The following is a 72,089-nucleotide window of genomic DNA, read 5'->3' on the forward strand; positions in this document are numbered from 1 at the left end:
CTATTCTGCAGCCTCCAGCTAACACAGTGCGCAAAGTGTCATCCTCCATGAGGATGGGTAAGTAATTGTTTACTATTTTCTTAATTTGTGTAAACTGATTGCTTTGTTGCAAAATCAACGTAGGTTGGTTTTCGGTATTCTGTGTTGTGTCTATTATTCTGTTGTGGTGACTCAGAAGTTGGGCTCTTGATTTTTTTGTCATGATGTTGCAGGCCCGGTTGAGTGACCATTGGGGGTAACCTCTCTCATGGAGTCTTGTTTTGATTGCATCTTGTTCTATCTCAAATTGACTTTGAGAGGTACAATTCCTTTTAGCCCGGTGCATTTCACCTACCGGTATGGCTTTGATGGTATGCCTAGTATGGTTGCTGTTTGCATGTAATATATTGTTTGTAGCTGTAGGTTTGCGATGTGTTTTGGTCGAGATGGTTTGACCATTGACACCTTTCAGCTCCAAATCAAGGAAAATTATATTGGTGTCATCAAAATGATAAGTGAATTTGAGATTACAATCATTAATGTTGAGAGTTTCAACAAATTTGGGGATGATTTCTGTGTCTCCTTTCCAAATAATCAATATGTCATCGATATATCTACCGTACCATTCAATGTTGTGGCTGTATGAGTTTTCGGTTGAAAAAATATGGAATTGTTCCCACCAAGCCATGACCAGGTTTGCCACTGAAGGGGAAAACTTGGCCCCCATGGATACGCCTTTAAGTTGCAAGTAATATTTTGTATCAAATTGAAAATAGTTATTAGTAAGGAGAAACATGAGTACGTCTAGTATGTATAATTGAAATTGTTTATCATAGGTACTGTGTTTTGTCAAGTGATAATCAAGGGCAGCATGGGCTATATGGTGTGGAATTGATGTGTATAATGCCACAACATCACATGTCCTAAATTTGTTGCATAACAAATTCTGGGACAAAAAATATAGCTGGCTCACATGTGATGTTGTGGCATTATACACATCAATTCCACACCATATAGCCCATGCTGCCCTTGATTATCACTTGACAAAACACAGTACCTATGATAAACAATTTCAATTATACATACTAGACGTACTCATGTTTCTCCTTACTAATAACTATTTTCAATTTGATACAAAATATTACTTGCAACTTAAAGGCGTATCCATGGGGGCCAAGTTTTCCCCTTCAGTGGCAAACCTGGTCATGGCTTGGTGGGAACAATTCCATATTTTTTCAACCGAAAACTCATACAGCCACAACATTGAATGGTACGGTAGATATATCGATGACATATTGATTATTTGGAAAGGAGACACAGAAATCATCCCCAAATTTGTTGAAACTCTCAACATTAATGATTGTAATCTCAAATTCACTTATCATTTTGATGACACCAATATAATTTTCCTTGATTTGGAGCTGAAAGGTGTCAATGGTCAAACCATCTCGACCAAAACACATCGCAAACCTACAGCTACAAACAATATATTACATGCAAACAGCAACCATACTAGGCATACCATCAAAGCCATACCGGTAGGTGAAATGCACCGGGCTAAAAGGAATTGTACCTCTCAAAGTCAATTTGAGATAGAACAAGATGCAATCAAAACAAGACTCCATGAGAGAGGTTACCCCCAATGGTCACTCAACCGGGCCTGCAACATCATGACAAAAAAATCAAGAGCCCAACTTCTGAGTCACCACAACAGAATAATAGACACAACACAGAATACCGAAAACCAACCTACGTTGATTTTGCAACAAAGCAATCAGTTTACACAAATTAAGAAAATAGTAAACAATTACTTACCCATCCTCATGGAGGATGACACTTTGCGCACTGTGTTAGCTGGAGGCTGCAGAATAGTGGCAAGAAAAGCCTCATCTCTGGGAAATGCTCTGTCTCCATCCCTTTTCACGGCCAATGAAAAAACAAAAACAACATGGTTAGAGACCATAGGTTTCTACAAGTGTGGCCAGCATCCATGCAAAGTTTGTTCCCACGTCAAGACTACTAAGACCTTTAATGACTCCACACAAACTAACAACTTTAACATACAAAACTACATCAATTGCAATTCTGAATCGGTCATTTATATCATTGAGTGCATAGAATGCAACTTAAAATACGTAGGCTGCACCAATCGGAAATTTAAAATAAGAATTCTGGAACATCTGAGCTACGTGAGAAATGAAAATATCTTGAACATATCAAATGTGTCCAAACACTTTATCTCCGAACACAACAGATCAACCAAATCCTTCCGGTGTTACGCCATTGAAAAGATCCATCCGTGTAAAAGAGGAGGTGATATAAAACATAAAACCCATCTTAGAGAAGCCTATTGGATTTACAGATTAAACACAAGATTTCCAAAAGGCTTAAATTTAAGAAAAGAATTAATGTACTTATATTAGATGGTCAATGATAAAAAGCACCATCAGTTTTACACGTAAAACGCAGGACACAGGCAAGATACTTATACAAATAACTATATAAACCTATATCATTTATACATTATATATATTTCTAAAAAAGCATGATATAACCACTCATGCATTATCTTCCAAGGTACACAATCCACTCAGTGCTGCATGCATAATATTTGCTTTTTGCCATGTACACATTTTAATGCTCACACTACCCAGTCTCGTTTGTTCAATACATGTTTCCGAATCCCCGTATAGACTCAGTTGTGTCCTTCCTGCACTTTCCCCACGAGATCCTCATCCTTCCATATAGCGCGCTGCCACATTCATATATCGACAGTCATTTTACACATTCTTATCAATAATAATTGTAACCACTATAACTCGGTCCTAAGGGTTAATGTTATAATTGTGATCACTCAACTAAGACTTTATTAAAAACATTCCCAGTACCTATATAAATACAAAATACACTCACAACCTCCACACAAGATGAGTGTTCATCACCTTTCGACTTACCCTTGATTAGGACGTTCATGATGGTTCTCGGGAGACATACCAGGCTCGAGTAACCAACTAAGCCGGCCACCGTTGTTGTCTGACATTCCCAACAGAAATCTGAAACGTCAAAACAAATTAAAATATAAACACATTTCAATATATGTTTCAGACATGGACAAATACAATATACAAATTATTGAAATCTAGATCAAGCGAGTCCTTTGAACAACCTTAATACTTACCAGATAGCTGAGATCATAACACGGAACCCGACATCCACTTCCGGCTTGCGTTCCAAAGCAACATAGACATTGACACGCAACGAGTAATCAGCTGATCTCACTGACTCAGTACAAAATCTGACAGCGCGCGCTTTTCAAAATCACTACAGCCAAGTTTAAGGACGCGGCAGTCGTCCGAAACGCGTAGGCCCCGAGGACAATACCTCCACCTTCTTACACACCCAGGACATATACAACTGGACTTCCTTTTAAACCGATGCCATTAAACTTGGAACAGAAAATCCATTTTAAACTCGACCCAGCGCTGGATCCTATCCTTCCTTCCTTTGCTACTTCACCGTGTGCCGACACGAGGATCCGAGTGCTACTCTACAAACACACTGGAGTGTGTTAGGTGAGCTGGAGGTTCCCTCCCCAGTTTCTAATAGTTACATTTTACCTATACTGTAAAAAACAAACTGAGAAACCTATGAAGAAAGAGGTCAAGTACACTCAAGATAATATGTAATAGAAAAAACTTTCTTTATTAACAAATAGAAAGACAAACAGTTAAAAATGAGTCATACAGTGTGAAAAGGCGTCAGCCCACACAGAATACATGAAAATATACTGATAATAGTAGGTAACAAGGACCCAGGGTTGAATGTTGATTCAGTGAGCAGCTCAATACATGTTAGCATGTGTATAGGGAATTGGATCAAGTGATTCTAATATCAGTAGCACCATGAGCTGGTATTAACAAATGTGACTAGCAGATATGGGTTAGTATAACATAACAATGTAGCTGAGACTGATTACAAGTAGTGCAACCTGGATCTAGATAACAAAGCAGCCATATGCATTAAGTATGTAAGAAATGGCACGTACCCGGATTCATGTAGCCGCATGGGAGAGACGCCAAGCGCGACGCGCGTTTCGGCAGATGCCTTCGTCCGGGGGTGGCGACCCTCCCTTATATATGGGCATAATTAAAGACAAGTGGTGTCAGTGTGGGTGATGTGGGAGGTTTTTTCTGGCGACAGGCCGGGGGTAGCAAGATGGCTACTGCCCCACTTCCGGTGACCGCGTCATCGAGGCGGACGTGCGCGGACGATGTCTGACAGCGCCGCCCACGTCCAGCCCAGATTGGAGACTCGGCCGAAAGTGAGTGAGCCACTCCCCCACCCCTAGCCAGCGCGCACCTCTCTCACCCTGTACCACCAGACAAGGAGAAGCAGGCTTGTGGGACAGCTAACGATATTTTGGATAGATGTATGTACATGTAAATGAGGGACTTCGGAGACGATGAATGTTAGCTTAATATCGGGAATATGGCACATATGAATATGACCTATGAAAGAGTATAACATGTGAAAGAGACAGAAAAAGAAGAAGAAAACAAGAGAGATGGGAGAAACAGAAAAAGAGGACCTAAGAAAACGCACATGTGTGTGAATATTGGCAAGAAGACGGTCCATGAGAACACTGAGATGATACACTGATGTGTAAATAAGGGACTGAAAAATAAAATAAAATAAAATACTGAATACATAATTAATTAATTATGATGTGAAGGAATTAACAAAATATGTGTAAATAAAGAAATAAATAAAGATAAATACCAGTATATTATATATATATATATATATGTGATAAATCTGCAACTATATAGAAGATAAAAAACACAATGTATATGAGGATTTTATATATATAAATAAATAGTCAGTGATATTCATAATTATCAATACATAAATAATTAAAGTATAAATATATCAATACACTGTTGTGTGGAAAAAATGACATGGTGTGTTTGGATGAATAAAAGAGCATAAAAATAATAAAAATAAATATAAAGATATATGTTAAATGTGTATGCCAGGATGTGATCAATGTGCAACCATGTAATTGGAAAAAAAGAGAGAAAGAGAATGTGGACAAAGATTTTATATATATATAAAGATACATGATCAGTGATATTCATATTCAATACATCAATAAAAGGTATAAATACATACACAAAAAGAAGAACATACACAGACGCACCAAAATACATTACACAACATAAACCAGAGAGAAAGGAATATATGTAGACACTATTAAATATAGGTGCATAATAAATAAAGTCCATAATTATAGTAATAAATACATCAAAAGAATATATATACATATATAGAAGACATACAAAAATATACAGATATATAAAAGACATAAAAAATATATATATCGGATAAAATAAGCAAGTGCATAAGTATCTACATGTCTATATATTAAAATATATATATATATATATATATATATATATATATATATATATATGTATATGTAATAGAGCAATGCATAGGTATCTACATATCCATATATTAGAAATCCATAAATATACATAAGGTCAATAGTGATATATAAAAAACTAAGATACATAATTAATAACAATTACCTATACATTGTCACAAAATTACAATATATATAATACGTAGATATATACACATATATGTATATCTAAAGTGCATGTTGTGATGAATACAAATCCCCAACAAATATAAAAACATCCCCATGATAAACAAGGAAAGAGAAAAACATATATAGAATACAAAATAAGATGACACGTGCCCATAGCCAATGGGCATACATATATAATATATTATATCTTCAGCGTCTCCAGAGTCCATAGCCTCCAACATCTTCAATATACATATCTCCACATATAACTGCCTTTCTGTATACCTTCAAGAAATAAAGGATTCATAGAGGAGGGTAGTTAACAAGGTAATGACTGTATATATATACATATATATGATAAGATAATAAAAAATAAATATTTATTGATTAAAAATATGTTAAAAAAACCTAGACCCGCAAAGAGTCAGTGGTTCAGGGAAATGGAGCGAAACTCAAAGACTCATTGAGGCCTGATGGATACATTGACCCAAGGGTCCAAATCCAACGTGCTTCGCATTGTGCTAGTTTTTGCTTGATATTGCCTCCTCTCATATTTGTAACGATGTGATCAATGCCTCTCACCTTTAATTTTGTTGGATCGCAGGAATGATATGTTTTGAAATGTCGCGGTATCGGTTTCAAAGTTTGCACAGCTTCCTCATTCGCTGCTCTTCTGATATCGGACATATGCTCCCTCACTCTCACTTTTAGCTCCCTGGAAGTGAGACCAATGTATACTTTAGGGCATGGACATGTTGCATAATACACCACTGCTTTGGTGGTGCATGTTATCGGATGTGTTATGGTATACGTTTTTGTACCTTTAACATTTGGAAATGTTGTTGTCCTCTCGATATTAGGACATGCCACACAATGCCCACAGGGGGAACACCCCCACTTCGCTCCCTTTGATCCAAACGGATGTTTTCTCGTAACCGGATCATAGTGACTCCTCACTAAATGATCTTTCTGATTTCTCCCACGTCTTGCTGTTATGCTGGGGTACCTAGTCACATAGTTGGTGAGAATTGGGTCCGTGAGCAAAATGGGCCAATACCTTTTGAAAATGTCCCTCTTTTGTGGCCACCTCGAGTGATAGTTCATTATAAACCTCACCTTAGTCTGTGTGTCTTTCTTCTTCTTAGTAAACAAAAGATCATCTCTGTTTGTGTGCTTGGCCCTGTAATACGCTTTTTTAATGGACCGCATGCTATAGCCTCGGTCAATAAAGCGATTTTTTAGGTCCTTGGCCTGTTCCTCAAAAATGGTGTCAGAGGAGCATATCCTCCTTATCCTCAGGAATTGCCCGATAGGGATCGCCTGTAAGGTCTGTGGTGGATGGGAGGATGAAAAGTGCAGTAAAGAATTAACAGAGGTCTCCTTACGATACACATCACTCTGTAGAAAACCATCAATGTCCTTGGTTAATTTAATGTCCAAAAAATCAATATGCTGACTATTAGATTTATACGTAAATTTGAGATTAATCTGGTTCTTGTTGAGATCTAGCATAAATTTGTCCAGCTCAGAGGATGTACCCTTCCAGATGACCAGGATGTCATCAATGTACCGTGTACCTGTGGGCATTGTGTGGCATGTCCTAATATCGAGAGGACAACAACATTTCCAAATGTTAAAGTTACAAAAACGTATACCATAACACATCCGATAACATGCACCACCAAAGCAGTGGTGTATTATGCAACATGTCCATGCCCTAAAGTATACATTGGTCTCACTTCCAGGGAGCTAAAAGTGAGAGTGAGGGAGCATATGTCCGATATCAGACGAGCAGCGAATGAGGAAGCTGTGGAAACTTTGAAACCGATACCGCAACATTTCAAAACATATCATTCCTGCGATCCAACAAAATTAAAGGTGAGAGGCATTGATCACATCGTTACAAATATGAGAGGAGGCAATATCAAGCAAAAACTAGCACAATGCGAAGCACGTTGGATTTGGACCCTTGGGTCAATGTATCCATCAGGCCTCAATGAGTCTTTGAGTTTCGCTCCATTTCTCTGAACCACTGACTCTTTGCGGGTCTAGGTTTTTTAACATATTTTTAATCAATAAATATTTATTTTTTATTATCTTATCATATATATGTATATATATACAGTCATTACCTTGTTAACTACCCTCCTCTATGAATCCTTTATTTCTTGAAGGTATACAGAAAGGCAGTTATATGTGGAGATATGTATATTGAAGATGTTGGAGGCTATGGACTCTGGAGACGCTGAAGATATAATATATTATATATGTATGCCCATTGGCTATGGGCACGTGTCATCTTATTTTGTATTCTATATATGTTTTTCTCTTTCCTTGTTTATCATGGGGATGTTTTTATATTTGTTGGGGATTTGTATTCATCACAACATGCACTTTAGATATACATATATGTGTATATATCTACGTATTATATATATTGTAATTTTGTGACAATGTATAGGTAATTGTTATTAATTATGTATCTTAGTTTTTTATATATCACTATTGACCTTATGTATATTTATGGATTTCTAATATATGGATATGTAGATACCTATGCATTGCTCTATTACATATACATATATATATATATATATATATATATATATATATATTTTAATATATAGACATGTAGATACTTATGCACTTGCTTATTTTATCCGATATATATATTTTTTATGTCTTTTATATATCTGTATATTTTTGTATGTCTTCTATATATGTATATATATTCTTTTGATGTATTTATTACTATAATTATGGACTTTATTTATTATGCACCTATATTTAATAGTGTCTACATATATTCCTTTCTCTCTGGTTTATGTTGTGTAATGTATTTTGGTGCGTCTGTGTATGTTCTTCTTTTTGTGTATGTATTTATACCTTTTATTGATGTATTGAATATGAATATCACTGATCATGTATCTTTATATATATATAAAATCTTTGTCCACATTCTCTTTCTCTCTTTTTTTCCAATTACATGGTTGCACATTGATCACATCCTGGCATACACATTTAACATATATCTTTATATTTATTTTTATTATTTTTATGCTCTTTTATTCATCCATACACACCATGTAATTTTTTCCACACAACAGTGTATTGATATATTTATACTTTAATTATTTATGTATTGATAATTATGAATATCACTGACTATTTATTTATATATATAAAATCCTCATATACATTGTGTTTTTTATCTTCTATATAGTTGCAGATTTATCACATATATATATATATATATATATATATATATATATATATATATATATATAAAATACTGGTATTTATCTTTATTTATTTCTTTATTTGCACATATTTTGTTAATTCCTTCACATCATAATTAATTAATTATGTATTCAGTATTTTATTTTATTTTATTTTATTTTTCAGTCCCTTATTTACACATCAGTGTATCATCTCAGTGTTCTCATGGACCGTCTTCTTGCCAATATTCACACACATGTGCATTTTCTTAGGTCCTCTTTTTCTGTTTCTCCCATCTCTCTTGTTTTCTTCTTCTTTTTCTGTCTCTTTCACATGTTATACTCTTTCATAGGTCATATTCATATGTGCCATATTCCCGATATTAAGCTAACATTCATCGTCTCCGAAGTCCCTCATTTACATGTACATACATCTATCTAAAATATCGTTAGCTGTCCCACAAGCCTGCTTCTCCTTGTCTGGTGGTACAGGGTGAGAGAGGTGCGCGCTGGCTAGGGGTGGGGGAGTGGCTCACTCACTTTCGGCCGAGTCTCCAATCTGGGCTGGACGTGGGCGGCGCTGTCAGACATCGTCCGCGCACGTCCGCCTCGATGACGCGGTCACAGGAAGTGGGGCAGTAGCCATCTTGCTACCCCCGGCCTGTCGCCAGAAAAAACCTCCCACATCACCCACACTGACACCACTTGTCTTTAATTATGCCCATATATAAGGGAGGGTCCCGCAGAGAAGACGCCACCCCCGGACGAAGGAATCTGCCGAAACGCGCGTCGGGCTTGGCGTCTCTCCCATGCAGCTACATGAATCCGGGTACGTGCCATTTCTTACATACTTAATGCATATGGCTGCTTTGTTATCTAGATCCAGGTTGCACTACTTGTAATCAGTCTCAGCTACATTGTTATGTTATACTAACCCATATCTGCTAGTCACATTTGTTAATACCAGCTCATGGTGCTACTGATATTAGAATCACTTGATCTAATTCCCTATACACATGCTAACATGTATTGAGCTGCTCACTGAATCAACATTCAACCCTGGGTCCTTGTTACCTACTATTATCAGTATCTTTTCATGTATTCTGTGTGGGCTGACGCCTTTTCACACTGTATGACTCATTTTTAACTGTTTGTCTTTCTATTTGTTAATAAAGAAAGTTTTTTCTATTACATATTATCTTGAGTGTACTTGACCTCTTTCTTCATAGGTTTCTCAGTATATATTCATGGTCAGAGTACCAGGTTATGTTGGGGTTACATGTATGTTCTTCCTATTCCTTTACTCATGGTTACTTATGTCATTTTGACCATTACCGGCACTTATTAAGATATATACTTATAATATCTTTTCTGTTGTGGAGTTCATACGTTTGCTGCTCGTGTACAATTTGGTTTTCTGTAAAAAACAAACGCAGGCTGGGAGGGCAAAAGCATTTAATTTTAAGAAAGCCAATTTCCCCAGGATGAGGGCTGCAATTCAGGATATAGACTGGGAAGAACTAATGTCAAATAATGGGACAAATGATAAATGGGAGATTTTCAAATCTACTTTGGGTTATTATAGTGCAAAATTTATTCCTATAGGTAACAAGTATAAACAACTAAAACTAAATCCCACATGGCTTACACCTTCTGTGAAAGGGGCAATACATGACAAAAAAAGGACATTTAAAAAATACAAATCTGAGGGTACATCTGTAGCCTTTGTAAAATATAAAGAGCTTAATAAAATCTGTAAAAATGTAATAAAATTACCAAAAATACTGTCCTTTAGTCTTTAACTTTTGGAAAACTACTTTTGCTTTTTTGTCCAGCATTTTAAAGTATAGAATTCGTCCCTCTCCTGCATTGGCTTTGTTTTGTTGGTCTTGTTGACATTCCTAGAGACTTAAGGTGTATAACAGGGCATGTCGTTCTGGCAGCCAGATTGTTGATAGCCAGGTCTTGGAAATCTTCAGACCCCATTACGATCACTGAATTAACTAATCTCATTCAATTTGACTATACTATGGAAAAAATGGTAGCGGTTCGCTCTAATTCAAACGGAAAATTTCTAAATGATTGGACGTTATGGTCAGTCTATAATGCTTCAAGAGCATTCCTTTTCTAGACTATAAATATTGGAAGTGTATCTAATTGATTGGCGTAAAGATATCAGGATATAGTTGTAAGGTCCTAACAAGACTAGGCAACTGATCTATAGTAGATTATATAGATAAAGTCTTGCATTGTCACTTATATGTTTATAATTAGCGGAGCTGTATCTGGGAAAAATCGCAAACTCTTTCTTTTCTTTTCTGTTTTATTTTTTCTTTCTCCTAAATGTTTTGGTTTTTATTTATATTGTCGACTAATGAAAGGATATTTGAATACATGTTTGTATCTATTGTAAGATGTGGATATGTATGAGAAAACCAACCTGTTTTTTGTCTTTGTTTATGTTATGTTATGTTGAAAAATAATAATAAAGAACTCAATTTAAAAAAATAAATAAATAAGCAAAAATACAAAATGAAAGGCAGGTGGCCAAGGATAGTAAAACAAATCCCCAAAAAGTCTTCAAGTATATAAATGCTAAAAAAGCCAAGGTCTGAACATGTAGGACCCCTAGATAATGGTAATGGGGAGTTGGTCACAGGCGATCAAGAGAAGGCAGAGTTACTAAATGGGTTCTTTAGCTCTGTATATACAACAGAAGAAAGAGCGGCAGATATAGCCGGTGCCAGTGCTGGTAATGTATCAGTTGATATACTGAATTGGATAAATGTAGATATGGTCCAAACTAAATTAAATTAAATAAATGTGCACAAGGCCCCCGGACCAGATGGGTTACACCCTAGAATTCTTAAAGAGCTTAGTTCAGTTATTTCTGTCCCCCTTTTCATAATATTTAGAGATTCTCTAGTGACTGGTATAGTGCCAAGGGACTGGCGCAGGGCAAATGTGGTGCCTATTTTCAAAAAGGGCTCTACGTCTTCCCTGGGTAATTATAGACCAGTAAGCTTAACATCCATCGTGGGGAAAAGGTTTGAGGGGCTATTGAGGGACTATATACAGGATTATGTGACAAAAAATAGTATTATAAGTGACAGCCAGCACGGTTTTACTAAGGACAGAAGTTGTCAAACTAACCTAATCTGTTTTTATGAAGAGGTGAGCAGAAGCCTAGACAGAGGGGCTGCTGTGGATTTAGTGTTTTTGGACTTTGCAAAGGCATTTGACACTGTCCCCCATAGACGCCTAATGGGTAAATTAAGGACTATAGGTTTAGAAAATATAGTTTGTAATTGGATTGAGAATTGCCTCAAGGACCGTATCCAGAGAGTTGTGGTCAATGATTCCTACTCTGAATGGTCCCCGGTAATAAGTGGTGTACCCCAGGGTTCAGTGCTGGGACCACTATTATTCAACTTATTTATTAATGATATAGAGGATGGGATTAATAGCACTATTTCTATTTTTGCAGATGACACCAAGCTATGTAATATAGTTCAGTCTATGGAAGATGTTCGTGAATTGCAAGCAGATTTAAACAAACTAAGTGTTTGGGCATCCACTTGGCAGATAAAGTTTAATGTAGATAAATGCAAAGTTATGCATCTGGGTACCAACAACCTGCATGCATCATATGTGCTAGGGGGAGCTACACTGGGGGAGTCACTTGTTGAGAAGTATCTGGGTGTACTTGTAAATCATAAACTAAATAACAGCATGCAGTGTCAATCAGCTGCTTCAAAGGCCAGCAGGATATTGTTGTGTATTAAAAGAGGCATGGACTCGCGGGACAGGGATGTAATATTGCCACTTTACAAAGCATTAGTGAGGCCTCATCTAGAATATGCAGTTCAGTTCTGGGCTCCAGTTCATAGAAAGGATGCCCTGGAGTTGGAAAAAATACAAAGAAGAGCAACGAAGCTAATTAGGGGCATGGAGAATTTAAGTTATGAGGAAAGATTAAAAGAATTAAACCTATTTAGCCTTGAAAAAAGACGACTAAGGGGGGACATGATTAACTTATAGAAATATATTAATGGCACATACAAAAAATATGGTGAAATCCTGTTCCATGTAAAACCCCCTCAAACAACAAGGGGCACTCCCTCCATCTGGAGAAAAAAAGGTTCAACCTGCAGAGGCGACAAGCCTTCTTTACTGTGAGAACTGTGAATCTATGGAATAGCCTACCGCAGGAGCTGGTCACAGCAGGGACAGTAGATGGCTTTAAAAAAGGGTTAGATAATTTCCTAGAACAAAAAAGTATTAGCTCCTATGTGTAGAAATTTTTTCCTTCCCTTTTCCCGTCCCTTGGTTGAACTTGATGGACATGTGTCTTTTTTCAGCCGTACTAACTATGTAACTATGTAACTATGTAACTATGTAACCTTGTGGTGAACTATCTGTATTTGCTATCATGAAGTCTTCTCTTTATGGTAGACTTAGATACTGATCCACCGACTTCCAGGAGAGTGTTCTTCACTTGGGTAGATGTTCCGAATGGGTTTTTCTTCACCATGGAAAGGATTCCGCGATCACCCACCACTGTTGTCTTCCATGTACGTTCAGGCCCTTTGGAGGTCTTGAGATCACCATTCCATTTTTTTTTTTTTAAAGAATATACCAAACTGTTGATTTGGCCACTCCTAACATTTGTGCTATCCCTTTGATGGATTTCTTCATTTTTTTTCAGCCTAATGATGGTCTGTTTCACTTGCATTGAGAGCTCCATGTTGTGGGTTCACAGCAACAGCTTCCAAATGCAAATGCCACACCTGGAATCAACTCCAGACCTTTTACCTGCTTAATTGATGATGGATTAACGAGGGAATAGCCCATTAAGCCCATTAAATAGGTTTTGTCAAATTACCTTTGGTCCCTCGAAAAAGAGGCAGGTACATATTAAAGAGCTGTAATTCCTAAACCCTTCCTCAAAATAGAATGTGCATACCCCCAAATTAAAGCTGAGTGTCTGCACTTTAAGCCCATATTGATTACATAACTGTATATTCAATATGGTTTGATAAACAGCTAAAATGCCAAAACTTGTGTCACTGTCCAAATAATTCTGGACCTAATTGTGTATATAGAGACTCAGAAAACTATATAACGCATTAGATCAGATACAGCATCTCAGCAGACAGTATCACACTTGATAGAATTAAATAAAATGGCTCAGTAGATAGCATCATATATGATATGATTAGATACAGTGGCTCAGCAAACAGTATCACACATGATAAGATTAGACATAGTATCTACATACTGCGGCTCAGCAGACTGTATCATACATAATAGGATTAGATACAGCAGCTCGGTAGACAATATCAAATGTTATAGGCTTAGATACAGGGCCCCAGCAAACGGTATCACTCATGATAGGCTTAGATACCGAGCCCCAGCAGATAATAATACTCATGATAGGCTTAGATACAGTATACAGAAAAATTGCCAAGGCAATAGGAACCCGTTTTTTCCCCCAACTACTTACTAACCAATAGAATAGGACAGTAGAATAAATCAAATATCTTTATTAAATTAGGGACAAACAACAAGAAAATGTAAATCTACAACGTGTACTGGCACATGCAATTTGCAGACATAAATATGTCTATAGAATATGGGAGATATAACCCAATGCAAATTTGACACTGAGTATAACTGCTAGCTATAGTCCATTATATACAGGATCAGCTCCAGTTAACATTGCGCTAAAAGACTAGTATAGCCCCCCCCCCCCCCCCGACATGTTTTGCCACAGATGCAGCATCCTCAGAGGTTTTAGGGGCATATTGTGGCACGCTCCAAACAAAACAGCCTCTTTATGAGCCTCCACTAGAAAGAGAACAGGTGTATGGCTATGTCTAGCCAATGAATGCATGTGTTCACCCTAAGGAACCTCCTCCCTACCAGATAGACTTGATATGTGGCCAATAGTAAGCCAACGCAGCACAGCCAATCACAAGCAGGTGCCCAAACCTGCGCACTAATGCCATAGACAGATACCAAAGCTAAGTAAAAAATCAGCACTACTGAGCATGTCAAAGGACTTAGAAAAAATATCATTTTTTGTGGTTGTAAAGGGAAGTGTTTTATATATTTATATCTATGTACATGTAGTGTAGATATATATATATATATATATATATATATATATATATATATATATATGTATATATATATATATATATATATATATATTTGACCCTCCAGAAAGGTGTCATCTAATTAGACACCCTGGGGGATGTAAAACAAACAATGAACTAATCCAGGAAGCAGGAAGTTCCAACTGCCCTTCCATCCCCCTACTAGATAATGGAATTCCATGAGATAGCCATGAGGCCCAGGCCCCCTCCCTTTCACGTGCATGAGACTGTGATGTCACACAGATGTGCACGGGGGGTTTAAAAGGACAAACAGTCCCAAAGTTCTCTCTCTTGTTCCTGCTACCTGGCTCCACTAAGGGTCTCCTCTTCCCTCCTGGCCTGCTCTTGAATCATGGCCCGTCCAGAGAGACCACACCAACTTGTACCACATGAAGTGCTAAGTATCTTCTCCCCTATACACCCTAAGTAACCCTTTCTCTCCAGCTCTTCACATGCACATTCCCATACCCTGCTCCCTGAGTTCCCTAAGTAACCCTTACAGTCCTGAGTTCCCCTACTACCCCTTGTGGCCCTGAGTTACTTGCTAGCCCTGATTTACCTGTTTAACCCTTTCCCACTATTTACTTGCTACACAGCAACTCATTCCACTTGTTAACCCATTGCTTCTGTCTACCCCTTGCAGTCTGAAGACCCTTCCCACTGTTGACCCTTTTACCTGATTATTAACCCTTAGTGCATATGGAAAGTAATATTAGGAGGGAGTGTGACAGAAACAGTGAGCATGTACATGTGTATTGTGTTGTAACGTAACTGTATTCATATGTATGTCTAGGTATGTGGGTGGAGGCATAACATTGGATACTGTTTTTATACTGTACTACGTATAGTGTGAGTATACTCAGTATATATTAACGTGTTATGTGTATTGGGGTATACTGATACTATACTGTGATCAGTTACTGTGTTCTGTGTTTGGTGTATTTTATATGCAAGTGTGATTATTGTTAGTAATAAATATTACCCTTTATTTACTATACAATTGTATTTATTGTACAGTCTTATTCCGTTGTGTAGAAGAAAAGCAAGTAGATGTTAGTATAAGGAAAAGGTAGGGGAACTAGGCATAACCCTAGTGACCATGATTATAAAGGCGGTAGTAATAGTGGGTGCCACTAACCAGTGAATCCCACTATTACCCCACCCCCTTTAACAGTGGTAATGAAAAAATTTCAGCTAAACTGACATTTTATTAGAAAAAAATATGTATTTTTTATTGTCACGGCCACATTCTAATAAAATCGATGAAAGATCTGTGGGGCTGAAGTGCTTACTACACCTTTAGAAGAATTCCTTGGGGGGGTCATTTTCAAAAATTTTGTTTTTCAGAGCATTTTTTATGTTTTGGCACCTCAAGGCCTCTGCAAACCTGACATGGCGCCTAAAATATATTCTAATAAAAAAGAGTCCCCAAAATTCATAAATTGCTGCTTCCTTCCTGAGGTCTGTGTTTCAGTCATGTCGCACACTAGGGCCACATATGGGATATTTTAAAAAACTGCAGAATCAGAGTAATAAATATTGAGTTGCATCTCTCTGTTAACATCAGAAAAACACAGACATAAAGGCTTAAAATTAAATATCTAAACACAAAAAAAAAGAATTTTTTAAATTTCACATTCACTTTGCTTTCATTTCTGTCTAACGCCTGATGGCTTAGAGCATGTTCAGACATGGCAGAATTTTTCCGCTGCAAATGTTGTTCCTGGTCGTTAGTGCAGGGTGTCATCTGTAGTACTCAGCTGACACCCAAAGCGTATGGAGCAAGCTCAGTGCATGAGCCCGCTCCATACTTCTCCCCCTGCACCATGACGTATTGGCACGTCATCGTGCACTAAGGGGTTAAGGGGTGCAGTCATTTATATGGGGACTCTAACATATAGAACCCTCAAAGACGCTTCAGAATTGAATTGGCCCCTAAAAAAAAAGAAAAATAACTGCTAAACTTGTACATCTCCTGACGTCCAAAAAAATAAAAAGATGTTTAAAAAATGATGCCAGCAGAAAGTACTACTCTGAATGGTCACCGGTTATACGTGGTGTATCCCAGGGTTCAGTGCTGGGACCACTATTATTCAACTTATTTATTAATGATATAGAGGTTGGGATTAGTAGCACTAGTTCTATTTTTGCAGATGACACCAAGCTATGTAATATAGTTCAGTCTATGGAAGATGTTCGTGAATTGCAAGCGGATTTAAACAAACTGAGTGTTTGGGCGTCCACTTGGCAAATGAAGTTTAATGTAGATAAATGTAAAGTTATGCATCTGGGTACCAACAACCTGCATGCATCATATGTCCTAGGGGGAGCTACACTGGCGTATTCACTTGTTGAGAAGGATCTGAGTGTACTTGGAAATCATAAACTAAATAACAGCACAATGTCAATCAGCTGCTTCAAAGGCCAGCAGGATATTGTCGTGTATTAAAGAGGCATAGACTCACGGGACAGGGATGTAATATTGCCACTTTACAAAGCATTAGTGAGGCCTCATCTAGGATATACAGTTCAGTTCTGGGCTCCAGTTCATTGAAAGGATGAAAAATACGAAGAAGAGCAACAAAGCTAATAAGGGGCATGGAGAATCTAAGTTATGAGGAAAGATTAAAAGAATTAAACCTATTTAGCCTAGAAAAAAGACGACTAAGGGGTACATGATTAATTTCTATAAATATATTAATGGCACATACAAAAAATATGGTGAAATCCTATTCCATGTAAAACCCCCTAAAAAAACAAGGGGCGCTCCCTCCATCTGGAGAAAAAAAGGTTCAACCTGTGGAGGCGGCAAGCCTTCTTTACTGTGAGAACTGTGAATCTATGGAATAGCCGACCACAGGAGCCGTCACAGCAGGTACAGTAGATGGTTTAAAAAAGGGTTAGATAATTTCCAAGGACAAAAAAATATTAGCTCGTATGTGTAGAAAAATTCCCCTTCCCTTTTCCCGTCCGTTGGTTGAACTTGATGGACATGTGTCTTTTATCAGCCGTACTAACTATGTAACTAAGTAAAGTAGACGTATGGGAAATGGTAATTAGCAACTATTGTGTCGTATAACTGTCTTACAAACAGAAGAAATCAAATTTTGAAAAATTCAAATTTTTCTACATTTTTGATAAATCTTTGTGATTCACAAATACATATTAAATGTTTTGACCAAAATGTATCGCTAACATAAAGTACAGTGTGTCACAAGAAAACAGGCTAATATTTGCTAGGATAAGTAAAAGCATTCCAAAGTTATAACCTCAAAGTGACATATATGTGGCTCTGTCAGGAAGATGAATACTGGCTGCAGTGACAAGAGGTTAAGAGAAAATAACAACAGATTACACATATTTCTGAATATTTTGCTGTACGGCTTTCTTAATGTCTTTATTTCTCAGACTGTATATAATAGGATTGAACAGAGGAGTAAATACAGTGTACAGCAGGGATGTGATTTTATTCATGTCCGATGTTTGTCCATTTGTTGGAAGAACATAAACACTGAAGAGAGTCCAGTAAAATATGAAGACCACAGTGAGGTGGGAGCTACAGGTGGAGAAGGCTTTCTGTCTACTGATATTAGATGGAATCCGTAAGATAGCACGGACAATGTTAACATAAGAAATAACAATTATAATGCTGGGAATAATCAATAATGGGAAACTTTGTAGAAACATTTGTAGTTTTATAGGAAATGTATCAGAACATGAAATTTCCCGTAACGGAGGAAGATCACAGAACAAATGGTCAATGATATTCACTCCACAGAACTTTAGTCTTGATACTGTTAGGGTGCCACTAAATGCACAGGAAAAACCGACTGACCAGGATATGGCGGCCAATCTCACACAATACCCGCTTGTCATGATAGAGGTGTAACGGAGGGGGTTACAGATGGCCACATATCTGTCATAGGACATCACTGTGAGGAGAAGACATTCAAATGCTTCAGAGGATGCAAAAAATAAAAACTGAGTCATGCAGCCAATAAAAGTGATGGTCCCCCCATTATTCAGGAGAATGTAAAACAAGTTGGGGACAATATTCGCTGGCAGTAAAATATCATTGATGGACAGTTGTGAGATGAAGAAGTACATTGGAGTGTGGAGGTTCTTGCTGGTGGACACCAGGGTGATGATCAGGAGATTCCCACATACCGTGAGGAAAAATAACGCAAAAAGCAGACAGAAGAGGGAAATTCTGAGCTGTGGGCCACCCTGAAAACCCAAGAGGACAAATTCTACGACATCAGTCAAATTGTTCTCCTGCATTTAGAAAAAAAACAAAAAAATTGTAGGGAACAAAGTAATATTAGAGCTCAATTAACCAAAATGAATCACTTCTAATATAATAATTTACAGGAACTGGATTTGGCAAATTTCATATTCTCAGATTCATAGCTGTATGGCGTTTAAGATTTCCCAACAAATTGTATGCCTCTGTTTTTATTTAAAGGAGTTGTATAAAATTAGAAAACTTCCCAAACAGCGCCTCTATTGTCTGTGGACTGTTTATGTGATTGCATCTCAATAGTCACTTGAATGGCGCTGTGCTGCAATACCAGATACAGCCCCTATACAACAGTAGCGCTGTTTTTCTAATCTCATACAACACTTGGGGAAAAATAGACGTTTGTGCTAAGATAAATTTAGCAATGACAACAAATGTTCCAGAAAGAAATGGATTTGCCCAAAACGTAACTTGAATTAGCGAAATCGTTTCCACTGTTTTGGGGGCACAATTTTTTTTTTAACAAAATCAGTAAACTTTGAAGTTTGAGTGTTTACAGTCAAGAATAGAAGATAAGAACATTGATGTTTATCATCTAATATTGTTAATAGCCAGAAAAGCGATTGTAACCCTTTCCCACGAGGCACCGTAAAAGTATGTCGCGGCTCAGGAGTCGTTCTAACAAACCAATGTACCAATATGACACAGTGAGGGGGCGACATCACTTGAGGGTGTCAGATGTATTGTACAGCTGACTCCAATGGACAGCCGATATCCCACTCTAACAGCCGGGTTCAAAAATAACTCTGACTGTTAAGTTAAGAAACCAGCAAATTAAAACCCTTATATGTCGTAACTATGGCACCTAAGGAATTTTAAAAACCCATCAGGGCCTCTAAGACATGATTGTGACGTGAAACGACCTATAGAATAAAGATAGCATATTATTTATACTGCAAGGCGGATGTTGTAAGCAAGAATTGCAAAAAACTACAGCAGATTCACTATTTTTCCCATTCCCCACTTAATTAATAAAATCCATTAAATAGATTCTATGCAAAGCAAAATGGTGCCAATAAAAACTAGAACTTATCCATAAAAACAAGCCCTCCAATGGAAGGATGAAGATAAAAAAAAACAAAAAAAAAATTCTGAAAGCCAAAAAAAGGGCACAACCTATTAAATAGGCAATTCTAAAATGTTCTCAAAAAAACTAATTGATCTTAAACAATATCTTGAGTAAATGAGAGAACTAGAAAACATTAGAGAGTAGATGGAGATGGTTAATAAATTATATTGTTATATCTGTTCTAGAATTGCTTCTGCTGTGTAAAAAATGCTAAATACAAACGCCCCAATCAAGGTGTGGAAAAGGAAATGGAAAATGAAGGTCACTAGAACAGACACAAATGATGAAACAACCGCCCAATAAAACACATGGAGTCAGATGGTGAATATTTACATGTAAGCTTCAGGTGCCACCATCGTGTGATGTACGGGACAATCATCATAAGGATCTGTATCTGCCTCCTCCACCTTCTTCTCACTTTACATTCACCGATGACATTTTTTTTATCTAACTTTTGGCAAAATAATGGTCAACGACCAGCTCAATGTAAGTTTTATATTGGCATAAAAAAATACAAATAAGTAAAATATGTTTAGAAAATTAAATTTTTTCTTACATATGATTTAGAATAATCTTATTCCTGGTCCTACCTCAAGTATTACTGCTGATACTTACATTAGATATTTCCATCTTCTGTTTTTTTCTTAGAATTTCTCCCAGTCCTGATCTTAGAAGAGGAAAATTATTACCTGGAAGAGAAAATCTTCATCAGTTTGATCGGTTCCTGTAAGATGATGTGACAGAATCAGAGACATGAATATTTACTCACAGAACAAACATATATATATACTCTGCTGTTACCTCTACGGAGATGTTGTTGTCTTTGTCTCCGATGTCTCCTGAGTTCCAGTCCAAAGAGAAATATAAGAATAAAATGATTAATAATTACTGGCTTATTCCTGAGATGATTCACAAAGAAAAAAATATAAAATAAACTGAAAGTAAAGTTTTGTATTTTAGGCCTGTACTAGTAAAGTCTCATGAGATATATTGGCTTCCTGGACCGGAATCACAGGGCCGCTTTACCCATAAGACAAACAGTTCAGCGGTGGCATCAATTTCAACTGTGTCCACATCCTCAGTGTCAATATTACTGTGGTCAGGGGGCAAAAAAGAGAGTATTATTGTTGTAGGGAAGATACAAAGGGGGCACTATTACTGTGGGGGCACAAAGGGGGCACTATTACTGTATAGGACACTAAGACGAGAACTATTGCAGTGTAAAGCTTAAAGAGGGCTAGTTACTGTGTGGGGCACAAAGGGGCACTATCACTGTATGGGACACTAAGAGGAGAACTATTGCAGTGTAGGGCCTAAAGGGGGCTAGTTACTGTGTGGGGTACCAAAAGTGGGCACAGGTACTGCCTGGGGGATTCTTAGTGTCTGGATAACTATCGTTTTACCACTTTAGTTTTTGAAGGCACTATCTTAGGTACAGTATTTAGGGACATTGTGTGATGCAGCAGATACAATAATGGGGGTATGTAGCAGCAGTATGGAGAGTTTAGGTTTAAGGTAATAAAAGGATGGGGGAGGTGTTGGAAAACCAAGGAGCCAAAGAAACTGCAGAGAAGAGTCGTGTCTGGAAGGGAACCTGCCTGTACACACATGAGCATATCCTCTCCTGCTGCACAGATCATCTGACCTACAAGAGAGAAGACTTCACTCGGCTGTGACACACCACACAAACCTTTCCCTTTACTGGTTTGATAATAAAGCACATACAATGCATTCGGAAAGTATTCAGACCCTTTACATTTTTCCACATTTTGTTATGTTGGGGACTTGTGCTAACAAAAATAATATATATAAAGTACAGTGATATATGTTATTTAGGGTATTTGTTGGATCATACCCAATTTAGTTTTGCCTGCTCCGGTCTGAGAGAGATTTTGTGGGTATTTGAGCCAAGAGAAACCACCATTATATTTGTAACAAAAATAATAAATCCAGTTTTCCCCATCATTCTGCACTCAATACCCCATAATGACCAAGTGAGAACAGAATGTTAGTTCATTGCTAATTTACTGACAAGACAAACATAAAATCTTGCATTGACATAAGTATTCAGACCCTTTACTCAGGACTTAGTTGAAGCACCTTTGGCAGTGATAACAGCCCCCGTCTTCTTGGGGATGATGCCACCAGGTGCACACCTGGATTTGGGGATTTTCTGCCATTCTTCTCTGCAGATCCTCTCAAGCTCTGTCAGGTTGGATGGGGGCCTTGGTGGAAAGCCATTTTCAGGTCTCTCCAGAGATGTACGATTGTGTTTAAATCAGGGCTCTGGCTGGGCCACTTAAAGAGGCTCTGTCACCAGATTCTCAAATCCCTATCTCCTATTGCATGTGATCGGCGCTGCAATGTAGATAAAAGTAACGTTTTTTTTGTTTTTTTTAAAACGTTCATTTTTGGCCAAGTTATGAGCTATTTTATATATATGCAAATGAGGTTTGAAATGGACAACGGGGTGTTTTTTTTTTCGTTATGTCCATCTGGGCGTGTATTGTGTTTTTAACTGGGCGTGTTTACGTGTATGACGCTGACCAATCAGTGACCAGTCAGCGTCATACACTCATCTCCATTGATTTACACAGCAGTGATGTACAGCCACATAAACAAAGATTAACATTAATCAAGTGTCCTAATAATGAATACACATGAAATCCAGCCTGGACGTCATGTGTATTCAGAATCCTGACACTTCTGAATCTTTTCTTTGAGATTTCTAGCAAGGGAAACGAGATTTCGTTTCACTTGCTGGAAATCTCACAGAAAAGATTCAGAAGTCTCAGGATTCTGAATACACATGACGTACAGGCTGGATGATCATGTGTATTCATTATTAGGACACTTGATTAACATTAATCTCTGTTTATGTGGCTGCACATCGCTGCTGTGTAAATGAATCGAGAGGAGTGTGACGCTGACTGGTCACTGATTGGTCAGCATCATACACGTAAACACGCCCAATCAATAACACAATACACGCCCAGTTGGACATACAAAAAAAAATGCCCAATTGTCCATTTCAAACCTCATTTGCATATATATATATATAAAATAGCTCATAACTTGGCCAGAAATTAAAGTTTTTTTTAAAAAACATACACTACCGTTCAAAAGTTTAGGGTCACTTAGAAATGTCCTTATTTTTGCAAGAAAAACACATTTTTTTTCAATGAAGATAACATTAAATTAATCACAAATACACTCCATACATTGTTAATGTGCTAAATAACTATTCTAGCTGCAAACGTCTGGTTTTTAATGCAATATCTACATAGGTGTATAGAGGCCCATTTCCAGCAACCATCACTCCAGTGTTCTAATGGTACATTGTGTTTGCTAACTGTGTTAGAAGGCTAATGGATGATTAGAAAACACTTGAAAACCCTTGTGCAATTATGTTAGCACCGCTGTAAACAGTTTTGCTGTTTAGAGGAGCTATAAAACTGACCATCCTTTGAGCTAGTTGAGAATCTGGAGCATTACATTTGTGGGTTTGATTGAACTCTCAAAATGGCTAGAAAAAGAGAGCTTTCATGTGAAACTTGACAGTCTATTCTTGTTCTTAGAAATGAAGGCTATTCCATGCCAGAAATTGCCAAGAAACTGAAGATTTCCTACAACGGTGTGTACTACTCCCTTCAGAGGACAGCACAAACAGGCTCTAACCAGAGTAGAAAGAGAAGTGGGAGGCCCCGCTGCACAACTCAGCAACTAGACAAGTACATTGGAGTATGTAGTTTGAGAAATTGACGCCTCACAGGTCCTCAACTGGCAGCTTCATTAAATAGTACCTGCAAATCGCCAGTGTCAACGTCTACAGTGAAGATGCGACTCCGGGATGCTGGCTTTCAGGGCAGAGTGGCAAAGAAAAAGCCATATCTGAGACTGGCTAATAAAAGGAAAAGATTAATATGGGCAAAAGCACACAGACATTGGACAGAGGAAGATTGCAAAAAAGTGCTATGGACAGACGAATCGAAGTTTGTGGTGTTTGAATCACACAGAAGAACATTTGTGAGACACAGAAAAACTGAAAAGATGCTGGAAGAGTGCCTGATGCCATCTGTCAAGCATGGTGGAGGTAATGTGATGGTCTGGGGTTGCTTTGGTGCTGGTAATGTAAAGGATCTGCCAGGCACAGCTTCGGGGTTAACTCCCTTAATTAATCAGTCAGCACCTGAATCTACATCCCTGAGACTGACTCCAGCTTCCACCACTCAGGCTGGCAGGCTTAGGAGTGGGAGAGCCTATCGCAGCCTGGCCAGACTCAGCTAGCTCCCGCCCTCTGTCTATTTATACCTGCATTTCCTGTTCCTCCTTGCTTGTTATTCTTTTTCGTGTGGTTTCCTGGCCCAGCTACAGCTCCTTCTATTTTGTTCCTGCTCCATACAGACCCTGGCCTACTGACTACTCTTCTGCTCTTCGTTTGGTACCTCGCACACTCCTGGCTTGACTCGGCTCGTTCACCACTCTGGTTGCTCACGGTGTTGCCGTGGGCAACTGCCCCTTTCCCTTGCTTGTATTCCCTTGTATGTTTGTCGTGTTTGTCGTGCACTTACTGAGTGCAGGGACCGCCGCCCAGTTGTACCCCGTCGCCTAGGGCGGGTCGTTGCAAGTAGGCAGGGACAGAGTGGCGGGTAGATTAGGGCTCACTTGTCCGTTTCCCTACCCCCCGGTCATTACCTAATAACAAGCCCATACCTAGTCTACCCTGGTCCCTGACACCACTATGGACCCCCGTGAGACCCTGGCTCAGAAAAGGCAGGGTCTCTCCCTACAGGTCCAGGCCCTGGCTCAGAGGGTCAACCAGCCTGATGCTACCTTGGTAGTTCCCCTCACCGCACCTCTTGAACCCCACCTCAAGTTGCCCGACTGGTTCTCAGGGGACCGGAGGGCTTTTCTCTCCTTTCGGGAGAGTTGTAGGCTTTACTTTCGTTTAAAGCCTCATTCCTCAGGTTCTGAGAGCCAGCGGGTGGGTATAATTATGTCCCGGCTCCAGGAAGGGCCCCAAGAGTGGGCCTTCTCCTTGGCTCCTGACGCCCCTGAACTTTCCTCCGTTGATTGTTTCTTTTCTGCTCTCGGACTTATTTATGACGAGACTGACAGGACTGCCTTTGCCGAGAGTCAGCTGGTGACCTTACGTCAGGGTAAGAGACCTGTTGAGGAGTATTGCTCTGACTTTAGGAAGTGGTGCGTAGCTTCTCGGTGGAATGACCCTGCCTTAAGGTGCCAGTTTAGGTTGGGTCTGTCGAATGCCCTGAAAGACCTGCTAGTTAGCTATCCCTCTTCTGACTCCCTAGACCAGGCTATGGCTTTAGCGGTACGACTTGACCGACGTCTCAGGGAATGACAACATGAATGTTTATGTGTTTTCTCCTCCGACTCCCCCATGATGCCTCCCGAAGTTCCGTTGCTTCGTTCCTCCAGGAAAGACTCAGAGATACCCATGCAACTCGGGGCCTCTGTGTCCCCCCAACAACGTAGAGAATTCCGCAGGAAGAATGGTCTCTGCTTCTACTGTGGGGATGACAAGCATCAAGTGAACAACTGTCCTAAGCGTGAGAATGCAGCCAGAGAACTTCCGTGTCTAAGTGATCATCGGGGAGGTCACTTGGGCGCACAGGTATTTCCAGTAAATAGGAAACGTACTAAGATCTTCCTTCCCTTTCAGGTCTCTTTTGGTTGTAGGTCTGCTACCGGCAGTGCCTTCGTGGATTCAGGGTCCTCTACTAATATTATGTCTGTGGAATTTGCTATGTCTCTTGCTATGCCTCTGATTGATTTGCCTAAACTTGTCCCGGTAGTGGGTATCGACTCCACTCCTCTTGCTAATGGTTATTTTACACAACATACCCCTGTTTTTGAACTCCTTGTTGGCTCCATGCATTTGGAGCAATGCTCTGTACTGTTGATGCAGAGATTATCGTACGATTTGGTTCTAGGCCTTCCCTGGTTGCAGTTGCATAATCCCACGTTTGACTGGAATACTGGGGAGCTAACCAAATGGGGTAATGAATGTTGTACGTCATGTTTTTCTGTTAATTCTATTTTTCCCCCTGAGGAGGCGAATACGCTACCCGAGTTTGTTCAGGACTTCGCTGATGTTTTCTCTAGTGAGGCCTCCGAAGTGTTACCTCCTCATAGAGAATACGATTGCGCTATCGAATTGGTACCAGGAGCTAAGCTTCCTAAGGGTAGGATATTTAATCTTTCTTGTCCCGAACGTGAAGCCATGAGAGAGTATATCCAGGAATCCCTGGCCAAGGGTTACATTCGTCCCTCTTCTTCTCCGGTAGGTGCTGGCTTCTTCTTCGTGGGGAAGAAGGATGGTGGTCTTAGGCCATGCATTGACTACCGTAGCCTGAATAAGGTCACGGTAAGGAACCAGTATCTCCTTCCTTTGATTCCTGATCTCTTTAATCAGGTTCAGGGGGCCCAATGGTTCTCTAAATTGGATCTACGGGGGGCGTATAACCTTATTCGCATCAAAGAGGGGAATGAGTGGAAGACTGCGTTTAACATGCCCGAAGGCCATTTCGAATACCTCGTCATGCCCTTTGGGTTGTGTAATGCCCCTGCGGTCTTCCAGAACTTCATAAATGAGATTTTGAGAAATTACCTGGGGATATTTCTTGTAGTGTACCTTGATGACATACTGGTGTTTTCCAAGGACTGGTCCTCCCACATTGAGCATGTCAGGAAGGTGCTCCAGGTCCTTCGGGAAAACAAACTGTTTGCCCAAACCGAAAAATGTGTGTTTGGGGTACAGGAGATACCATTTTTGGGTCAAATCCTCACTCCTCATGAATTCCGCATGGACCCCGCCAAGGTTCAGGCTGTGGCGGAATGGGTCCAACCTGCCTCCCTGAAGGCGTTACAGTGTTTTTTGGGGTTCGCTAATTATTACAGGAGATTTATTGCTAACTTCTCGGTCATCGCTAAGCCTCTTACGGACCTCACTCGCAAAGGTGCTGATCTCCTCCACTGGCCTCCTGAGGCTGTCCAGGCTTTTGAGGTCCTTAAGAAGTGCTTTATCTCGGCCCCGGTGCTGGTTCAGCCCAACCAAATGGAGCCATTTATCGTGGAAGTTGACGCATCTGAGGTGGGAGTGGGGGCTGTCTTGTCCCAGGGTACCAGGTCCCTCACCCATCTCCGCCCCTGTGCCTACTTCTCCAGGAAGTTTTCGCCAACTGAGAGTAACTATGATATTGGCAACCGCAAACTCTTAGCCATTAAATGGGCATTTGAAGAGTGGCGCCACTTCCTGGAGGGGGCTAGACACCAGGTAACGGTCCTTACCGACCACAAGAATCTGGTTTTCCTAGAATCTGCCCAGAGGCTAAACCCGAGACAAGCTCGATGGGCGTTATTTTTTACCAGATTCAATTTTTGGGTTACCTATAGGGCTGGGTCTAAAAATATTAAGGCTGATGCACTGTCGCGTAGCTTCATGGCCAGCCCTCCTTCGGAGGAAGATCCTGCTTGTATTTTGCCTCCAGGTATAATCATTTCCTCGATCGATTCTGATTTAGTCTCTGAAATTGCTGCTGATCAAGGTTCAGCTCCCGGGAACCTTCCTGAGAACAAGCTGTTTGTTCCCCTGCAATTCCGGCTAAGGGTACTTAGGGAAAATCATGACTCCGCACTATCTGGTCATCCAGGCATCCTGGGTACCAAACACCTCATTACCAGAAATTATTGGTGGCCTGGGTTGCCTAAAGACGTTAAGGCCTACGTCGCCGCTTGTGAGGTTTGTGCTAGGTCCAAGACTCCCAGGTCCCGACCAGCGGGCTTACTGCGTTCGTTGCCCATTCCCCAGAGACCTTGGACACATATCTCCATGGATTTTATCACCGATTTGCCTCCATCCCAAGGCAAGTCGGTGGTGTGGGTGGTGGTAGACCGCCTCAGTAAGATGTGCCACTTTGTGCCCCTCAAGAAACTACCCAACGCCAAGACGTTGGCTACCTTGTTTGTCAAACACATCCTGCGTCTCCATGGGGTCCCTGTCAATATTGTTTCGGACAGAGGGGTACAATTTGTTTCATTGTTTTGGAGAGCCTTCTGTATGAAGTTGGGGATTGATCTGTCCTTCTCCTCTGCCTTCCATCCTGAAACCAATGGTCAAACGGAGAGGACTAATCAATCTCTAGAACAATACTTAAGGTGTTTTGTCTCTGACTGTCAATATGATTGGGTCTCATTCATTCCCCTCGCCGAATTTTCCCTTAATAACCGGGTCAGTAACTCGTCAGGGGTCTCTCCCTTTTTCTGTAATTTTGGGTTTAATCCACGGTTCTCCTCCGTTTCACCTGGTAGTTCCAACAATCCCGAGGTAGAGGTCGTTCATCGGGAACTGTGCACAGTCTGGGCCCAGGTTCAGAAAAACCTAGAGGTGTCCCAGAGCGTACAAAAAACTCAGGCTGATAAAAAACGTTCTGCTAACCCCTGTTTATGGTCGGGGATCTGGTGTGGTTGTCGTCTAGGAACTTGCGTCTCAAGGTTCCGTCCAAGAAGTTTGCTCCCCGGTTTATTGGGCCGTATAAGGTCATTGAGGTCCTCAATCCTGTCTCCTTCCGGCTGGAGTTACCCCCGTCTTTTCGTATACACGACGTGTTTCATGCCTCCCTCCTTAAACGCTGCTCCCCGTCCTTGGCTCCCTCGAGGAGACCTCCTGTTCCCGTCCTCACCCCTGAGGGGGTGGAATTCGAGGTGGCCAGGATTGTGGACAGCAAGATGGTCCAAGGCTCCCTCCAGTACCTGGTCCATTGGAGAGGTTACGGGCCCGAGGAGAGGACTTGGGTACCCGCCCGGGATGTTCACGCTGGGGTATTGGTCAGGAGGTTCCACCCGCGTTTCCCCAGTAAGCCAGGTCCACTTAGAAAGGGTCCGGTGGCCCCTCATAAAAGGGCGGGTACTGTAAAGGATCTGCCAGGCACAGCTTCGGGGTTAACTCCCTTAATTAATCAGTCAGCACCTGAATCTACATCCCTGAGACTGACTCCAGCTTCCACCACTCAGGCTGGCAGGCTTAGGAGTGGGAGAGCCTATCGCAGCCTGGCCAGACTCAGCTAGCTCCCGCCCTCTGTCTATTTATACCTGCATTTCCTGTTCCTCCTTGCTTGTTATTCTTTTTCGTGTGGTTTCCTGGCCCAGCTACAGCTCCTTCTATTTTGTTCCTGCTCCATACAGACCCTGGCCTACTGACTACTCTTCTGCTCTTCGTTAGGTACCTCGCACACTCCTGGCTTGACTCGGCTCGTTCACCACTCTGGTTGCTCACGGTGTTGCCGTGGGCAACTGCCCCTTTCCCTTGCTTGTATTCCCTTGTATGTTTGTCGTGTTTGTCGTGCACTTACTGAGTGCAGGGACCGCCGCCCAGTTGTACCCCGTCGCCTAGGGCGGGTCGTTGCAAGTAGGCAGGGACAGAGTGGCATGTAGATTAGGGCTCACTTGTCCGTTTCCCTACCCCCCGGTCATTACAGGTAAAGTGGAAGATTTGTACAAGGTAAAAGGGATTTTGAATAAGGAAGGCTATCACTCCATTTTGCAACGCCATGCCATACCCTGTGGACAGCGCTTGATTGGAGCCAATTTCATCCTACAACAGGACAATGACCCAAAGCATACCTCCAAATCATGCAAGAACTATTTAGGGAAGAAGCAGGCAGCTGATATTCTATCTGTAATGGAGTGGCCAGTGCAGTCACCAGATTTCAACCCCATAGAGCTGTTGTGGGAGCAGCTTGACTGTATGGTACGCAGGAAGTGCCCATCAAGCCAATCCAACTTGTGGGAGGGCCTTCTGGAAGCGTGGGGTGAAATTTCTCCCGATTACCTCAGCAAATTAACAGCTAGAATGCCAAAGGTCTGCAATGCTTTAATTGCTGCAAATGGAGCATTCTTTGACGAAAGCAAAGTTTGAAGAAGAAAATAATTATTTCAAATAAAAATCATTATTTCTAACCTTGTCAAAATCTTGACTATATTTTCTAGTCATTTTGCAACTCATTTGATAAATATAAGTGTGAGTTTTCATGGAAAACCCAAAATTGTCTGGGTGACCCCAAACTTTTGAACGGTAGTGTACGTTACTGTTATCTACATTGCAGCGCCGATCACATGCAATAGGAGATAGGGATTTGAGAATCTGGTGACAGAGCCTCTTTAAGGACATTCCCAAAGTTGTACCTATCACTCCTGTGTTGTCTTGGCCGTGTGCTTAGGGTCATTGTCTTGTTGGAAGGTGAACCTTCAGGCCAGTCTGAGTTCAAGAGCATTTTGGATCAGGTATTCATTAAGAATATTTCTGTACTTTCCTCTTTTCCTCAACCCTGACCAGTCTCCCTGTCCCAGCCACTGACACCCCCCCCCCCCCAGCATGATGCTGCCACCACCATGCTTCACTGTAGGGATGGTATTGGGCAGGTGATGAGCAGTGCCTGGTTTCCTCCATACATGAAGCTTAGGGTATGTTCACACACAGTGTTTTCAGACGTAATTCGGGCATTTTACGCCTCGAATTACGCCTGAAAAAACGGCTCCATTATGCCTACAAACATATGCCCATTGCTTTCAATGGGTTTTACAATGTTCTGTTCCCATGAAGTGTAATTTTACGTGTCGCTGTCAAAAGACGGCACATAAAAAGACACCCTCGTCAAAGAAGTGCATGTCACTTCTTGGGACGTTTTTGGAGCCATTTTTCATTGACTCCATTGAAAAACAGCTCCAACAACGTCGGTAAAATACGCCGCAAAAAATGTGAGTTGTTAAAAAACGTCTGAAAATCAGGAGCTGTTTTCAGGCGAAAACAGCTCCGGATTTTTAGACGTATTTTACTACTGCGTGTGAACATACCCTTAGAATTGAAGTAAAAAGGTTAAATCTTGATTTCATCATACCACAGAATCTTGTTTCTCACAGTCTGAGAGGCCTTTATGTGCTTTTTTGCAAACTCCTGGCAGGCTTTCAGGTGTCTGTTACTGAGGAGAAGCTTCTTTCTGGCCACTCTGCCATAAAGTCCAGATTGACGGAGCGCTGCAGTGATTGTTGACCTTCTGGAAGTTTTGCCCTTCTGCACACAGGATCTTTGGAGCTCAGCCAGAGTGACCATTGGTGTGTGGTCACCTCTCTTACCAAGGCCCTTCTCCTCCGATTACATAAGTTCGTGGGACGGCCAGCCTAGGAAGAGTCCTGGTTGTTCTAAACGTTTTCCATTTAAGAATTATGAAGGCCACTGTGTTCTTGGGAACTTTCAGTGCAGCAGAAATTTTTTTTGCACCCATCTCCAGATTTTTGCCTCCACACAATCCCGTCTCTGAACTCCACAGACAGTTCTTTTCTCCCATGGCTTCATTTTTGCTCTGATATTCATTGTCAGCTGTAAGACCTTATATAGACAGGAGTGTGTCTTTGAAAATCATGTCCAATCAAATTAATTTACCACAGGTGGACTCCAATCAAGATGTAGAAACATTTTTTAAAGATTATTTAGAGAAATGGAAGGCCCTTAGAGCTAAATTTCAAGTGTCATAGCAAAGTGTCTGAATTCTTCAGTCCATACGAAATTTTAGTTTTTAATTTTTAATAAATTTGCAAAAAGTAATTAAATTCTGTTTTCACTTTGTCATTATGGGATATTAAGTGCAGAATGATGGGGAAAATTTGATTTTTTTATTTCAACACAAGGCCTCAACATAACATGGGTTGTTCTGAAGAGCTCAGTGACTTTACACAATTGTATCTTCCAACTATGTGGCAACAGTTTGGGAAGGCCCTTACCTGTTCCAGCATGACTGTACAATTGTGCACAAAGAGAGCTCCATAATGACATAATGTGAAGAGTTTGGTGTGGACGCAATCAAGTGGCTGCCTATGGCCCTGACCTCAACCATATCACACACCTATGAAATGAATGGTGATTGTGAGCCAGACCTTCTCTTCCAACATCCCACAGTCCCACTCCAAAATCTTGTAAAAGACATTCCCAAAAGTGTGGGAACTCCATGCTAACTCCAATGATTTCTGAATGTGGTGTCCAACAAGTTCATGCAGGTATAATGGTCAGGTGCCCTTGTACTTTTTGCCGGAGAGTATATCGGAAGTGGGAGACACATTCCTAGTCGGAGGCTGCAGAAGTTATTCAGCCCTCACTGTAAGGAGATATTTAGGAGAGATAAGAGGAGAGCTAAAGACCAACGTCCACATGCAAACTTGGTAGGTCAATAGCAAATCCAGCAACCTACTAGTTAGAGATATATACAGTATAAGAAATGTATAAAGCTGGCACTTTGTTAGTAAGTCATAATTAGAGATGAGCAAACTTTTCAAAAGTTCGGTTCGGCTAGTTCGCCGAATTTCACAAAAAAGTTCGATTCGGACCGAACTAGTTCGGACCGAACCAGTCACTTCCGTGCGCCGAGCATGCTACTGTCCAGGGTGCTGATAGAGTTAATGGGCTGCACTAACTCTTTCAGCAACCTTGACAGTTCATGCTCGGCGCGCGGAAAATACAATTTAAATGTAATAAAAAAATAAAAATTATACGTTCGTACTTACATTCCTCCTGTCCGGCATCCAGCGATGACGTTTCATCCCTTTCGCCGCTGTAGCCAGTCACAGGCTGTAGTGGCGGTCACGCACGTCAGGATGACGCTTCATCCCACGTGACCGCCTCTGCAGCCAATCACAGGCTGCAGCGGCGACATGGATGAAACGTCATCGCTGGAGGCCGGATAGGAGGAAAGTAAGTATGAACGTATTATTTATTTTTTTCGGCATGTATGTATGTTGTCATGTATGTATGTATGTATGTATGTATGTTTGCATGAATGTATGTTTGCATGTATGTATGTTTGCATGAATGTATGTTTACATGAATGTATGTTGTCATGTATGCATGTATGTATGTATGTATGTTGTCATGTATGTATGTTTGCATGTATGTATGTTTGCATGAATGTATGTTTGCATGTATGTATATTTGCATGAATGTATGTTTGCATGTATGTATGTTGTCATGTATGTATGTTGTCATGTATGTATGTATGTATGTTGTCATGTATGTATGTATATATGTGCATGTATGTTTGCATGTAAGTTGGCATGTATGTATATATGTGCATGTTTGTATGTATATTTGCATGTATATATTTGCACGTATGTATGTTTGCATGTGTGTATGTTTGCATGTATGCATGTATGTATGTTGGCATGTATGTTGGCATGTATGTATATATGTTTGCATGAATGTATGTTTGCATGAATGTATGTTTGCATGTATGTATGTTTGCATGAATGTATGTTTGCATGAATGTATGTTTGCATGTATGTATGTTGTCATGTATGTATGTTGTCATGTATGTATGTATGTATGTTGTCATGTATGTATGTCTGCATGTATGTATGTTTGCATGCATGTATGTTTGCATGTATGTATATTTGCATGAATGTATCTTTGCATGTATGTATGTTGTCATGTATGTATGTTGTCATGTATGTATGTATGTATGTATGTTGTCATGTATGTATGTATATATGTGCATGCATGTTTGCATGTAAGTTGGCATGTATGTATATATGTGCATGTTTGTATGTATATTTGCATGTATATATTTGCATGTATGCATGTTTGCATGTGTGTATGTTTGCATGTATGCATGTATGTATGTTGGCATGTATGTATATATGTGAATGTATATTTGCATGTATATATTTGCATGTATGTATGTATGTTTGCATGAATGTATGTTTGTATGTATGTATGTTTGCATTTTATGTATGTTTGCATGTATGTATGCATGTTGTCATGTATGTATGTATATATGTGCATGTATGTTTGCATGTATGTATATATGTGCATATTTGTATGTATATTTGCATGTATATATTTGCATGTATGCATGTATGTTTGCATTTATGTATGTTTGCATGAATGTATATTTGCATTAATGTATATTTGTATGTATGTATGTTGTCATGTATGTTGTCATGTATGTATGTTGTCATGTATGTATGTATATATGTGCATGTATGTTGGCATGTATGTATATATGTGCATGTTTGTATGTATATTTGCATGTTTGTATGTATATGTGCATGTATGTATGTTTGCATGTATGTATGTTGTCATGTATGTTTGCATGTTTTTATTTTTGCATGTATGTTTGCATGTATGTTTATATATATGTGCATGTATGTAATTATGTTTGCATGTATTTATGTTTGCATGTATATTTGTGCATGCTTGTATATATGTATGTTTTCATGTGTGTGTGTGTATGCATGTATGTATGATAGTTTGCATGTATGTATGTATATATGTGTGTATGTTTGCATGTATATATGTGCATGCTTGTATATATGTATGTATGTTTGTATATATGTATGTATGTATGTTTGCATGTATGTTTGTTTGTATATATGTCTGTATGGCCATGTATGATACTGTCTGCTGGCGCCCTGTATCTAAGTCAACTTCGCGGCAGGCTTCTATACATGGTATAACAGTCAGTATCACACATTAAACTGAATCTAAGCCTACGACATGTTTTATTTCATTTTTTTTTTTACAGGTTTGGTGTTTTGACTACGTCGGTTTCGAGGACTACTTAGATGACGTTTTTTTTTCTACAATAAAATGGTTAATGAGGGTTGTGTTGGGGGTGCTTTATTTCAATAAAATATTTTATCTATATCTTTGTCTTTTTCTTTTCAAATTTTATTACTACCACTTTAGTAATGGCCGCTGTCTGAGTGACAACATCCATTACTAAGGCGAGGCTTAGTGTTAGCCGGTGCAGAGGCTAACACTAACCACCATTATTACCCCGGTACCCACCACCACCAGGGGTGCCGGGAAGAGCCAGGTACGATCCAGTACCCGACCATCTGTTGTGATGGTCGGGCCCTGGGGCGGCCGCAGGCTGGTATTATGAGGCTGGGAAGGGCCAAAAACAGTGGACCTTCCCACCCTTGTAATGCTAGGCTGCTGTTGCTGTGTTGTATCTGGCTGGTTATAAAAGTGGGGGGGACCCCACGTCATTTTTTTAAATTTATTTATTTATTTTTTTTTAAAAGACATGGGGTTCCACCCAATTTATCATAACCAGCCACATACAACCCAGTGTTATTAGCCTGGGAATGGACAAAACCAGTGGCCCTTCCCACCCATGTAATGCCAGACTGCTGCGGCCTTGTATATGGCTGGTTATTAAAAATGTGGGGGACCCAACGTCTATTGTTAAATTTGTTAAATTAAAAAAAAAAAACGACGTGGGGTCCCCCCCATTTTTATAACCAGCCCGATACAACACAGCAGCAGCAGCCTAGCATTACAAGGGTGGGAAGGTCCACTGTTTTTGGCCCTTCCCAGCCTCATAATACCAGCCTACGGCCGCCCCAGTACCCGACCATCACAATAGATGGTCGGGTACTGGATCGTACCAAGCTCTTCCCGGCACCCCTGGTGGTGGTGGGTACCGGGGTAATAATGGGTGGTTAGTGCTAGCCTCTGCACCGGCTAACACTAAGTACCGCCTTAATAATGGACGCTGTCAATCAGCCAACTGCCATTATCTAGGCACTAATAAAGTAAAAAAAAAACCACAAAGACAATTCTTTTTTATTGAAATAAGAAATCCCCAACAAAACCCTCGTTAACCATTTTATTAAAATTTGAAAAAACGTAGATCTACGCAGTAGTCCAACAAATCGAAGATGTAGTCCAATCGGTACATCAAAATCTGCAACAACATAAAAAAATAGTTATCAATGTGAATAATAACAATACTTCTACTCACCTACACACATATATACACGCATACACACACAAACAACCATACACAAACACACACATATACACAAACACACATATACACACATATAAACAAACAACCATGCACAAACACACACATATATACACAAACACAACAAGATATACACACACACACACACACACACTCACACACACACACACACACACACACACACACATAAACAGACAAACACACACACATATACACGAACTCACACATATACAAACAAAAACACACATATCCAAACACACACATATACACGAACACACACACACAAACAACCATACACAAACACACACATATACACAAACACACATATACACACATATAAACAAACACACCCATATATACACAAACACACACATATACAAAAACACACACACACAAACATCTACACACAAACATCTACACATACACACACATATACACAAACATATACACAAACACATATAAAAACAAAAACAGACAAAGACACATACCCAAACACACACACTGTTTCTTTTAAATGCTGCTGGGGAACCCGCTCGATCCACTATATAAGGCTGCGCTATAGTGCAGCATTTAAAAGAAACAGGATCCTGACCTGTCCATAGAGTTTAAGGCAGCACAGAGTATTTCAGGAGATGAGCGTGCAGATTCAGTGCTGCTGTGAACTCTGCTCTTACCATTACGTAGCTTTCAGTCTGTTACCTCTCCTCCACTCCTGTCCTCAAGAACACCTTCAATTGATTGGCAAGTCACCACGTAATGGTAAGAGCAGAGTTCACAGCAGCACAGAGTATTTCAGGAGATGAGCGTGCGGATCATGTGCGGAGTGGTGACTTGCCAATCTTGTGAAGGTGTTATTGAGGACAGGAGTGGAGGAGAGGTAACAGACTGAGCTATGTAATGGTAAGAGCAGAGTTCACAGCAGCACAGAATCTGCACGCTCCTCTCCTGAAATATTCTGTGCTGCTGTGAACTCTGCTCTTACCATTACGTAGCTCTCAGTCTGTTACCTCTCCTCCACTCCTGTCCTCAAGAACACCTTCACATGATTGGCAAGTCACCACCGCGCACAAGATCCGCACGCTCATCTCCTGAAATACTCTGTGCTGCTGTGAACTCTGCTCTTACCGTTACATGGTGACTTGCCAATCATGAAGGTGTTATTGAGGACAGTAGTGGAGGAGATGTAACAGACTGAGAGCTACGTAATGGTAAGAGCAGAGTTCACAGCAGTACTGAATCTGCACGCTCATCTCCTGAAATACTCTGTGCTGCCTTAAACTCTGTGGACAGGTCAGGATCCTGTTTCTTTTAAATGCTGCACTGTAGCGCAGCCTTATATAGTGGATCGAGCGGGTTCCCTAGCAGCATTTAAAAGAAACAGGATCCTGACCTGTCCACAGAGTTTAAGGCAGCACAGAGTATTTCAGGAGATGAGCACGGCCGGCCACAGGCAGCCGGTCGTTTTTCCAAGCCGTGCTCCCATTATGCACATGACCGTAAAAACACCCGTTATTGCGGGTCGTAATTACGACCCGCAATAACGGGCTCATAGACTTCTATTACCCACGGGTACCTTCCCGTTTTCTCACGGGAAGGTGCCCGTGCCGTTAAAAAAAATAGAACATGTTCTATTTTCGGGCGTAATTCGGGGCAAAAACGCCCGAATTACGTCCGTAATTAGTGCGTGTGAACACAGGGTATGTTCACACGCACTAATTACGGACGTAATTCGGGCGTTTTTTCCCCGAATTACGTCCGAAAATAGCGCCTCGATAGCGCTGACAAACATCTGCCCATTGAAAGCAATGGGCAGACGTTTGTCTGTTCACACGAGGCGTATATTTACGCCCCGCGTCAAAGAAGTGACCTGTCACTTCTTTGGCCGTAATTGGAGCCGTTATTCATTGACTCCAATGAATAGCAGCGCCAATTACGTCTGTAATGGACGCAGCGTTCAAGCGCCTGCACATGCCGTAACGTCTGAAATTACGGGGATGTTTACAGGCGGAAACATCCCCATAATTTCAGCCGTAACGGACGCTGTCGTGTGAACATACCCTTATAATAACAGCACGGCTCGCAAAAGCGGCCGGCTGCCCGTGGACGGCCGTGCTCATAATTATGAGTCGTAATTACGAGCACGGCCCGTAAAATAAAAAAATAGAACATGTTCTATCTTTTTAACGGCACGGGCACCTTCCCGGGAAGGTACCCGTGGCTAACAGAAGTCTATGGGCCCGCTATTTCGGGTCGTAATTACGACCCGTAATAACGGGTGTTTTTACGGTCGTGTGCATGAGGCCCCGTAATGACGGGTGGCTACATGTGTGCACCCGTCATTACGGCAGCGTTGCTAGGCGACGTCAGTAAATAGTCACTCTGCAGGGTGCTGAAAGAGTTAACTGATCGGCAGTAACTGTTTCAGCACCCTGGACAGTGACTACCGATCACAATATAGAGTACCTGTAAAAAAAAAAAGACGTTCATACTTACCGGGAACTCCCTGCTTCCTCCAGTCTGGTCTCCTGGCCGTTGCCTTGGTGACGCGTCCCTTGCGACATCCGGCCCGACATTCCCTGATGACGATGCAGCCCATGTGAGCGGCGCTGCAGCCAATCACGGGCTGCAGAGGCCTCTGCAGCCAATCACAGGCTGCAGAGGCCTCTGCAGCCAATCACAGGCTGCCGCATCAGAAATGAAGGTCGGACTGGAGGAAGAAGAGGGACTCGTCCGCAAGACAACGACCAGGTACGTATGAAATGCTTTTTATTTTATTTTTAATCAGCAGCCTCTTTTCTCTATCAGTGATTGATAGAGACAAGTGGCTGCCGATTTGTATAATATTTATGACCGGGTTCGGTCAAAACGGGTTCGGCCGTTTTCCGGAAGTTCGGACCGAAACCGGGTTCGGTTGTCCCGATTCGCTCATCTCTAGTCATAATATCGAGGGGTAAGCATGGAAAAATTCTAAAGGTGGAATGAACAGAGAAAATTGAGAAAGAATGGACAATCAAAAAGAAGAGACATCTGAAGCGTGTGCTGGCAGATTTCAGAAGACTAAAGGCCCTTTTACGCGGGTCAATAATTGGGCAAACGAGCGTTCATATGAAAGCTGGAGCCCGATTATTGCCCTGTGTAAACAGAGCAACAATCAGCCAATAATTGAGCAAACGCCCGTTCATCGGCTGGTTGTATCATTTATGCAGCAGAAAATATTATCGTTGTTGGCAGCACATCTTGGTACATATGTAAACAGAGAGATGTGCTGACAACATGTTGAAAATGCATGGGGACTAGTGAGCGTAGCAGCAATCGCTTGTCCCCACACATTACTGATCATAGAAGCAAACGAGCGCCTATCATCGAACTGTCTCATTGACCGGCGCTCATTTTTACGGCCCGTAAAAGGAACCTTATTACAGCCTTTTGGAAGGTTTTCACACCTCCACTATTAGTCACTTGATTAGTCATATGTGCAGGTTAAAATGTTTCTAATATAAAACCAGTTCACACTCATAATTCAGATGTTTACCTGCTATTGATCACTTACATAGATTTTTCATTCATAGCCCTCTACTAAATTTCCCCCTACACTCTTGTGTACCCCTTATCTCCTTATTAACCTCTACATTACTCTTCATACACCTGTAGATGACCACTTAGATGACCATAGATAGATAGATAGATAGATAGATAGATAGATAGATAGATAGATAGATAGATAGATAGATAGATAGATAGATAGATGGATGGATGGATGGATGGATGGATGGATGGATGGATGGATGGATAGATAGATAGATAGATAGATAGATAGATAGATAGATAGATAGATAGATAGATAGATAGATAGATAGATAGATAGATAGATAGATAGATAGATAGATAGATAGATAGATAAATAGATAGATAGATAGATAGATAGATAGATAGATAGATAGATAGATAGATAGATAGATAGATAGATAGATAGATAGATAGATATGAGATAGATAGATAGATAGATAGATAGATAGATAGATAGATAGATAGATAGATAGATAGATAGATAGATAGATAGATAGATAGATTAGATAGATAGATAGATAGATAGATAGATAGATAGATAGATAGATAGATAGATAGATAGATAGATAGATAGATAGATATGAGATAGATAGATAGATAGATAGATAGATAGATAGATAGATAGATAGATAGATAGATAGATAGATAGATAGATAGATAGATAGATAGATATGAGATGATAGGTAGATAGATAGATAGATAGATAGATAGATAGATAGATAGATAGATAGATAGATAGATAGATAGATAGATAGATAGATATGAGATGATAGATAGATAGCTAGCTAGATAGATAGATAGATAGATAGATAGATAGATAGATAGATAGATAGATAGATAGATAGATAGATAGATAGATAGATAGATAGATAGATAGATAGATTGATTGATAGATATGAGATAGATAGATAGATAGATAGATAGATAGATAGATAGATAGATAGATAGATAGATAGATAGATAGATAGATAGATAGATGGATGGATGGATGGATGGATGGATGGATGGATGGATGGATGGATAGATAGATAGATAGATAGATAGATAGATAGATAGATAGATAGATAGATAGATAGATAGATAGATAGATAGATAGATAGATAGATAGATAGATAAATAGATAGATAGATAGATAGATAGATAGATAGATAGATAGATAGATAGATAGATAGATAGATAGATAGATATGAGATAGATAGATAGATAGATAGATAGATAGATAGATAGATAGATAGATAGATAGATAGATAGATAGATAGATAGATAGATAGATAGATAGATAGATTAGATAGATAGATAGATAGATAGATAGATAGATAGATAGATAGATAGATAGATAGATAGATAGATAGATAGATAGATAGATAGATAGATAGATATGAGATAGATAGATAGATAGATAGATAGATAGATAGATAGATAGATAGATAGATAGATAGATAGATAGATAGATAGATAGATAGATAGATAGATAGATAGATAGATAGATATGAGATGATAGGTAGATAGATAGATAGATAGATAGATAGATAGATAGATAGATAGATAGATAGATAGATAGATAGATAGATAGATAGATAGATAGATAGATAGATAGATATGAGATGATAGATAGATAGATAGCTAGCTAGATAGATAGATAGATAGATAGATAGATAGATAGATAGATAGATAGATAGATAGATAGATAGATAGATAGATAGATTGATTGATAGATATGAGATAGATAGATAGATAGATAGATAGATAGATAGATAGATAGATAGATAGATAGATAGATATGAGATAGATAGATAGATAGATAGATAGATAGATAGATAGATAGATAGATAGATAGATAGATAGATAGATAGATAGATAGATAGATAGATAGATAGATGGATAGATAGATTTTTTAGATAGATAGATAGATAGATAGATAGATAGATAGATAGATAGATAGATAGATAGATAGATAGATAGATAGATAGATAGCAGCTGGAATATTCAAGGCCTGAACGCCTCAGCCTTTGGATGCAAAATTATTGATCCAGACTTCAACCAAAGACTGAAAAATATTGATATACAAATCCTCCTGGAAACATGGACTAGGACAGAGAATGAATCCCTGGTGCCCACTGGATACAGGGAAATCTCTGTCCCCGCCCTGAAAAATAAACACATCAAACAGGGCCGGCGTTCAGGAGGAATATTAGTCTGGTACAAGGAGGAGCTCCATGAGCAGATCAAAGCAGTGAAGCGAGGAGACAGCCACATCTGGATAAGAATAGGCCGCTCCATCCTCACCTCTCTGTCTGACATGTATCTCTGCGCAACGTACATCGCACTGCCAGAGTCCCCGTACTCCAACCCAGACAGCTTTGAGATTATACAAAGGGAAGCCGCCCATTTCCAGACTCTGGGCAGCGTTCTCATCTACGGAGACCTCAATGCAAGAACGGGGAGAGATAAAGACTACCTGACCAATGATGGAAACATCTTCATCTTTGGAGCAGAGGCCGACTGTCATAACTCCCTACAGAAAGAGAGAAACAGCTATGACAGCACCGTCAACAAAAGCGGGAAAAAACGACTGAATCTATGTCGAAGCTTAGGACTCCACATACTGAATGGCCGCACCAAGGGAGACTCTTTAGGAAGGTATACACTAAACTCCCATGTAGGCAGCAGTGTAGTAGACTATGCCATCACTGACATGGACCCCGCAAACATTGGCGCACTCATAGTCACTCCACAAACGCACCTGTCAGATCACAACCAATTACTTCTATATATCAAATCCACAAACAAACCATCTGCACAAAAACCACATCAAACCGGCCTCTTCAACCTGCCGCCATCTTATAAATGGTCCAAAACGTCAACTACAAAATATAAAGAGACAATCAACAGACCAGAAGTGCAGGAGATGCTTCACAACTTCTACAACAAGGTCTATGAGACAAGCCCAGGAGGGGTAAATCAGGCCGTAAATGACCTCAATAATATATTTTATACCATGGCAGAGAAGTCTGACCTGAAAAGATGTGACTACAAGAGGCCACAAGAAATACATCTTAACGGTTGGTTTGACCGCGAGTGCAAAGAAGTACGGAAGACCCTAAGAAATGCCTCAAATTAGAAGCACCGAGACCCAAACAACAGCGGTCTGAAGGAGGCCTACAGCAACATACAGAGGCAATACAAGACCATCCTCCGAAAGAAAAAACAAAGGCACATCTCCACCAAACTTACCCAACTTCAAGATGCCCTCCATGACAACTCGTTCTGGGAATTATGGAAACACATGGGCAAAAATTGCAAGAAAAACAACCTTCATATTCAAAATGGCAACATCTGGCTCCAATATTTCAGGGATCTCTACAAAGATATCCCGAAAGAAGAACAAAGCCAAGAACAAAAACAAATAATATCAAAATTGAAGGCGATGGAGGAAATACTTAAAGATTCTCAAAACCCCCTGGATACACCAATAACACTGCAAGAAGTAACAGAGAGAACCTCAGACATAAGGTGTAAAAAATCCAGCGGCCTAGACGGAATTTCACCAGAAATGATAAAACACAGCCCGCCAGAAATACAGGCCGCAATAGTAAAACTATTTAATATGGTGCTGAATGCCGGCTACTTCCCTCAAATCTGGAACGAATGCCTTATAACACCAATACACAAGAGTGGGGACAGGTACGACCCGGCCAACTACCGAGGGATATGTGTCAGCAGCAACCTGGGGAAACTGTTCAGCAGCATCCTGAATAAGAGAATCCTCAGCTTCCTCACCCAGCACAATGTCCTCCACCAAAGCCAAGCTGGGTTCATGCCAAACCACCGCACCACTGACCACATCTTCACCCTGCGCAGCCTCATCAGGAGCCACATCCACAATACAAAGCATGGGAAGATTTACGCCTGTTTTGTGGACTTTAAGAAGGCCTTCGACTCAGTGTGGCACCCGGGCCTATTCCTGAAACTGCTGGAGGGCGGAATAGGAGGTAAAACCTATGACGTCATCAGAAGCTCCTACACAGAGAACAGATGCAGCGTGAAGGTGAACGGGAGAAGAACGGCTGATTTCCAGCAGAGCCGAGGAGTCCGACAAGGCTGCAGCCTCAGTCCAACGCTCTTCAACATCTACATCAATGAACTGGCCACAGCTCTGGAATCCTCCTCAGCACCAGGTCTTACCCTCCATGACACCCAGGTGAAATTCCTGTTGTATGCAGATGACCTTCTGTTGCTATCGCCAACCGAGAAAGGTCTCCAAGACAACCTGCAAATCCTAGAAAAATTCAGCTCCACGTGGGCACTACCCATAAATGCAAAGAAAACCAACATCATGGTGTTCCAGAAGAGAAACTCAAAATCCCCCAGGCACCCGACCTTCACACTAAATAACGCCACACTCACAGCGACCAACAGGTACACTTACCTGGGCCTAGAAATCAACCAATCAGGAAGCTTTAAACAAGCCATAGAGATGCTGAAAGACAAGGCGTGCAAAACCTTCTATGCCATTAGAAGAAAACTCTATCATCTCAAACCACCAGTGACGGTCTGGCTTAAGATCTTTGACTCCATCATCTCCCCAATCCTTCTGTATGCCAGTGAAGTCTGTGGTCCGGACACATACCCAGACTGGTCAAGGTGGGATTCCAGCCCAACAGAAATTTTCCACCTAGAATTCTGTAAACACCTTCTCCAAGTCCATCGGAGTACCACAAATAGTGCCTGTAGGGCAGAACTGGGCAGATTCCCACTACACCTCACAATCCAGAAGAGGGCGCTATCATTCTGGGCCCATCTACACAGCAGCAGGCAAAGTTCCTATCTCCATAAAGCCCTGCTACACCAAGGGGTCCCAGGTAAACCAGGCCCCCCAGAACATCTCACCCTGACCCGGCCTGAAGAAAATGTCACTCAGCGCGGCCTCACAAAAGCCGAAATCAAGGAGACAATAAACAAAGGCCAAGAGGAGTATATCAGTGACTAGAGGAACGACATAAAGACATCCCAGAAACTGACAATATACCGGAGTCTACAGCGGGAATATAAACTGGCGCCATATCTGGAGAAACTGCCAAACCCCAGAGACAGACGGATCCTGAGCCGCTACAGACTGAGCGCCCACAACCTGCTCATCGAATCCGGGCGCCACAGACAGACCTACAAGCCCAGGGAGAGCCGACTGTGCCAACAGTGCGACCAGGAGGCCGTGGAGGATGAGGCCCACTTCTTGCTACACTGCTCCAAATACACAGCAGTGAGGGACACTCACTTCAGGAGACTCTCTGATCTCTTACCGGACTTCAGCTCCATGGAAGAGGAAGAGAAACTCTACATCCTGCTGGGTGAAGAGGGAAATACAGTGGGCATAGCGGCACAATATGTCACTGCATGCCATAGACTGAGAGAGACATGATATGCCATGGACTTGTATAACCCCGACCCTAAATGTGTTCCTATCCCCCAATCCCTCAGTCCCTATCCCTCATTCCCTTACTTCTTACTTGCTTTGGCAATGCTAATATGTATTTGGTCCTGCCAATAAAGCTTCTTTGAATTGAATTGAATTGATATGAGATAGATAGATAGATAGATAGATAGATAGATAGATAGATAGATAGATAGATAGATAGATAGATAGATATGAGATAGATAGATAGATAGATAGATAGATAGATAGATAGATAGATAGATAGATAGATAGATAGATAGATAGATTTTTTTAGATAGATAGATAGATAGATAGATAGATAGATAGATAGATAGATAGATAGATAGATAGATAGATGATAGATAGATAGATAGATAGATAGATAGATTTTTTTAGATAGATAGAGAGATAGATAGATATGAGATAGATAGATAGATAGATAGATAGATAGATAGATAGATAGATAGATAGATAGATAGATAGATAGATAGATGATAGATAGATAGATAGATAGATAGATAGATAGATAGATAGATAGATAGATAGATAGATAGATAGATAGATAGATAGATAGATAGATGATAGATAGATAGATAGATAGATAGATAGATAGATAGATAGATAGATAGATAGATAGATAGATAGATAGATAGATAGATAGATAGATTTTTTTAGATAGATAGATAGATAGATAGATAGATAGATAGATAGATAGATAGATAGATAGATAGATAGATAGATAGATAGATTTTTTTAGATAGATAGAGAGATAGATAGATATGAGATAGATAGATAGATAGATAGATAGATAGATAGATAGATAGATAGATAGATAGATAGATAGATAGATAGATAGATAGATAGATAGATAGATAGATAGATAGATAGATAGATAGATGATAGATAGATAGATAGATAGATAGATAGATAGATAGATAGATAGATAGATAGATAGATAGATAGATAGATAGATAGATAGATAGATAGATGATAGATAGATAGATAGATAGATAGATAGATAGATAGATAGATAGATAGATAGATAGATAGATAGATAGATAGATAGATAGATAGATAGATATTCTCTTCCATTGATCTTCAAGAGTCCCGTTACATTTCTAAGTGGAAAATTGCCTAAGACACTCATGACGGGCACTGAGAATATTTAGTAATGACCTCCTGTCTCTGCAATTTCACAACTTTGTTTGTCAACAAAATATTCCATGACTTTCCATATCAGTACGTATTGGTCTACCTAGAAGGTATTCTTATCTATTCAAAGGATTTTCAAACCCACCAGTTACATGTTTATTCAGTTCTATAACTTCTCTGTGAAAATTCTCTTTATGCAAAATTGTAGAAATGTGTGTTCAAAACATAGTAGTTTATAATCTTTGGTTACATCTTCTCCAGAGGAGGTCTTCAAATGGATCCAGAAAAAGTTTTCTGCCATGTAGAATTGCCCTCAACCAGTGGACCTCAAGGCCCTCCAATGATGTCTCCTATTTGCCAATGATTATTGACAATTTTTCCGAAACATCTTCTGCATTGACGACCTGCCCACCAGACACGTCTCTCCTTCGGGATTGGAGCCAAGCTAAGTAATTTATTGTGTCACTGGAGCTTCTTATACTTTTTCTTATTTGTCACTTTATGCTTTGTCTTCTTTATATTGTTACCTAATCTTCTTTTACTGCGATTTATTACTCATTTCTCTTACAACTGACTTATTTGTGAGCCATTAATTTGTTTATTAGGATAGTAAAACCCCTCCATGTTACACTTGGAGTCAAAGTTGTCGTCCTATAAGGAACAAATATGCCTTTCTTTAAAGAGACACTCTAGACTTTTCTTTCTACTGTGGCCCCCTATTGTAAAGTACACCAAGTAAAAGGTAGGACTGGTCATCCTCTTACTGGGCACTTTGCTGCAGAAATATCCCGGCTGCAATTATGTCACGTGACCGCACTATGACCTGCCGATTCCTAATGTTACTTTTTATTTCACAGCTGACCCTCCTTTATCACTCCATCCCCACCCCCTGCAGCATAATCGTGGGGTGAAGATAGTTGTCAGGGCATTTTAGGGTCCTTATAAAGGACTTCTTTAAGCTTTTGTTAGGCCAGGGCTTAAGTCAGTAAATATCATAATACACTGCAATACATACATAATTATTATACCAGCAATCAAATGTTCACTTATTTAAATCCCATAGGGGGAGTAAAAAAAAAAAAAGTTAAATCAAGGTTTTTGTAAACTACAAAAAAAATATAAAAAGTTCAAAACATCCGTAGTATATTAAAAAAGAAAACGTAATGGGTATCGCTGCATCCGCACAACTCTAAACTATTCTAATATAACGTTACTTGTATCGCAGGGGAATGCCAGATAAAATAAAATAAAAAGCCTTTTTACTGTTTTTTGGTCACCTGAGCTCCCAAAAAAGTGGAATCAAAAGTGATAAAGAAACTTATGGCTTTTCTTATATTGCAACACAAAATATTGTTTTTTCCCTTAGCTCATCATTGTTTTCCTAAAAGTAGTAAATTGTAAGTAAAAACGATATCAATTTGGTAACGTTGTAATTTTACCGCCTGGTGAACGCCATAAAAACGAAACCCTACAAATATAATTTTTTCTGTTTTTTTTGGTACATTTTACGGCACATTTCATATTTCTTATCTCCCCTGGATGTAACGTATAACTACATGTTTTATATCTTCTTATAATAGAAAGAAATGACTCCGGGATTCTCAGGAGATGATAATGATTTATAGATTTATTTTTATATTCCTCTCTTGACCGGAACACTGGAGACTCATAAGACAAGAGCTGAAAGATCTCCCGGGAGTTCCTATACCCGGCACCTGGTCTTCACTATGTACATAAATATCCACAGGTAATGCTTCACATTCATGTGTCTGACGGCCATAGAAGATGACGCTGCCGCTGTCTAACATTGTCACCATTCACCCCAGAGAACCGAGAGCAACGAGAAGAAACATTCATCTGACAATAAAGATCAACAACAAAGAAATACCTGACGTGAGTAACGGAAATGTAACAATAAATAAGAAAACATTATACAAGATTGCTCAAAAAGTGTCAAAAAAGATTATGGCTGTGAAGCAGGTACAGAGCCCGTTATCGCATCTTATAAATGTACTTAACCCCCGAATAGCCGCTCAGTCAACCGCCCAGAACATGTGGCTTTTATTTATTGTAGACATTGGATTTATGTCTCCTGGAAATATAGTTGGTGCATAATAAGCCCTTAATGATGTCACTCATTTTAGAATCAATGATTAGTAAAATATTTCTCCCTCTGCATTTAATTGGTCGTCATAATTATTAAATTTTTTATCAACGTAGTCGCGTGAGATCTTGTTAGTTGCAGTAGGAGCTGTAGATTGTAGAAAGTTTGTAGAACACAATTTATTTTTTAGGAAAATGCATAAAATCCCAAGTGTTCACTATAACAAAATGTTTTATATATATATACACTACCGTTCAAAGTTTGGGGTCACCCAGACAATTTTGTGTTTTCCATGAAAACTCACACTTATATTTATCAAATGAGTTGCAAAATGACTAGAAAATATAGTCAAGACATTGACAAGGTTAGAAATAATGAATTTTATTTGAAATAATAATTTTCTCCTTCCGACTTTGCTTTCGTCGCTCCATTTGTAGCAATTACAGCATTGCAGACCTTTGGCATTCTAGCTGTTAATTTGCTGAGGTAATCAGGAGAAATTTCCCCCCATGCTTCCAGAAACCCCTCCCACAAGTTGGATTGGCTTGATGGGCACTTCTTGCGTACCATACGGTCAAGCTGCTCCCACAACAGCTCTATGGGGTTGAGATCTGGTGACTGCGCTGGCCACTCCATTACAGCTAGAATACCAGCTGCCTGCTTCTTCCCCAAATAGTTCTTGCATAATTTGGAGGTGTGCTTTGGGTCATTGTCCTGTTGTTGGATAAAATTGGCTCCAATCAAGCGCTGTCCACAGGGTATGGCATGGCGTTGCAAAATGGAGTGATAGCCTTCCTTATTCAAAATCTCTTTTACCTTGTACAAATCTCCCACTTTACCAGCACCAAAGCAACCCTAGACCATCACATTACCTCCACCATGCTTGACACATGGCGTCAGGCACGCTTCCAGCATCTTTTCAGTTGTTCTGCGTCTCACAAATGTTCTTCTGTGTGATCCAAACACCTCAAACTTCGATTCGTCTGTCCATAACACTTTTTTCCAATCTTCATCTGTCCAATGTCTGTGTGCTTTTGCCCATATTAATCTTTTCCTTTTATTAGCCAGTCTCAGATATGGCTTTTTCTTGGCCACTCTGCCCTGAAGGTCAGCATCCCGGAGTCGCCTCTTCACTGCAGACGTTGACACTGGTGTTTTGCGGGTACTATTTAATGAAGCTGCCAGTTGAGGACCTGTGAGGCGTCTATTTCTCAAACTAGGGACTCTAATGTACTTGTCTTGTTGCTCAGTTGTGCAGCGGGGCCTCCCACTTCTCTTTCTACTCCGGTTAGAGCCTGTTTGTGCTGTCCTCTGAAGGGAGTAGTACACACCATTGTAGGAAATCTTCAGTTTCTTGGCAATTTCTCGCATGGAATAGCCTTCATTTCTAAGAACAAGAATAGACTGTCGAGTTTCACATGAAAGCTCTCTTTTTCTAGCCATTTTGAGAGTTTAATCGAACCCACAAATGTAATGCTCCAGATTCTCAACTAGCTCAAAGGAAGGTCAGTTTTATAGCTCCTCTAAACAGCAAAACTGTTTACAGCGGTGCTAACATAATTGCACAAGGGTTTTCAAGTGTTTTCTAATCATCCATTAGCCTTCTAACACAGTTAGCAAACACAATGTACCATTAGAACACTGGAGTGATGGTTGCTGGAAATGGGCCTCTATACACCTATGTAGATATTGCATTAAAAACCAGACGTTTGCAGCTAGAATAGTCATTTAGCACATTAACAATGTATAGAGTGTATTTATGATTAATTTAATGCTATCTTCATTGAAAAAAACTGTGCTTTTCTTTAAAAAATAAGGACATTTCTAAGTGACCCTAAACTTTTGAACGGTAGTGTATATATATATATATATATATATATATATATAAATGTAATGTCCACAGCCGCGTACCATCGTTTTAACCTGCCCCCTGACGGCCGCAGCCATGGACAAGTGAGTGCCGGGCGGCATCTCCCTCATGAGAGACGCCGACACTCACTACCCCATCGCTGCACTGGTTCCCATAGGGTGCCCATGATCAGCCTTGACTAGGGCTCTGTCCTTTCACTCATTGCCTGAGCGTTGTTGTGTTATTCCGTGTTAGTCTTAGCAAATGGTCCATTAGTGTTTTCCTGTTTCCTCTGTTCCCGTGCCCTGCTACCTGTATCCTGTAACTCGTGCTATATCTGTTCCTGTGTCTTAGATGTTGGAGTTATGTTGTGCCACCTGTCACGCCTGCTGATATACACCATGTCTGGTGTCTGCAAGTTCATTTGTGCCGAGCCTCCATTACTGTCTGGACTATTAAAGGTACTACTGTACTAGGATTGTAGTTTGACCAGCTGCTACACCGCTATGGCAGTGCGGCCTAGTGGATCCACATACCCACGGATTGTGACAATATATATATATTTTTTTCAATTATTTTACATATTTTTTATTTACATACGTATCTTTGTGTTGTTTTTTTCTTTACACTTTGTTACATTTGCTTTTTATACCAAACAACCATAAAATTAAAGCCACTGCCAGGTGAAGTAAATAACAATGATGAAGGAGGGAAAATGAGCAAGTGTAAGCATCTGAGCAACTCTGACAAGGGCCAAATTGTGATAAGAAGATGACTGAGTCAGAGCATCTCCAAAACAGCCAGTCTTGTAGGGTGTTCCCGGTATACAGTGGTCAGTACCTACCAAAAGTGTTTCAAAAAAGGATAACCAGTGACCGGTGACAGGTTCATTGGTGCCCAAGACTCATGATGCACTTAGGGAGCAAAGTCTAGTCCGTTTTCTGGTCCCATCCCACAAAAGAGCTACTGTAGCCAAAATTGCTGAAAATTTACCGCTGGCTATGATAGAAAGGTGTCACAACATGCAGAGCATCGCAGCTTGCTGTGTATGGGGCTGTATAGCTGCATGTTACACAATATTAGGCAGGGGGCTTTATTTATATGGTTGATGGATATATCTTTTATTAGATAGGAATAGCAGGGGATCTGAAGAAAGTAACAGGTGAAATTAAGTAACACTAAGACATAACAAAAATGGACAGCAGAACTTTAGTGAGGGGACAGAGGACAGGCTGCATTAATATCTATGTTTTTACCACAATTTTGTTTCGATTTTTGTTGCAATTTTTTTCCAAAATGACAAGAACATATATATAGAAAAGTAGCAAAAATGGTGCCATCTGCATAATATCGTCAATATTGGTAAATATATGCAGCACAATGTGTCACTTACATTAATAGATTTTTCCTATTTTAGGTTTCCTTGAATGTTCTTTCAGTGTAGATTTTTTATGTCATTGACAAGCCGCAAACTCATGATTACTCAGCAAATACATACTATACTTTACCTTCATATCATCAGCAATGAGCTTATATAGGGCCACCATTGATGACAGTGCTGGACAGGTAGGGATAGTGATATGGGATAAAGGAATAATGTAAAGTTAATGTAATAAGTTAAAAGTAATGATATAAAGTTACAGTATATTGTGCAACTTGGCAATCGAAGAAAAAATAACAATTGTGGCTTTTAATATTTTACCTGAAAATATTCTTTATTGAAGTAAAAGGTCACAGAATGTGTAGAAATAAACAGCCTATATTATGCTATATGTGTTATAACGTTTTCTATGGGTCATATATTGAAGCCACTCAAAGTCGTGTGACTTATGATGTCATTTATTTTTAGACTTTAACAGAGATATAATGACTTTCTTGGTCTGGATGGCGGAGAACAACAAGACGGAGGTCACAATGTTTTTCCTCAGAGGATTTCAAGTCAGTCAAGGTCCAAGACTATTACTGTTCTGTCTGTTCCTTGTGGTTTATTGCCTGACAATATGTGGGAACCTCCTAATCATCACCCTGGTGTCCATCAGCAAGAACCTCCACACTCCAATGTACTTCTTCATCTCACAACTGTCTATCAATGACATCTTATTACCGACAGACATTGTCCCCAACATGCTCCACCTTCTACTGAATAATGGGGGGACCATTACATTCATTGACTGTATGACTCAGTTGTATTTCTTCTGCGCTTCAGAAGCATTTGAATGTTTTCTCCTCACAGTGATGTCCTATGACAGATATGTGGCCATCTGTAACCCCCTCCGTTACACCTCTATCATGACGAGTGGACATTGTGTGATATTGGCCGCTATCTCCTGGTTGTTTGGATTTTCCATTATTTTGATTGATGTCCTAAAAACTGCAAATCTAAACTATTGTGGACCAAATATCATTGACCATTTATTCTGTGACCTTGTCCCCTTACTAGAACTCGCCTGTTCTGATATCTTTGTTGTTAACTTAGAGGTTTATTTACTCAGCATTCCCATTGTAATAATTCCAACCACAATCATTATAATATCTTATACTCATATTATTTCAGCAATCTTAAGGATCCCATCCAGCACCGGTAGACAGAAAGCCTTCTCCACCTGTAGCTCCCACCTCACTGTGGTCTCCATATTCTACTGGACTCTATTCAGTGTTTATGTTGTCCCAACAAAAGGTCTAACAGTCGCCATGAGTAAAATCCTATCCCTGCTCTACACTGTGATTACTCCTTTGGTCAACCCTATAATATACAGTCTGAGAAATGAAGACATCAGAAAAGCCATACAAGGAACTATTCATAAGCGTGTGTTCTGGTAAATTATCTAGAATAATTTCTACACTACTAAGGTTGTACCTGAAGACAGGGTTGGACTGTTCCATCAGCGTATCAGAGCATCCTCCAGTGGGACCAGGCTCAGAAACAGTAATAAGGCCCCAAAGGTCCAGCAGAAGACAACCTCATTTGGAAATGACTTTGTCACTTGCCACTAAGGTCTATTTCTTATGGGTTTATTAACTAATGTATTTCCGATTGCATAGATAGCACCACATTTTTTTGAAGAACTGTATGAAGATTGTCACCATTCACATTAGTCCTTGTCTGCAGCTCACAAGCTTATTTATCTGTCTCAGACACACACTAGGGCCGGTTTCATCACAAGTCAATTAATCTAAAAGTATGTTTTTGGAGTGTAGGAAGAAACCAGAGATCCCGGAGGAAACAGACACAAAAACGGTGAGAACATACAAACTCCATGCAGATGTTGCTCTTGGTTGGATTCAAACCCGAGCTGCCGGGCTATCGGTGCTAACCACAGAGTCTATTTGATGCCCTTGGCACAATTTACATCTTATTGATGATCTGTCCTGTGTGCAACGAATGACAATGATCACGATGCAATTCAGAGTACGCATGTAGCCATCTTTATCTTGACTCTGATAACATGCTACAGCGTGATATCACACAACAAAATCCATTGAAAAGTCATTGAGAAAGTCCAGATAAGAGATCTAGCCATTGTGTATTTAATGCGTTAGAAGTAAAGATAAAGACGGCTACATCTGTAGACGTGTATATGTTCTGTATGGATGGAGGGTGAGCCCCAAAATCATCTCCTCTGGTGGCCCTAGGAATCTTATTCTGACACTGCCTGCAGATACTGAAGATAGCAGTGTAATTGGTGACATTTCGCTAATACTTCAAATGCTAAGAAAGTGTACGACCTTGTGAGAAGGACAGAGTTAGTACTTATTTACCAAATTTAATGATGGTTTAATCTTTGCACAGCAGTTTTTATTTATTTAAAATAAATATAGTAAGTGTATTTATTGTATGGATAGGAGGCCACTCAATGGCACCGCTATGAAGGCGGGATGTGCACCCTCATATGAAAATGTTATCCTGGGGCTGTGGGAGGGGAGTTTTCTGCAGCAAGGCAGGGACTCCTAGCATCATAGATAAGTATTACGATAGGAGCCCGGCTCCCTGCAGTGTGTTCAGGCCAGGAAATGCGGCCGATATATGGACCAAACACGCTCGTGTGAATCCGGCCGTTAGATCAGCACTTCTACGTAATTGGTGAACTCTGTGTGGCTCTCGTTATTCTGCCTGGGCACGTTTAAAAATAAAAGTATGTCTATATTATTTATTTTTGGGGGAAGAGAACCAAACTGAATCTGTTCCCTAGGTGAATGGCCATCTAACTTCACCCTGGGAACAGTTCTGGGGGCGTTTTATGTTTTCTGTATCTTTAAAAAGTTTTGCTAATGGACCCAAAAATAGTAAGTGCTCTAAAAATGGCTGTTCTATGAATACTTGAAGGACTTTAGATTAAGGGTATGTTCACACGGGCTATTTTCAGCTGTTTTTCGGGCCGTAAGCGTCCCGAAAAACGGCTGAGAAATCGGAAAAAGTACGCCTACAAACAGCTGCCCATTGGTTTCTGACACCACATTTTCAAAAATCGGGGCCCCGTAAAAAGAAGTGCATGTCACTTCTTGAGCCATTTTTGGAGCCGTTTTTCATTGACTCAATAGAAAAACAGCTCCAAAAACAGTCGGGGAAAAACGCCGCAAAAAACGCATGTTAGATTAAGAAATGGCTGAAAATCAGGACCTGTTTTCCCTTCAAAACAGCTCTGTATTTTGTTAAGCGTGTGAACATAGCCTAACTCTATGAAATAGGATCTATGATAGGAAATAAATCAGTCAACACAAGTTAAAAGTTCTCGTGACTGTTGTAATTGGTATTTTCATATAGTTTCCGATGTAATTTCTTTTAGAAAATCTATTTTCAGGTAGGTGTTCCTGTTATTTGTGCAGCTTACATCCTCTAATTGTAGCTTTCATCTAGTATGAAGTGTATCATAAAGATTATTATAGTGCCAGCATCATAGGGACAGGCAGAGGTGTATCCTGGATTGTCACTGGCTGATTCACATGGCATCTTCCTCTAACTATTAATATATATATATATATATTATTATTTTTTTTCTGCCATATGTTCATTTATATGGTGAAGCTGTTGCATAGTGGGTTTTGCAGGTTTTTCTGTAGTACTGTTCCAAATCATTGCACACATTTTCTCAATTTGCATTTTTCAATAGAACAACATTGTAAAAGCAATTTTTGTCATAAATAAATACTATAATATAAAAAACATTGCCATACCATAAACACTATGCGCCACTGTGCTAAACGTCGCATAGACTACCTGTCTGCTCTAAATTTAGGACCATATTAATAAATATGCAACACTATGTATATTTGCACTAAAATAGATACATTTGAGCCAGGTTCACACAAAGCAGTTAGGTGACTTTTTTTTTTTTTTTTTTTAAATGCCACAACTAGTAGCGGATGTAGATTTGCAACCCTAGCCCTGTATCTAAATACCCTGGCCAAGGCAGAGTAGCTGCGCCCCTGCTGAAGAGAAGTAGAAATAAAAGACTAAGGCCAGGATCACACACACAGTTTTTGGCTCTGTTTTTTTTGTTTTTCTTTTGGGTCCATTTATGGCTTTGGGTCAGAAATTGAGCCAACAACTGCAGTAAAACTGTGTGTGATCCTGGCCTAAAGCTGTTCACATACATTACCTGAATGTCAGTGGATCCCGCTGATTTCGGCAGGATCAGCTAACAATCTTATGTGTATGGTGGCCTACCGTCTTGCAGTATTGGGCGTGTTGAGTTTCAAGAGATAAGTGTCTGGTGGCAGCTTGTCTTTTTTATTTTTTATTTTATTATATATTTTTTATTTTTGAAGAAGAAACCAAACAAAAAAAAAAAACAAAGAATAATAATCCATTAGAAAACGAACATAAGATATATCACAATATTACAGAGTATAATTCAATACAACAATGGCAGGAAGTTATGACATAGTTAAATCCAAAATGTTGCATATTCTGAAAAGGTTCTATGTGACATACAAATAATGATGCAAAAACTCCCAGTGGAGAACATGTGCTGAAGGAGCAGGAACTCCACACAATACCGTATTTTTACATAGGTATACTCTGCCCACAAAAAGTAGAAAACTAATTAAACATATATAACAAGACAATAGACAGGTACACAATGGCAAGGAGGAGGGTGGGGGAGGAAGGGAGCAAAGAGATATCCTAGTCATACATGGATAGCTAAGAGGAGGTCAATATAGTTAGTACGTAAGGTCAGGGTGGTTTTCGAAGAGTCGTACATGTCCCATGGTGACCAAACAGTGTTAAAGCGGTCTAGTTGATTGTTCAGAGAAGCTGTCAGAGACTCCATTCTCCTAACCTCCCTAATTCTATTATGTAGAGCAGTCAGCATAGGAGGATTAGTTATTTTCCAGTGAGCTGCTATAAGACATTTAGCAGCAGTAAGCACATGTAGTAGCAATCGGGAGTGCACTTTCTTTAAGCCTTTAGGCGGTACATTGAGGAGAAAAGTCATGGCTGTCAAAGGGAGATTGATCTCCAGCTCTTTATGGATTAAATCATTAACCTCACCCCAAAAGGGACGCAGCACTCGGCAATCCCAGAAGATATGAGGAAGTGTCCCCTTGTCACTGTGGCAACTCCAGCATCTGTACGAAACCAGAGGGTACATACAATGAAGGAATTCTAGAGTGTGATACCAATGCATCAGAATCTTATATTGGTTCTCTTTATATGTGCCTAGGGGCTTTAAATATCTTTCTCATGTGATTATACCATGTCAAATCTGTTTTTAGATGGATCTGTGAAAAAACACAGTGAAATCGATACTGCACTTATTTTATATTCATCGGTGGATTTTCACGAAAAACCGGTCATTTAAAAAATCCACATCCAAACAGCTCTTGCATGCATGCCTAACACCTCTTCCTACGCCCTGTTATGGCATACACTCAAAGAAGTGTTACAAACCATCACAGGAGACTAGGGGGGACTGACTCACATCTTGGGGTCACTACCGCAACATGTCAAGAAATGCACTCTGGGTGCTATATGTGCCATGGGGCTTTAATAGCTTTCTTGTGTGATAATACAGTGTCAAATCTGTTTTCATATGGATCTGTAAAAAAATACTGTGCAATCGATACTGCACTTATTTTACATTCATCGGCGGTGTTTCAGCAAAAACCGGACTAAACGTGCGTAAAAACAGGCGTTGCTGACGAGGCTTCAGTGGGCCAAGCACACATCACAGAACCTTTTTTTTAGTAAAGGTCAGCGTGTCAAGGGCTACATGTGTAATAAATATAAGGGATATTCAACGGATAGTTTTGGAGATGTTCATTTTGGAATAAAAATAAATAAATAAGGGAATTGCACCTTGTTTATTGGGCAAAAGATGGGTACCCTTTTAAAAAAGACGACCGAGTCAGGTGTCATATTGTTCGGCTCTGCAAGGTGAACGATTGGACGCCTAGCTCGCGTTCATCGGACCCACGGTTCTGTTTCAAATCCGTGTTGAATCTGTTTTTAGATGGATCTGTGAAAAAACACAGTGAAATATAGAGTTAAGGAGGAGCTCTGGAGTCTCATTGCTGTTTGTAAAATGTTCAATAGGCTTGTAAAGGAGCCCGGGGGTCAGGTATAGGATGTGGGATGCTTCATAGTGGTGTGCAAGAACCCTAAAGGAACCCAGACGTTATGGATGATTATTTGTAACTATTTTCATGAAAAGGGCAGTTTTTTCAGCCTGCTGCGTGGCTACGTTTGTTTGGGTGCCCTGATTTTTTGGGGTGTAGGTAAGAGTGTCAAATGGTACGAGTATATAAAATGTTACAGATTTTGGACGATTAGTATCTCAGATATTGTTTCCTTATTAGAAATTGTTTCCTTATTGTAAACGAGCCTAAAATACAGCCGTCGTGACGAGGTTTTTCTGGACGAACCGCACAATGCAGGTTCATGAGTTGTGGTAGACATACTCAGGACATGGTGATGCATGAACGTTCCAGGGCTCGGAACTTCACAATAAACAGTTACGGAAATATTTTGCTAAAACCGCTCAAATTTAGCTATAAAAGAAGGAACTGCGCCATGTTTCGGGGACAAGAGAGGGTTCCCCATTTACAGCAAATGACAGAGTCAGGTATCTTATTATTCGTCTGTGTAAGTCGAACGAATGGACGTCTAGGTCGATTCCATCAGACCCGCGGTTCGTTGCTTGTGAAATGCTCTGGGACAGCATTGTGGAAAATGATTATTTATACCCATTTTAGTGAAAAAGGCATCATTTGTATGGCCCGCTGCACAGGCTACATCTGTCCTTCTAGCCTGAGTTTTTATATGGTAGGTCAGAGCCTCAAAGGCTAGATGTGTATTAAAAAATAACTATTGTTTATGATATCGTTTATTTATTAGAAGTAAATCGTAAATTACGCACAGGAGCAGATAAAGAGGCTTTTGGGGGCTAAGAATGCGACGCAGACCCTTGAAATATTTTAGGGTAGGTCAGAGTGTCAACTGCTAAAGGTGTTAGAAGTCTGATGGCTTTGAGGCGATTAGCTTTTAAAACATTATTTTTTCATTAGAACTAAATTGTAAACGTGCGTAAAAAAAGCCGTTGCTCACAAGGCTTTTGTGGGCCAAGTGCGCGTCACAGAACCGTTGCACCACCGGTGGTGATGGCGAAAGTCACTAACGGACCGTGTCCATTCATACAAAACTTTAGTTCCCAAAATGTAAAATGGACTCTAAAGCACACTCTAGCGCGCTCTGAATTTTTCACCAGTTGAACCCTAGACTGCTCGTTAGAGTATGGGATGCTTCATAGGCGGTATTCACACGCGCGTGTGCATTTTGCGCGCGCAAAAAACGTGGCATTTTCTGCGCGCAAAAGGTACATAACAGCTCCGTGTGTCAGCCGCGTATGATGCATGGCTGCGTGATTTCCGCGCAGCCACCATCATTATGACACTCTGTTTGTATGTTTGTAAACAGAAAAGCACGTTTATGGTCACTTAGAAATTTCCTTATTTTTTAAAGAAAAGCACAGTTTTTTTCAATGAAGATAACATTAAATTAATCAGAAATACACTCTATACATTGTTAATGTGCAAAATGACTATTCTAGCTGCAAACGTCTGGTTTTTAATGTAATATCTAGATAGGTGTATAGAAGCCCAGCAACCATCACTACAGTGTTCTAATGGTGCATTGTGTTTGCTAACTGTGTTAGAAGGCTAATGGATGATTAGAAAACACTTGAAAACCCTTGTGCAATTATGTTAGCACCGCTGTAAACAGTTTTGCTGTTTAGAGGAGCTATAAAACTGACCTTCCTTTGAGCTAGTTGAGAATCTGGAGCATTACATTTGTCGGTTCGATTAAACTCTCAAAATGGCTAGAAAAAGAGAGCTTTCATGTGAAACTCGACAGTCTATTCTTGTTCTTAGAAATGAAGGCTATTCCATGTGAGAAATTGCCAAGAAACTGAAGATTTCCTACAATGGTGTGTACTACTCCCTTCAGAGGACAGCACAAACAGTCTCTAACTAGAGTAGAAAGAGAAGTGGGAGGCCCCGCTGCACAACTGAGCAACAAGACAAGTACATTAGAGTCTCTAGTTAGAGAAATAGACGCCTCACAGGTCCTCAACTGGCAGCTTCATTAAATAGTACCCGCAAAACGCCAGTGTCAACGTCTACAGTGAAGAGGCGACTCCGGGATGCTGGTCTTCAGGGAAGAGTGGCAAAGAAAAAGCCATATCTGAGACCGGCTAATAAAAGGATAAGATTAATATGGGCAAAAGCACACAGACATTGGACAGAGGAAGATTGGAAAAAAGTGTTATGGACAGACGAATCGAAGTTTGAGGTGTTTGGATCACACAGAAGAACATTTGTGAGACGCAGAACAACTGAAAAGATGCTGGAAGAGTGCCTGACGCCATCTGTCAAGCATGGTGGAGGCAATGTGATGGTCTGGGGTTGCTTTGGTGCTGGTAAAGTGGGAGATTTGTACAAGGTAAAAGGGATTTTGAATAAGGAAGGCTATCACTCCATTTTGCAACGCCATGCCATACCCTGTGGACAGCGCTTGATTGGAGCTAATTTCATCCTACAACAGGACAATGACCCAAAGCACACCTCCAAATTATGCAAGTACTATTTAGGGAAGAAGCAGGCAGCTGGTATTCTATCTGTAATGGAGTGGCCAGCGCAGTCACAAGATCTCAACCCCATAGAGCTGTTGTGGGAGCAGCTTGACCGTATGGTACGCAAGAAGTGCCCATCAAGCCAATCTAACTTGTGGGAGGGGCTTCTGGAAGCATGGGGTGAAATTTCTCCCAATTACCTCAGAAAATTAACAGCCAGAATGTCAAAGGTCTGCAATGCTGTAATTGCTGCAAATGGAGCATTCTTTGACGAAAGCAAAGTTTGAAGGAGAAAATTATTATCTAAAATAAAAATCATTATTTCTAACCTTGTCAATGTCTTGACTATATTTTCTAGTCATTTTGCAACTCATTTGATAAATATAAGTGTGAGTTTTCATTGGAAACACAAAATTGTCTGGGTGCCCCCAAACTTTTGAACGGTAGTGTAGGTCCATGCGAAGCGCGTGAAAATCACACGCATTGCACGGACGTATGATACGTTCATCTGAATAAGCCCTAACACTGCCCATAAGCAGTGACATAAGCAGTGAACAGAGAGTAGTAAAATAAGGAGACCACAGTGAGGTGGGAGCTACAGGTGGAGAAGGCTTTCTGCCTACCTGTACCGGATGGAATCCTTAAGATGACAGATGCAATTTTACCATAAGAGATAATGATTATGATGGTCGGCATAATGACTACAGGTATACATAGTAAGGAAGCTTCAAGTTGGACCATGTAGGTTTATGTACTTGCAATTTCAGAGGCATGCGATTAGTTACTTACTGACTATACAAATAATGGGCCATGCTAGAAAGGTGCGCGGCAAGGACACTCGGCTTGATCCTCATCACAGTATCTTGCCCTGTTCAGTCAAGAAAATAAAAATAGTAGGAAAAATGTCTAGTAACTATTGTGTCATTTATATGTAAAAACCATGTCACACAATAGAAGAGAAGCAATAATGGTTGGGGATTTGGGACAATTACAAAATGGCTTCTATCTTATAATAACTTAAAGTAGTGAAGCATTACTGGTTCCCAGAAGGTCTATATACTATTTGGTGTCATTTATATATATTTCTATTTATACACACCAGAAGCAATTCGACTAACAAGACCCCAGCAAATAACATTCAGTCGGGTAAAGTACAGTCCTCTATAGAATTGTTGGGGTCAGGGGGAGAATTATATATTGCTGAACTTTTAACATTTTCCATCACTGGTCAATATTTGGCACGGTCTGGCGCAGGTTTGGAGTCCAGTATCTTAAAGAGACTGTCACCACATTATAAGTGCCCTGTCTCCTATATAAGGAGATGGGCGCTGTAATGTAGGTGACAGTAATGCTTTTTATTTAAAAAACGATCTTTTTTCACAAAGTTAGGAGCGATTTAAGTTTATGCTAATGAACTTTCTTAATGCCCAAGTGGGCGTACTTTTACTTTCGACCAAGTGGGCGTTGTACAGAGGAGTGCATGACGCTGACCAATCGGCATCATGCACTCCTCTCCATTCATTTACACTGCACTAGCGATATAGTTATATCGCTATGTGCAGCCTCATACACAAGCCCTAACATTACTACAGTGTCCTGATAATGAATACACATGAAATCCAGCCTGGACGTCATGTGTACTCACAATCCTGACACTTCTGACTCTTTTTTTTGTGAGATTACGGCAAGTGAAACCAAATCTCGTTTAGCTCCGTGATCTCGCGAGATTTGGTTTCACTTGCCGGAATCTCACAAAAAAAGATTCAGAAGTGATTGGTCAATCTCTTATTTTTTGGTAAATGTTTACATTGTAATGTAGGTAATAATTGTCGATTTTTGATTTCAGCAAATTCAGAAATTTTAAAATGATATTACAGCGGATCAAAAAATGGCTAAGACCCCGTGTTGTTCCGCTCTGTCCAGTGGCGTAGCTATAGGGGTCGCAGCGGTCGCAACTGCGACCGGGCCCCCAGCTAGGGGGGGCCCGCAGGCCCCCCTCACCACAGTAGCACAGTAGTGCTACAATGATTACTCTGCATTGCTGGGTCCCTGCTGGGGTACAAAAGAGACCCAGCAATGCATTTTAAAGCATTGGTGGCAGCTCGGCAGTGAAATAGTCATTGCACGGAGGGGGAAGACTCTTACCCGCCCACTGTGCTGTCCAGCCAATCAGCTCGCTTCTAGCTGTTTCCCTCTTCCTGTGCAGAGGAATGGCTACAGCAAGAAGATCGTGTGTATGCCGGCTCCTCCCAGGAATCCTGACTCCTGCTGCTCCCTGACCCCACACCCGATGTATGTAAGTAACTGCTAGTAATGCAGCTATTAACCCCTTTATTGTGTATGTCTGTCATGCTGAGCAGTCACACTTCAGGGCTGACTGTTTAGCATAACAGAAAAAGTATATCCATCCATCCATCCATCCATCCATCCATCTTCTATCTATCTAATCTATCTCTATCTATCTATCTATCTATCTATCTATCTATCTATCTATCTATCTATCTATCTATCTATCTATCTATCTATCTATCTATCTAATATCTATCTATCTATCTATCTATCTCATATCTATCTATCTATCTATCTATCTATCTATCTATCTATCTATCTATCTATCTATCTATCTATCTATCTATCTATCTAATATCTATCTATCTATCTATCTCATATCTATCTATCTATCTATCTATCTATCTATCTATCTATCTATCTATCTATCTATCTATCTATCTATCTATCTATCTATCTATCTATCCACTGGCGTAGCTATAGGGGTCGCAGCGGTGGCAATTGCGACCGAGCCCCGAAGCCAGGGGGGCCCACAGCCCCACACACCACGTCAATAAAAAGTTACTATAGTAACTCGGGCCGCAGGCCCCTGTTACTATAGTAACAGACTGTACTTACCTTCCTGGTTCCGGATCGCAGCGGAGGTCCTGACGTCAATCACTGTGCGCAGCGCATGACGTCACAGCGCTATGCGCCGCGCACAGCATCGAGAGGACAGACCTACCGCCACGGCTGAAGAGGAAGGTAAGATTAGCCCTGACTGGCGGGGTCCGACTCCCGGGACCCGCCAATCAGCTGTTTTGAAGGGGCCGCAGCGCTCGCACGAGAGCTGCTTCCCCTTCATTCTGGTCACACTGTGAATCCGTGTCGGCGATTCACAGTGTGAGCGAGTAGTGAAATGAAGGGGAAGCAGCTCTCGTACGAGTGCTGCGGCCCCTTCAAAACAGCTGATTGGCGGGTCCCGGGAGACGGACCCCGACACATCAGCTATTGATGGCCTACCCTAAGGATAGGCAATCAATGTTTAGGGACTGGACAACCTCTTTAAGCCTACGATGTAGCAGGCGTAGAGGACCCATGAGACAGGATCACAGATTGTGTGATGCTGTCTGCTGGGCCCTATATCTAAGCCAATCACATGGTAGGCTTAGATAAATTGGCCCATGTGTGATCCTGTCTGATGGGCCCTGTATATAAGCCTACCACACTGTACGTTTAGATACAGGGCCCCAGCACACAGTAATCTTATACTATATAAGATTACTGTCCGCTGGACCCTGTATCTAAGCCTACCTTGTGATAGGCTCAGATACAGGGTCCCACACACAGTATCACACATGGGCCCTGAATATAAGCCTAACACATGTGTTACTAATCGTTTTTTTTGTGTGTTTTCTTACAGGTTCGGCGGATTCCAGGACTACTTCGATGACGGCTTTCTTTTATTATCAATAAAATGGTTAATGAGGGTTGTGTGTTTTTTTTTTATTTCAATAAAATATTTTTTCTATGTCTGTGTTTTTTTAAACTATATTACTACCGCCTTAGTAATGGCCGCCGGCTGATTGACAGCGTCCATTGCTAAGGCGGGGCTTAGTGTTAGCCGGTGCAGCGGCTAACACTAACCCCCTTTATTACCCCGGTACCCACCGCCACCAGGGGTGCTGGGAAGAGCCGGGTACCATCCAGTACTTGACCATCTGTAGTGATGGTCGGCCACTGGGGTGGCCGCAGGCTGGTATTATCAGGAGGGGAAAGGCCAAAAACAGTGGCCCTTCCCACCCTGGTAATGCTAGGCTGCTGCTGCTTTATTGTATCTGGCTGGTTATGAAAAATGGGGGGGACCCCACGTCATTTAAAAAAAAATAATTGGAAAGAACGATGTGGGGTCCCACCCAATTTTCATAACCAGCCAGATACAACACAGCAGCAGCAGGCAGCATTACCAGGGTGGTAGGTGCCACTGTTTTTGGCCTTCCCCAGCCTAAAACTACCAGCCTGCGGCCACCCCGGTGCCTGCCCGTCACTACAGATGGTCGGGTACTGGTTTGTACCCGGCTCTTCCCAGTACCCCTGGTGGCGGTGGGTACCGGGGTAATAATGGGGGTTAGTGTAGCCTCTGCACCTGCTAACATTAAGCCCCGCCTTAGTAATGGAGGTTGTCAATCAGCCAGCGGCCATTACTAAGGCGGTGATAATAAAGTTTAAAAAGATACAAGCACATAGAAAAAATATTTTATTGAAATAAAAAAACACAACCCCCGTTAACCATTTTATTGAGAATAAAAAAACGCCGTCATTGAAGTCCTCGAATCCGAAGTCCAACAACCGAACCTGTAAAAAAAACACAAACACACAAAAATAATCTGTAACACATAAAGAAGCAAAATTATTATTCTTACCTATCCTGGGTCCAGCGCTGGACCCGCAATGTCAGCGAGCTGGGCCCTGTATCTAATCCTATCATGTGTGATACTGCCTTCTGAGCCACTGTATCTAATCCAATCATGTGTGATACTGTCTGCTGAGCCACTGTATCTAATCCTATCATGTGTGATACTGCCTTCTGAGCCACTGTATCTAATCCTAGAATGTGTGATACTGTCTGCTGAGCCACTGTATCTAATCCTATCATGTGTGATATTGTCTGCTGGGCCACTGCATCTACTCCTATCATGTGTGATACTGTCTGCTGAGCCACTGTATCTAATCATATCATGTGTGATACTGTTTGTTGAGCCACTGTATCTAATCCTATCATGTGTGATACTGTCTGCTCAGCCACTGTATCTAATCCTATCATGTGTGATACTGTCTGCTGAGCCACTGTATCTAATCCTATCATGTGTGATACTCTCTGCTGAGCCACTGTATCTAATCCTATCATGTGTGATACTGTCTGCTGAGCCACTGTATCTAATCCTATCATGTGTGATACTGTCTGCTGAGCCACTGTATCTAATCCTATCATGTGTGATACTGTCTGCTGAGCCACTGTATCTAATCCTATCATGTGTGATACTATCTACTGAGTCATTGTATCTAATCCTATCATGTGTGATCCTATCATGTGTGATACTGTCTGCTCAGCCACTGTATCTAATCCTAGACCCAGCAATGCAGCTGAAAGCTGCGGACCGTCGGCCATGAGAAGTTTGCGAGGGGGGGGGGGCCCAATAAGAACTTTTGCATCGGGGCCCATGAGCCTTTAGCTACGCCCCTGGCTCTGTCATAGGAGCAGAACAACAAAAATGTGAGAAATTGCTGCTAAACTTATAAGCCTTGTAACGTCCTAGAAAAATAAAAGGATGTTAAAAAAAAAATGCAAACATAAAGTACACATGTGGGAAATGTTAACTAGTCACTATTTTGTGTGGTATAACTATCTGTCTTACAAGCAGATACATTTGAATTTGGAAAAATTTTTGCACATTTTCTCTACATTTTGGTGTTTTTCACAAAAAAATATTGAATTTTTCACTAACATAAAGTACAATATGTCACGAGAAAACATTCTCAGAATTGCTTGGATAGGTAATAGGATTCCGAAGTTATTACCACATAAAGTAACACACGTCAGATTTAAAAAATGAGGCTCTGTCATTTGGTCCAAAAGTGGCTGCGTCCTTAAGGGGTTAAGCTCTGTATGTATTAGGTTAATCATTCTTCTAGCACCATCCGTAGCCTGTCTTACCATAACAAAGTTCCACACCAAACTCACCCAACCAAGCACCCAACCAATCATGTCTTTATGGACATTGTGCACTGAGGCTCAGTCATGCTGGAACAGAAAAGGGCCAAACCCCAAACTGTCCCCACAAAGTTGGAAGCTACGATTGTCCAAAAAGTCTTGTGTGCTGAAGGTTTAAGCCTTGAGTGCAAATAAGAGGCTGACCACTGAAAAACATCCACATACATTAACCCTTCTCCACCAAACTTTACAGCTGGCACAATGCAGATTCCGACAGCAGGCTATCACAGCTCAGTGTGCAGGGACCAATCGCCGTAGACCCCGCTGATTAACCACTTAGAAGCCGTGTTCAATAGCGATTGTGGCTTCTTAGGGGTTAAAGCACTATTGACGTTCTGCGACACTACCGCGGGTGCCAATGACTGCTATGGCAATCAGAGGTCAAACAATGGCGTCCAGCTATGCCATCTATGGAAGCCTAGTGGGTATTGACTAAGTCAGGACTCACTATGCTTGCTATCAGTGAGTAGCTCACAGCTCTAATACACTGCACTACGCATGTAGCGCAGTTGTTTAGAATTGCGATCAGGGCCTCCTGCCCTCAAGTCCCCTAGTGGGACAAAAGAAAAAAGTTCAAAAAAAGTTGTGTAAAAATAAAAAGTTATAATAGTAATAAAAGTAACAATCCTCCTTTTTCCCTTATCAGTCCTTTATTATTAATAAAAATAAATAAACAAATAAACTATACATAATTGGTATTGCCGCGTTCGTAACGGCCTGAACTACAACAGTAATTCATTTTCTATCCCGCGCGGTGAACACCATAAAAGAAAATAACAATAAACCATACCAGAATCACAATATTTTTTCACTTCACATTCCAAAAAAAGGAATAAAAAAATAAAAAGAGATCAAAAAGTCGCATGTGCCTGAAAATGGTCCTGATCGAAACTACAGTTCGTTACGCAAAACCACAAGTCCTCGCACGGCTTTCTTGATGGAAAAATAAAAAAGTTCTGGCGCTTAGAATCAGGTAACACAATAGGCAACTGTAGTTTTTTATAAGTTATTTGTAGCGCACTGTGAATGCTGTAAAAAAAAAAAGGAATAAAAAACAATTGCTGCTACGCCTCTTGCAGGGGCGTAGCTAGGGGGGGGGCAAGCGGGGCATGTGCCCCGGGCGCAGTTCAGAGGGGGGCGCCAGCGCCCCCTCCTCCTGCACTTTAATTGTACCTGTGTCGCAAGGACACAGGTACAATTAGAAGCAATGAATGAACGGGCACGTTCCGTGCCCGGCCATTCAGCGCCTTTCCAAGAATGAAGCGACTGGTACCTTTTGTACCAGTGACGCTTCCGTCGATGAAAGGCGCTGACTGACTGACAGGGAAAGTCATCCTGCCCAGCCAATCAGCGCCTTTCATAGACTCTGAATTCAACCCCCTGGACACCTGCGCAGAAAAGAGCAGGTCTCCATGGCTGCCGGACGGCGTGGGAGCGGGATTAAGGTGAGTTTGAAAATTTTTATATATATTTTTTAATTGTAATAGACATGTGGCTGTATCTGCGGGGGGGACTTTGTCTACACGGGGGACTTTATCTACGGGGGGACTATATCTACAGGGCTGGGCTATATACAGGGGGACTATATCTACAGGGGGACTATATCTACAGGGCTTGGCTATATACAGGGGGACTATATCTGCTGGGCTATCTGCAGGGGGACTATATCTACAGGGGGCTATATACAGGGGGACTATATCTAGTAGGGGGGCTATATACAGGGGGACTATATCTACAGGGGGCTATATACAGGGGGACTATATACAGGGGGATTATATCTACAGGGGGGCTATCTACAGGGGGACTATATCTACAGGGGGGCTATATACAGGGGGACTATATCTACAGGGGGGCTATATACGGGAGTGGGCTGTCTATAGGGCACCATATACAGGGGTGGGCTATATAGTATATAGCCTCCTGTAGATATAGCCCACCCCTGTATATGGTGCTCCATAGATAGCCCACCCCAGTATATAGCCCCCCTGTAGATATAGTCGCCCTGTATATAGCCCAGCCCTGTAGATATAGCCCCCTGTAGATATATTCCCCCTGTATATAGCCCACCCCTGTATATAGCCCCTTATGTATAGCCCACCCCTGTAGATATAGCCCCCCTGTGTATAGCCAACCCCTTTATATAGCCCCCTCTGTAGATATAGGCCCCCTGTGTATAGCCCACCCCTGTAGATATAGCCCCCCTGTGTATATCCCAGCCCTGTAGATATGGTCCCTCTGTAGATATGGTCCCCCTGTAGATATGGTCCCCCTGTAGATATGGTCCCCCTGTAGATAGTCCACCCCTGTATATGGTCCCTCTGTAGATATAGTCCCCCTGTAGATATAGTCCCCCTGTAGATATAGCCCACCCCTGTATATAGTCCCCCTGTAGATATAGCCCACCCCTGTATATAGTATCCCACAAATAGCTCCCCCTATTTTGCTCCACAGAAAGCCCACCCCTGTATATAGCCCCCTTGTATATATAGTCCACCCCTGCATATAGTGCTCCACAGATAGCCCACCCTTGTATATAGTATATACAGGGGTGGGCTATCTGTGGAGCACTATATACAGGGGTGGACTATCTAATGGAGCACTATATACAGGGGTGGACTATATGTACAAGGGGGGCTATATACAGGGGTGGGCTATCTGTGAAACACTATATACAGGGGTGGACTATATGTGGAGCACTATATACAGGGGTGGGCTATATCTACAGGGGGGCTACATACATGGTTGGGCTATCTGGAGAGCTCCATATACAGGGATGGGCTATATCTACAGGGGGCTATATACAGGGTTGGGCTATATGTGGAGCACTATATACAGGGCTGGGCTATATCTACAGGGGGCTATATACAGGGGTGGGCTATCTGTAGAGCACAATATACAGGGGTGGGCTATATCTACAGGGGCTATATACAGGGTTGGACTATACGTGGAACACTATATACAGGGCTGGGCTTTATCTACAGGGGGCTATATACAGGGGTGGGCTATCTGTAGAGCACTATAGGGGGAGTTATTTGTGGGACACTATATACAGGGGTGGTCTATATGGGGGCACTATCTATAGGGGCTCTATGGCAGGCACTATCTACAGGGGGCACTATGGCAGGCACTATCTACAGGGGGCTCTATGGCAGGCACTATCTACAGGGGGCACAGTGTGTGTGTGTAGGACACGGTGTATGGTGCTATTATAATTAGAGGTGCAGTGTATGGCGCTATTATATTTAGGGGCGTAGTGTGTGGTATAATGATAACTTTATATTTATTTATAGGTGCAGAAATGTTGGAAAAGTGAGAAGCTGAAGACATGTGAGCGGCAAACTGCAGAAATGGACCGGGAAAATTCATCATAGCGGTCTGGACCAAATGGAGAAAAATAACTAGAATCTGAGACGTCACCGGTGAGTCACTTAATGTAAATGTTTATTCTGCCTCTAATCAGTAATGTAGTCACTGTATAATCTGCAGCGAGATGATGGGGGGTATGATTATGATATGATTTATTTTTTGTGAAACGGCATCTCCCAGCATATCCTTACCATTGTTCGGGCCATGCTGGGAGCTGTAGTTTTACGCCGTACAAACCTATACGGCAGGGGTTGCACTAAATTGAGCTGTATTTGTTCTGGGGCTGTATATATGTACCGAGCTTGGTTCTGGTGTTGTGTATAGAACCATATTGCTTGTAAAATGTACAAATAATTTTATGCTCGCGTTACATAAAAAGCAATGACACGTCAATTGGTAGAGAAAACAAACACGGCGAGGGGGAAGGAGATGTCGGGAAAGAGGTTGGGGGGGGGGCGCCAAACTGAATCTTTGCCCCGGGTGCTGGAGAACCTAGCTACGCCTCTGACTCTTGTATGTACTGGATATATATATGGTGCCACGCCCGGCCTCTGGCTGTTCCAATGTGGGGGCTCTATCCTTTTGTGTGCATACTTTTTGCCTTTCGTCATGATATGATGATCACACTTGGTCTCCGCTTATGGTAGAATATTGAGTTTAGCCTTTTTCTTCAGGATACGGCTATAGTATAGGTTCTCCTATCTCCAGAATTCTTCTTCAGTTTAACCCCTTAAGGACACAGCCTGTTTTGGCCTTAAGGACACAGCCTATTTTTGCAAATCTGACATGTGTCACTTTATGTGGTAATAACTCCAGAATGCTTTTGCCTATCCAAGTGATTCTGAGATTGTTTTCTCGTGACATGTTGTACTTTATGATACTGAAAAAATTACGTCGTTAAATTCAATATTTATTTGTAAAAAACACCAAAATTTTTAGAAAATTTGCAAAAATCTGCATTTTTCTAAATTGTAATGTATCTGCTTGTAAAACAGATAGTAATACCACACAAAATATTTACTAGTTAACATTTCCCATATGTCTACTTTATGTTTGCATCGTTTTTTGAACGTGCTTTTATTTTTCTAGGACGTTACAAAGCTTAGAATTTTAGCAGCAATTTCTCACATTTTCAAGAAAATTTCAAAAGGCTATTTTTTCAGGGACCAGTTCAGTTGTGAAGTGGCTTTGAGGGCCTTATATATTAGAAACCCCCTATAAAACACCCCATTTTAAAAACTGCACCCCTCAAAGTATTCAAAACCACATTCAGAAATTATTTTAACCCTTTAGGCGTTTCACAGGAAATAAAGCAAAGTAGAAGTGAAATTTACAAATTTCAATTTTTTTTTACTAAATTCATTTGTAATACATTTTTTTTGTAACACAAAAGGTTTTACCAGAGAAATGCAACTCAATATTTATTGCCCAGATTCTGCAATTTTTAGAAATATCCCACATGTGGCCCTAGTGTGAAAATGGACTGAAACACCAGCCTCAGAAGCAAAGGAGCACCTAGTGGATTTTGGGGCCTCTATTTTATTAGAATATATTTTAGGCACCATGTCAGGTTTGAAGAGGTCTTGTGGTGCCAAAACAGTGGAAATCCCCCAAAAGTGACCCCATTTTGGAAACTACACCCCTCAAGGAATTTTTCAAGAGGAATAGTTAGCATTTTTAGCCCACAGGTCTTTTGCTAAATTTATTGGAACTGGTCTGTGAAAATGAAAATCTACTTTTTTTTCTGAAAAAACATACGATGTTTTAGTTTTTACAAGGAATAAAGGAGAAAAAGCACCCCAACATTTGTAAAACAATGTCTCCTGATTAAGGCAATACCCCATATGTGGTAATAAACTGCTGTTTGGACCCACGGCAGGGCTCAGAAGGGAACGAGGGCCATTTGGATTTTGGAGCGCAGATTTTGCTGGAATGGTTTTCGGTGCCATGTCGTGTTTGCAAAGCCCTGGAGGGACCATAACAGTGGAAACTCCCCAAAAGTGACCCCATTTTGGAAACTACACCCCTCAAGGAATTTTTCTAGGGGTATAGTGTGCATTTTGACCCTACACGGTTTTTGCTGAATTTATGGAAATTATGCCGTAAAATTGAAAATCTAATTTTGTTCTAATAAAATGTAGTTTTAGCTCAGATTTTTTAATTTTTACAACAGATAAAGGAGAAAAAACACCCCAATATTTGTAAAGCAAACTCTTCTGCGCACAGCAATACCCCATATGTGGTAATAAACTGCTGTTTGGACACATGGCGGAAGTTAGAAAGGACGGAGCGCCATTTGACTTTTGGAGCTCAAGTTTTGCTGGAATGGTTTGCAGCACCATGTCACATTTGCAAAGCCACTG

General features: G+C 40.6%; 2 protein-coding genes across 2 annotated transcripts; one reads left to right on the forward strand and one right to left on the reverse strand.

Annotated features, from left to right (window-relative positions):
* Positions 1–18,302: 18,302 nt before the first annotated feature.
* Positions 18,303–19,232, reverse strand: LOC142750666 (olfactory receptor 11L1-like). Its single transcript, XM_075859655.1, has one exon. The coding sequence runs from the start codon at positions 19,230–19,232 to the stop codon at positions 18,303–18,305; it is 930 nt and encodes a 309-aa protein (XP_075715770.1).
* Positions 19,233–52,131: 32,899 nt separating this feature from the next.
* On the forward strand, positions 52,132–53,067 carry LOC142750667 (olfactory receptor 11L1-like). Its single transcript, XM_075859656.1, has one exon. The coding sequence runs from the start codon at positions 52,132–52,134 to the stop codon at positions 53,065–53,067; it is 936 nt and encodes a 311-aa protein (XP_075715771.1).
* Positions 53,068–72,089: the final 19,022 nt, after the last annotated feature.

Source organism: Rhinoderma darwinii, chromosome 3, assembly GCF_050947455.1.
Source record: "Rhinoderma darwinii isolate aRhiDar2 chromosome 3, aRhiDar2.hap1, whole genome shotgun sequence".
In the NCBI taxonomy this organism is placed as follows: Eukaryota; Metazoa; Chordata; class Amphibia; order Anura; family Rhinodermatidae; genus Rhinoderma; species Rhinoderma darwinii.

Bases quoted from the DNA above. Each gene is read 5' to 3' on its own strand.
- LOC142750667 (XM_075859656.1), top strand. From the start codon at position 52,132: ATGGCGGAGAACAACAAGACGGAGGTCACAATGTTTTTCCTCAGAGGA.
- LOC142750666 (XM_075859655.1), bottom strand. From the start codon at position 19,232: ATGCAGGAGAACAATTTGACTGATGTCGTAGAATTTGTCCTCTTGGGT.